The sequence below is a fragment of the Triticum dicoccoides genome, chromosome 5A (assembly GCF_002162155.2).
Source record: "Triticum dicoccoides isolate Atlit2015 ecotype Zavitan chromosome 5A, WEW_v2.0, whole genome shotgun sequence".
Taxonomy (NCBI): Eukaryota; Viridiplantae; Streptophyta; class Magnoliopsida; order Poales; family Poaceae; genus Triticum; species Triticum dicoccoides.
In genome coordinates this window covers 311,029,990-311,100,277 of record NC_041388.1, presented here as the reverse complement: position 1 = coordinate 311,100,277, position 70,288 = coordinate 311,029,990, and the positions used below count along the sequence as shown (strand labels likewise).

The following is a 70,288-nucleotide window of genomic DNA, read 5'->3' as shown; positions in this document are numbered from 1 at the left end:
CTTAAAATAGCGCGGGCCGGCTCGGGGTCACTGACAGTGGGTCCCTTGGGCCCACTGGTCAGGTTTGACCAGTCGCCCGCGCCCTCTTTCTCCTCTGGCCGACCCGAGGTGGAGCTGCGGCGATCGTCGTCGACGAACGGCGGCTCCCCGCGGGGTTCTGAGGGCGGGGATGGATCCGCCAGTCTAGGGCAGTCCTCTCGATGGTCGCCAGGTTGGCGGGGGTGGAGGGAGTCGCTGGCGGCGAGCTCCGCGGCGGAGGTGGCTTCGGGATGAATTGGGGGTATTGGCTACGGTGGCTCCCGGTCGAGGATGAGGGGATGGGTGGCTCCGCACGATCAAGGGGAGTCGGACGATGGTGTTGGGAGGGCAGGGGAGGCTTTGATTGCGACGCATGGCGCTGGAGCGTGGCGGCGGCCGAACCGGTCGGAGACGAGGAAGACGGCCTTCCCTCGTCGATTGTTGGCTGTGGGGGCACTAGGGGGATGGTATGAGGCTACCTGAGGGACTGGACGCGCTCGGTTGTCCCTATTTATAGCGTGGCCAGGTTGGTTCCGCGGCGGCCAGAGATAAGATCGACGAACCGCCGTTCTGTTGCAGTAGGGCGATGTGGAAGCGGTTGGGGCTAGTCGGCGCATCTCGACGAGCTCTCCACTGCCTAAGGGAGCGAGCTGGCGCGCGCGAATGGCTTAGGCGGCGCTGCCAAGGCGGGGGCCTGCTGCGGCCGTCAGCTAGCCGCCATGGCCGACCTGACAGTGGCGCTGTGGGGTGCCAGAGGGTGGCCGGGGCGGCTCTGCGATGCAGGAGGAGTCGGGGCGCGCTGGCTGTGAGTGGGGAGGGGCCAGAATGGGCGCGGGGAGGCAGCAGTGGGACGCGGCGACTCGGGCGCACGCACATGTAAAACGCGCGTTCTGGCATGCCCAGAGCACGCACGCCAGGTGCTCGACATAATGCCAAGACATGCCAGGATGCTTGGGTGGGGCTGGGGATTAACAGGTCTAGGTTAGAGTCATCTAGGAGCTTAGTTGACATGCTAGTTTGTCCAGAGGGGCAAGATCACAGTGCTAAAATAAAATCATGCCAAAACTGTCCATGCACTCAAGGTGCTTGACAGAATTCCAAGGGCATCTAGGAAACTCTTGGGGTGGCCAAATCTCTAGATCAGTGTCTCTTTAGGTGTAGGTGATGGTGGCAAGGTTAGTTGGTCAAGACTAGAAACTTGTTAGTGCAAGTTTTTGAGAAAAACAAATCTGGACAGAAAGAAAAGGGTATAATATCATGGACCAAAAATACTCCAATGGGTCCATTCTCCTGGACTTAAGGGTTTTGTAGTGTGGACTATAAGCAGGAAAAGGCTCATGGGCACTAGAGCAAAATAAATTAGGGTTGCAGTAGAAAATGCCAATCTGGTCCAGAGAGCAAAATAGGATGATTTGCTCAAATTTTTCAAGGAACACCAGTGGGTTTTTGCATAAAGTTGAATTATATACTACTACTAACATCCCATAATTTTGGTGGAAGCTATAAAGAAATATTTAAATAGGTTGTAGTGCAATTCCACAAACTGGACCAGATTTGAAAACTAGGGGTAGAGCTCAAAATATCCAATGAATAAAAGATATTTTTGCATCAAGGTGGTTTAAAAACATCACATGACATCCCCAAATTTTGGTGGGAATTTTAAAGGATTTTCTGAAAGGGTTGTAGTGCAAATTGAGCTCTGAAACTTAAAAAAACACCCTGTGCGTGTGCACGACGTTCAGACGCTTACTGGCTGTTTGGCCGCTTTGAGTCGATTCATTTCTTGTATCGGTGAAAAGGCATTGCCTCTTTACCGACTGATGAAAAAGTCTGACAAGTTCGAGTGGACTCTGGAAGCTAAAGCAGCGTTTGTAGAACTCAAAGCCCTGCTTTCCACCCAGCCGGTGCTTGCTGCCCCAGTCAGCAAAGAGCCTCTTCTGCTGTATATTGCAGCCACGAGACAAGTTGTCAGCACTGTCCTCACGGTCGAGTGGGAAGAAGAAGGCAAAGCCTACAAAGTTCAGCGCCAAGTGTACTATATTTCTGAAGTCTTGACTCTGTCCAAGCAGAGATATCCGCATTATCAGAAGCTTGTTTATGCAATTTATTTGACCACGAAGAAAGTTGCACACTATTTCTCTGACCACTCGGTTTCAGCCATCGATGACACTCCATTATCGGAAATTCTGAACAATAGAGATGCAACTGGCCGAGTGGCAAAGTGGGCGATTGAACTCCGTCTGTTGGATATCAAGTTTGAGGCAAAGAAATGAATCAAGTCTCAAGCAATAGCAGATTTCCTCAACGAGTGGATTGAGCAGCAGCAACTGACTCAGATTCACTCGGAGCATTGGACTATGTTCTTTGATGGGTCCAAGATGCTAAATGGTTCTGGCGCTGGGGTAGTCCTGGTATCCCCGTGAGGCGACAAACTCAGTTATGTTCTCCAGATTCATTTTGATTCCTCCAACAATGAAGTTGAATATGAGGCAGGAATGTGCAGTCATCTTGGAGTAGTAGTATTTATAACCGCATAGTAATACGCTCTTAAGTGGGAAATCATTTAGGTTTTGATCGGTGTGAACCGATTTGCAATTTGGAATGTAACGGGACGCATGCTCAAAATTTACTGACGGTTATAAGTGCGGCACTATTTCCGGAGGCATAACGTGGGCACGTACGCCTTCTCGGCCACGTACGTGGCGTTTGCACCATAGGGTGCACCACAATAGGCAATGTCAGCACCATCACGCATGGTTCTTTTAATTAGAATGTGTGTGCGGGCACACGTTGATCTATCTAACTGTTTTAGTTTGTTGTGGCTAATCGCAAACAGTTCATCCATGTGAAGTGTATGTCATCAATCGCAGACACTTTGATCTGGCTGACCCGTTTTTGTTCTGTTGCCTAATCACAAACAATTAATCCTTCTGAAGCGTATACCCGCAATCACACACATCTTGATCTGGCTGACCGTTTCTTTTGTGTTGCCTAATCACAAATAGTTCATCCGAGCGAACCGTATACTGTGTATCGCACACGCCTTCATCTGGCTGCCCGTTTCTTTTGTTCCTCCTCATCGCAAACAGTTCATTGAACTAAACCGTATGCCCTTCATCGCACACGCAAAAAAACCTGAACCGTGTTTGATGCATCCGTCATCGCAAACGCTTTACACATTTCTGACGATTTTCATACAACATCGTTTGCGATTATTGCATCGCACACAGTTTCTCGAAGGGTCTCTGATCGTAGTGTCGCGTTAGCAGCATCCTGCAGTAGTGTCTCCTCCTTTATATGCGGGGGCAGGGGGCACCCCAAAGCACATCAATTGTTCTCTTAGCCGTGTGCGGTGCCCCCCTTCACAGTTTACTCCTCCGGTCATATTGTCGTAGTGCTTAGGTGAAGCCCTGCGTGGATCACGTCACCATCACCGTCACCATGCCGTCGTGGTGACGAAACTCTCTCTCAACACTTTGCTGGATCAAGAGTTTGAGGGACATCATCGAGCTGAATGTGTGCTGAACTCGGAGGTGTCGTACGTTCGATGCTTGATCAGTTGGATCGCGAAGACGTTCGACTACATCAACCGCGTTAAGTTAATGCTTCCCCTTTCAGTCTAGGAAGGTACGTGGACACACTCTCTCCCTCTCGTTGTTATGCATCTCCTAGATTGATCTTGTGTGATCGTGGGATTTTTTTGAAATTGCATACTACGTTCCCAACAATTTGTTATACTTAGTAGAGTAATTGCCATGCGTTTTCAAGGATTTACCACGATACAACATAGAGAATTGCCGGCCTAAAAAGAAAATTTCCATGCTGGAAGAAAGGATTTGCCATGCTCTGGAAACAGAATTTTCCATTCCGAATGTGTTCGCTCAAATGGTCATCCTGAGTGAACCGTTTAATGTAGTCAATTCCTAGTTCCTCAAAAGGATGTGTGGGGGCGAACACTTTGATTCACATATGGGATCCGATGCACCTAAGGGTGTTCATTTGGAAAGGCTAAAAATCTGGCGTCATCTCATAGCATTTTAAGAAAAAAGACAGCAAGGCATACATATGTTCTACCTTCTTATTGGCCTTTTGGACTCTATTTTATTTTTGTAGATTTCGCACTAAAATACTTTATAAAAATAAATATATGCTAAGGAATTATTTTTGTGAATTTTAAAAATATCACAAATAAAAACTCGTGATTTTTTAAAAATGTATTCTCGGATTTAGAAAAAGTCCTGAGTTTAAAAAATTCATGAATTTTATAATTAAAAAATGCTCAAAAATTCGAATAAATGCTTCTTAGATTCCAAAAAATATTCCAAATTGAAAAATAAAAAAATCATGAATTCAAAAAATGTTTTGTAACGTAAAAGTTTTTTCATTTTTTAAGGATTTGAAAATGACCCTTGTTTCAAAAAATAAAATAAAAAGGAAAACAAAAAAATAAGAAAAGGATAAATCGATAAAAATGCAAAAAAGCATTTTTTTTAAGTTTGGTTCAAGGAAGGCTCTAAATCCTTCGCAAAATTGGCGTGAACAAATAGCCTGAAAATTCCAAAGTGGGTTGGCACAAAATGCACGGAGAGTGCGATTTTCCTTGGCACCCTCAGCCTACGCGCACAATAGGAACTGCCCTCGTGGTCTTGTGGCACAAGTCCGATCTGCGTAGCTCGAGTGCATCTCCATCACGAGTGGCCTTATTGATACCTCCGTTCAGGGGAACATGAGAATAGCATGCATAGGGGAAGGATTCTAGGAAATGCTCAAACTTTTAACTGGAGAAAGGCGAGGTCACTGGATCATGCATAGTTTACTAGGCGAATCAATCATTTCGTTTCCCCCTTGCCTTTTTGGGTCTCCAAACACCAGTTTTAGTGCTGGAAGAGTTAGAATGGTAGCTCCCACTCCTTGAACGGTACAAAATGAATGATTACTCGAATTGGGGTTTTGGGCATAAAGATTACACTAACCCAAGATATCTTTTGGTTCTTTTCAAATCAAGATGTACATATCCATGTGTGTACATGCATAGATTATGTTTATCGGTTAATGAAAATGTGCAAGAGAACTATTTGCCTTTGTCATTCTATGAGTCACTTCCTTCTTTTTTGCGTATGAAACCCCCACTCTCTTTGGCAGCATCTAATACTTCAAGTTGTTGAGTTGATAAAGAGATGGTTGAATCAAAAGTATTCCTTTTTTGAAGTACAAATTTATCAGAGGACAAATCTATATTACAACTTATTCCATTAAAACACTTAATGGGTTATATGATATATCGGGTGTAGAAGTAGGCTAACACTTCTATTGGAAAATAGGAGGTTTCCAAATTCATGCCCAAGTAAAAAGGGTCTAACTTCCAAACTATGTCTTTTTTCATCCATTCTTCTTTAGTTTTTTTCTCTATCTATAACTGGAATTGAATAATTCGGTTAAAGGGGAATCATTATACGGATGCAATGTACTGTAGGGCCCAGAATAGGCCACATTCTTCTAACTTTTCCATATAGTTGATGGCTATTCACAATAATACCATGTCTTGGAAAGTTTTTCAATAAGTAGGGGGAAATTGATACTCTAGACGTAGAGCACGTAGGGATTTTAAACCGAGTACCTTACCGACAATCGAAGTAGACATATTAGTAATGGAACCCTCTTCAAATAGGTCTAATGGATGCATCTCGAAAGATAGGAAAGATCTCTCCAATATGTACATATGACTTTCATCGAATATGGCTTTCAACAGAATTCTATAGGGATCTATGAAGGACAAGTATGAAATTATGTTTACTCACTTTAAATTGAGTATGTGTCGGAGTAATGGGCCACGGGTAGCCTAACCCGAGCCCCCGAGCCTTTCAAGACAACGGGGCCGGCTGTGCCCCTCAAAGACGTCAAGATAAAGACTCCGCCTTCTGGCGGCCGGTTGGCCAAGCGGCCGACTGGTCGAAGGCGGCCGAATTCCGGAGGGCGGCATCCCGATGGGCCGACTCCTAGAGAGCAGCCTCCAGGGAGGCCGGTTCCTAGCAGTCGGCCCGTGGCGCCCTCATCAAAGAGACAAGACGGGGTACGGCTACAGTGCAAGCCTCCCCCCCGAATCCAGGGACGGGCGTGGTCACAGTGCCTCATACAGGCGGAGATCTCCGCACGACGCGGCACTGTTGCCTCTCCCCCATACGTCACACCTGACAGGCGGAGTCCTGTTCGCACGAAGGCCTGTTAGGTATGGCTTGCAAACGGCAGGCCCTACCTGGCAGCCAGAGCCCTGAAGACGGAGGAGGCTGGGGCAGCCGGACCTCGGAGGAGCCGACTACCAGCAGGCGGCAAATCCCTCCCTCGGGCCCCATACGCCATCAACCAGATGAGACACAGAGTGACAACAGTGATCGCCCACCAGGCGGAGGGACTGTAGCCACGCTTCCCCGACCAAGCCTGCGTCATTAGCGTTACGGCTACAGTGACCGGCAGCCGGCAAGACCCGCAAGCGGCGGGAGCGGCTTGTCGGCTCCATACCAGACCAGACGGCAGGGCCCACCAGGCGGCGGGCCCCAGCAGTCGGCAAAGAGGCTGGCGACCAAAGAGAATGACGACCGAGCCCTACGCCCGGTCGGATTAGCATTGTACCCCTGGAGGTAGGCCTATATAAACCCCCCAAGCCACCCATGCAACGGGTTCGGCCCTGTTAGGACTAGACTCATACCTAGAGGAGGAGAGAGCGTGTCTGTCTTCTTCCACCTCTAACAGCTCAAGGAGCACCATTGTACCGCTTACACATTAGTGATCATGCGGAGACCCCGCAGAGTAGGACTAGGGGTGTTATCTCCTAGGAGAGCCCCGAACCTGGGTAAAGTACGCCGGCGTTCGTGTCTACGCCTCATCCCGCTTCCAGGCACCGGCGACGTTCTACTCGCTCCCACCATGATAAGTCATCCTTTGGCATATGTCGCACCCAACCCCCGACATTTGGCGCCCACCGTGAGGCGAGGTGCATCGTCTCCCGGAGACCTGTTCTGGACGGGAACCCTGTTCCTTCCTGGCGAGAGCAGACAGCCCGGCACGCCGGATGGCGTCTGCGCTGAGGCGCTGCACGGTGCGAAGATCGCCTGCGCAGTGAGCTACCTTGCCGATCTTGTTGGCGAGATTCGCCTCTCTGACGAGCCCACGTCCGACGCGGGCACCAATGGCCCCGAAGGCCGCCTCGCGGGCCTCCTCGATCAGCTCCACGTCGCCAGCGAGCCTGCTGCTGACTTGGAGTCGGTTGGCTCTACCGACCCAGTGTTGGTCGACTCCGACACGGCTTCGCTCAACATGTTCCCCTCCAATGTGGTGGTCTACAATGAGCCGCTTCCTCGCCCGGACAGCGGAGGCAGCACCGTCACGGAGGTGCTCGTGATCAGCCACAGCGAGCACTCTGGCGGGGGCGTTCAGGACCCGTTGCAGACGGCAATGCAAGACTTGGCTGCGCCAATCCCGGAAGACGCCAACTCCGAGACACTGGAAGCGCGTCGCATCCAACTCGTTGAGAGCGCCAGCCGGCTGGCCAGCATGAGACGCCTTTCGGAGGCCTACCAGCGGGAGATGGACCGTGCTGTAGGCGGCACTCCGGCTCCTGGTGGGCCTAGCCGCGTTGGCTTGATCAGGCAGCGTGGCGCAGCCATCGCCAGCATGTTCGGGACAGTCCCATCCATGCCACGCCTGCAGAGAACATACGAGCTGCCCAGGCGGCAGCAGACGAGCTAGACAAGCTCGAGGGCGACGAGCGTCGCAACATGATGGAGCGAGTTCAACAGCTCCTTGACGCGGCTGCTGAGCAGCAAGATGCCGGGTGCCACGCTGAAGCGCCCAACCGGCGAAATGACGACCCACCACCTCGCCGAGACCAAGGCGCGACATCTCGGACACCGACTGGTGGCGTCCATGATATAAGAGACAAGGAGCCGGCTGCCAGCCGTAGCCGGACTCACATCACCATCGAGCGCGACCAAGACAGCCGCCCAAGAGCAGTGCGACGGCGAGACGACTGCCCGCCGCCTCCTCCCCGCAGGGAGAGGCGCATCTCGCCGCCGCCTGTTGACCATCCATCACTCGGCGACCGCCTTAACCGACGAGAAGGAATCGGAAAAAACGATGCCCGCCACTGGATCGACCGCCTTAATCGGTCCCTGACACTAGAAGAGGAAGACGAGCTCGATCCGCCTTGTTTTGGCCCCCGCATCCGAGATGACCCTTTCCCAAAGGGTTCACTCTCCCAAGAGATACCCCCAAGTACACCGGCTCCGTGAAGCCGGAGGACTGGCTGGTGGACTACTCCACAGCCGTCAGCATCGCCAACGGCAACAAGCGCGTTGCCGTGAAGTGCGTCCCCCTCATGCTCCAAGGCACGGTCCGGACATGGCTGAACAGCCTGAAGCCCCGCAGCGTCAACAGCTGGGTTGACTTTACTGAAGCCTTCATCCGCAACTTCACCAGCATGTACAAGCGGCCGCCCAAGCCTCGCCAGCTCTCCTTGTGCGTCCAAGGCCCCAATGAGTCGACTCGCGATCTATCTCACACGCTGGGCTGAGCTACGGAACTCCTGCGAGGGCGTGCACGAGGTGCAGACTATCGAGTACTTCATCACCGGGTGCCGAGAGGGCACCCTCCTCAAACACCGGCTCCTCGGCGACGAGCCAGCGACCCTTGACGAGCTGCTAATCATAGCAGACAAGTACGCCACAGCCGACTCCTCCATGAAGGCGGAAATTTAAGTCAACGCGTCGGGAAAAGTGGCTCCCCAAGCCCCTCGGACCCCGACTGGCGACGCTAGTCGGCGGCAGCAGCCGAACGACAACAAGCGCAAGGCCGCACAGCCGGCTTCCACAAGCCGGCAGGTGGCGGTAATTGAAGATCAACAACCAGAAGGGCAGCCTCATCCCAAGCGTCAGAAGGGCGGCAAGCCTAACTGGATGTCCGCCTTCTCATACGAGCAGACTCTTAATGCCCCCTGCAAGTTCCACAGCGGTGTGAAGCCATCCAATCACACCACTCAAAAGTACCATTGGCTCACCAGGATTACCAAGCGTGACGGACCCCAGCCCGCTCCCCCTGTCGGCCCGCTGCCTCCTCCCCAGCAGCAGCCGGCGGCTCGGCCAGTCAGCGCCGTGCAAGATGATTATCCTGAGGAGCATGGGGCCTACATCGTGTTCACCAGCATGGCCGATGATAGGCGCAGCAGGCGGCAGCAACAGCTGGAAGTGAATGCAGTAGCATCAGAGACCCCCGAGTTCATGCATTGGTCAGAGAAACCCATTAGCTGGAGCAGAGCTAACCGCCCAGAAGTGATGCCAAGCCCCAGCTCCTATGCCTTGGTGTTGAACACCACGTTCGCCACAGAGAGGCGGTCTGCCCATTTTTCCCGAGTCCTGATAGGTGGAGGCAGCAACATCAACATTCTGTACAAGGATACCATGGAGAAATTGGGAATCAAGCAGAGACACCTTTAGCCCAGTCATACTATTTTCCATGGCATAGTTCCTCGCCTTTCCTGCTCACCAATCGTCAAGACTCAGATAGATGTCCTCTTCGGGGACAAAACTCATTTCCACCGAGAGCCAGTTTGGTTTGAGGTGGTGTACCTTGAGAGCCCTTATCACGCACTGCTTGGCCGGCCTACCTTGGCCAAGTTCATGGCGGTCCCCCGCTATGCTTACCTAAAGATGAAGATGCCAAGCTCTAAGGGAATCCTGACCGTAGCAGGAGACTACAAGAAGTCGTCCGCCTGCATGGCAGAGAGCAGCCGGTTAGCCGAGTCCCTCGTGATCGCAGCAGAGAAACAGCTCCTTGACCGGGTTGTGGCAATGGCAGGCAAGCAGCCGAAAATGTCACCCGACCCCAAGGAGTCGGAAGCCGAGGGCTTGTTCAAGCCGGCCAAAGAAACAAAGAAGATACCTTTGGACCCGGAGCACCCGGAGAGGTATGTTGTCATTGGCGCAAACCTTGACAGTAAATAGGAAGGCGACCTCGTCGATTTCCTCTGTGAGAATCGGGACATCTTCACATGGTCCCCGAAAGACATGACAGGTGTACCGACGGATTTCGCTGAGCACAAGTTACACGTCCGATCTGATGCCAAGCCAGTCCGGCAGCCCTTGCGCCGCCTATCAGAAGAGAAAAGAAGAGTTGTTGGAGAAGAGATAGCCCGGCTCCTCGCAGCCGGCTTCATCATGGAGGTGTTCTTTCTAGAATGGTTAGACAATCCAGTCCTAGTGCTAAAGAAGAACAAGCAATGGCGCATGTGCATTGATTATACCAGCCTCAACAAAGCATGCCCCAAAGATCCATTTGCTCTGCCCAGAATCGACCAAGTGATCGACTCTACAGCCGGATGCGAGCTGTTGAGTTTTTTGGATGCATACTTCGGGTATCACCAGATCAAGCTGGACCCAGCCGACAGGATGAAGACCGCCTTCATCACGCCATTTGGAGCCTTCTGCTACCTGACCATGATGTTTGGCCAGAAATTCCGGCGCCACCTTTCAGCGTTGCATGCAGAAGTGTCTCCTCAAACAACTCGGCAGAAACGCTCATGTCTATGTGGACGATGTGGTGGTGAAGACAGAGAAGCGTGGGACGCTACTGGAGGATCTCAGGGAGACTTTCGAGAACTTGCGCCGATTTCAGATCAAGTTCAACCCGGTGAAGTGTGTCTTTGGGGTACCAGCTGGCCAGCTTCTTGGCTTTCTGGTCTCAGAGCGCGGCATAGATTGCAACCCCATGAAGATCAAGGCCATCGAAAGGATGGAAGTACCCACCCGACTACTGGATGTGCAAAAATGTACCGGCTACTTGGCATCTATTAGTCGTTTCATCAGTCGGTTGGGCAAGAAGGCTCTTCCCCTGTACTAGCTCATGAAGAAGACCACCTTTTTCGAGTGGAATGACAAGGCGGACGAAGCTTTTCTCTAGCTCAAGAATATGTTGACCATCCCGTCTGTCTTGGCGGACAACCCGGGGACTGCAACAGTCGGCCCGGAGACTTCATTAACTCAGCAAGCGGCGGCCGACTCCAACCCACCGCCTCCCAGCCCAGCCGCCCTCGTACAAGTGGCAGTCCTGACAGTCGAAGAAATTGCAGCACCTTCATGGGCCCAGCCCATCCTCAATTTTTTGGTGAAAAAAGAGCTACCAACCGACGAGATCTCGGTCCGGCAAGTGCAACGTCGGGCGGCAGCATACACCATAGTCAACAGAGAGCTTGTGAGGCACAGTATCACTGGTGTTTACCAGCACTGCGTCGAGCCAGAGCAAGGCCAGGCAATCCTCAAAGATATCCATCAGGGCGAGTATGGTCACCACGCGGCCTCAAGGGCTCTGGTGGCCAAGGCCTTCCGCCAAGATTTTTTCTGGCCGACTGCCCTAGAAGACGCCAAGGACTTGGTCCAGAAATGCAAAGGGTGCCAAAAGTTTCATTCAAAGCCTCACCAGCCGGCTTCTGCACTCAAGACTATTCCCATCGCCTGGCCCTTTGCCGTCTGGGGCCTGGATATGGTGGGACCATTCAAGACATCAAGAGATGGCTTGACTCATCTGCTTGTCGCGGTGGACATGTTCACCAAGTGGATAGAAGCAAAACCAATCAAGAAGTTGAATGGTCCGACTGCGGTGACTTTCATCTCCGACATCACCATATGGTATGGCATACCACACAGCATCATCACCGACATTGGCACGAACTTCGCCAAAGGTGCCTTGGCCCGTTTCTGTGCGACGCAGGGCATTCGACTGGACCTGGCGTCTGTTGCCCATCCGCAGTCAAACGGCCAGTTGGAGCGAGCAAACAGCCTCATTTTATCCGGCATCAAGCCCCGACTGGTCGAGCCTCTGGAGCGGTTGGCCGGCTGTTGGGTCGACGAGCTTCCGGCCGTCCTCTGGAGCCTGCGCACAACTCCGAACAAGTCAACCGACTTTACGCCTTTCTTTCTCGTCTACGATGCCGAAGCCGTCATCCCGACGGACATAGAATTCGACTCTCCTCGAGTCACCATGTACACCAAAGAGGAGGCAGAAGAAGCACGACATGACGGCATCAATCTGCTGGAAGAGGGCCGGGTGTTGGCACTCAGCTGATCCACCATCTACCAGTAGAGCCTGCGTCGATACTACAACCGAAAGGTCAAGCCAAGATCCTTCCAAGAAGAAGACCTTATGCTCCGGCTGATCCAACGAACAGCCGACAAGCACAAGCTCTCGGCACCTTGGGAAGGCCCCTTTATCATTAGCAAGGTGTTGGGCAACGACTCCTACTACCTCATCGACGCTCAGAAACCTCGAGCACGCAAAAGAGATGACTCCGGCAAGGAGACTCAGCGACCATGGAATGCGAACCTCATTCGAAGGTTTTACAGTTAAAAAGCAGTATGTATCACGCCGACTTTTGTATTAAGTACAAAGACTCCGGGTTCCCTGAGTAGAGCTCGGGGACTGCCTTCTTTATCTATAAAACAAGTACTAGGCCTATCATTTATGTCATTTCATTAATCTGTCTGGCACCGGGTTCGACCAGTCGACCCGGGGACTTGCCGCCTTGTACTATGAAATGCTTCCTGCAGCCGGACAAGTCGCGTGTTGGCACCCTAGGTTTCTCCTACCAGAGGCCGCAGCCTGCAGAGCAGCTGTTCGGTCGGCAGGAGTCAAGGCGAAAAGGGCGCCTACATGAAAAATGGCTAAGGACTTAAGGCATTTACATAGTCCAAGCCGACTTCTCGCCTCACCAACCGGTTACTGAGCAACCGGCCGGCCGGCTTCTACTTAACTTGCTAGAAAACTCTAGCCACCAAGTACTTGCCTTCCCAAAAGTGGCTAAGTACTTGATCCAGCCACAGTCCGCAGAGCGGCTGTTCGGCTGGCAAGACGGCAACCAGGGGAAGACAGCAAATGAAAAAGCCAAAAGAGTAGAAGGCAAGGAAAGGTAGAACTTGGATAAAATATTTACACATCAAAGGCCCTTGGCCGACATCCAACATAAGTTCCAAATACACCCCGCGGGTGGAATTGTGCGAAGCTAACAAAGTTCGTTGAGACTAATAAACAGGGAGAAATAAAAAGTAAAGTGGTAGCCTAGGGATCGGCGGACGGGTTCGGCGAAGTGGTGGAGTCAGTGGCACCGACTGGTCGAGCGGCCGTCTGGTTGGTCCCCGCTTGGTCCCCTCCAGTGGCAGCCGGCTCATTCGAGTGCGGCTCGTTGCTGGAGGCGCGGTCGAGTTGGGGCTGGCCGTCCGCTCCGACCTCTGGCGCCTCCTCTTCGCCTTCCTCCTCCTCGTCGTCTTCTTCCTCGTCACTGGAGTCCATCACCTCAGCCGAGTCCTCGCCCTCCTTCGGGTTCAGCCCAAACCACTCTGGCGGCGCCTTGGTGCCATCCTCAGCCGACTCTGGGATGAAGACTCTGGTGTCGGTGTACTCGGCGATGGCCGCCGCCCGCTTGACAAGTTTGCCCTCCACTGCCACCAGCTCCTCTTGGGCCTCCTATCAAAACGTGGTCAACTGGGTTAGATTTAGCCCAGGGTACCACGCCTTGACGAACTCCAAGGCCCGGCGCGCTCCGGCCCGGGCCGAGGAGGCCTTCCACGCCTCAAGGCGGCCAGCCGCCACCTCCAGCCAGTCGTCAGTCCGGCTGGGGGTGCGTGGGGCCGGCCTATCAGGCCACAAGGCAGCGATCGCCTGGGCGCCGACACGCTGAAGGTGGCGCAGCATCTGATGAGTCAGCCGAAGACGGTCCTGGATGCTGAGAAGCTGCTCGCGAAGGGTGCAAGGGGCATTGGCGGCGATCCTCTCGCCTTCCGCCCTTCGTTCTTCATGGTCGGCCTCGATAGCCTGGTTGGCGGCACCAGAGTGGCCTGGAAAGAACTCTACCAGGACTAAGCAAAGTGTCAGAACAAAAAGAGAAAGAAGCCGGCTTGGCTAGAGGCCGGCGACTTAAAGAAAAGTAAAGAAGGTCGCCTACCATCAACCATATCCTCGATTTTGCCAAAGCCGGCCGTCAGCATCGCCTCCTTGTCGGTCCAGGCGAAGCGTTTGATCTCGAACTCGATGAGAAGACCCGCCTCCTTGTCCTCCGCCTCCTTCTGGGCCTTCTGGAGAAGCTCTGCCTGCTCCGCCAGCTGCGTGGCCATCCGGTCACGTTCTTCAGCCAGCTTGCTGTAGTCCGCCTCTTTGGCATGCAACGCGGCGTTGGCTTCGCCCAGTTGCCGTTGAAGGATGGCGTTGGCCTCTGCAAAATCAGAAAAAGAAGGAAATGAGAACAATCAGCAAAGAAAGATGTAGCGCCAGGAAGATCTGGCCCGACTGCTTAGCAGTCGGCCCGGATCTCGGGGACTACAGCCCGCGGGTGCGCCAGCGCGCCCCCGCAGAAAGAATATAAATTACTCCGGCTCTCCGAAAAGTCGGCGGTGCGTTGATCCAACTCCTGGACTCTGAAGTTGAAGGCGGCCACGCGGAGGTTATGATAGTCCTACAACAAATATATTAGTACTCGAATCTTGCTAGTTAGAGTTCCAGGCCGCCTGCTCAGCAGCCGGCCCCGAACTCGGGGACTACACCCAGTGGGTGCGCTGGCGCGCCCCCATGAAGCAATACAAAAATTGAAAATAAAGGAGCAAGAGGTATGCCCGATGGCCTCTCGCGACTCAAGGAACACCTTGTTGCAATGCTTGAGAGCATCGGCCTCGGCGCGGAGTTTGACTTGGACCTCCAGGACCGCCTTGTTCAGGTGGGTCGTCCCGCCTTCGCGCGCCCATCCAGCGGGCGTGGCGCTGGTCGCCTCGGTGTCCAGGATGGAGGAGCTCGCGGTGCCGACCTCCAGTGGGCGTGGCGCCGAGGCCGCCTGCACAGGACGACGGTGCAAGGGTGTGCAGGCCCCGGGAGTCGGGCCCGTCACCATCTCATTTCCGGCCGGCGGCACCGGTGGGTCGGCCGGCTGCTTATCTCGCGCCTCCTCAGAAGGTGGTGGCGGGGGCACGATTACATCTGGAATGGCAGCGTCGCCGCCCTCTCTCTCCATGGTAGGGTGCTCGTCGCCGGTTTCCCCAGTCTGCACCACGAACTCCGGTGGTGGCGGCGCAGAGTTCAGGGGGACGACGAACGTCGCTGACTGACGGCGCGCGGCTTCCTCAGCCCGCTTCTTCGCCGCATCAGCGGCCTCAGCCTCCGCCAGCTTCCTCAATGCGGCGGCCTCCGCCCTGTCTGCCTCCACCTTCTCCAGGCGGGCGGCGTCCTCGCACACCTCTCGCGCGTTCCGCTCCGTCGCCTCCCGGAGGTCGGCGGCCCGATCGATCCGCCGGGTGGTGGTGGAGGTCTCCACCGACCCCACGATGGAGTCAGCGGCCGACTTCTCAAGAGTGAGCGGGGCCCTAAATAAAGGGGAACGAAGTAGAGAAGACTCAGATGAGATCGTCAAGAAAGGAGAAAGTACGAAGGAAGTCAGAACTTACGCAGAAACCAGCGGCGGCGTCTTCACCACCTTGCGAAAGCGGTCGGCTTTCACGGCCGCTTCGTCTCGCTTGGTCGCCACAGTCGAGCCCCTGGGTTTCTTCGGCCGGCTGCCAAACAGGCTCGGCGCGGCTCTGCTCCTATGCGCGCCGCCTCGGGCTGCCGGCGCGCCAGACGAGCTCGCGCCCTGCTGGTCAAAACCCGACTGGCGGCGCGGGACGACTTCCCCCGCGTCGTCATCTGGCCAGTCCTCGAGGCTGGCTCCGAGCCCCGAGCCACCTGCAGCACCGGCTCCTCCCTCGGCGTCGTCCTCCAAGGCCGCCGCCCCCAAGTCGGGGTCATCTACGTCGCTCCTCGCTCGGTCGGGGAGAAATCGATGCTCCAGCCCTGCGGCACGGGCTGCCGGCTGGAGGAGGGCGCTCTGTCCAAAGAGCTGGCTGGTCAGATTAGACAAATGGAACCCGGCAAAGAGGAAGAAAAATAGATGGAAGGGAAAATTACCATAGGCGGGGGGTTGTCATGGGAATACGGCTCCTTGCCAAACTGCCACTCCTCCATGAGCTTGCAGTTCGCAAGGTAGTTCACCATGTGAGCTACCTCTGCGTGAGGCATCTCCTTGGTGCACAGCCGGCTTGGATACCGATGACCGCTCATCTGACTTATCATGTGAGGGCGGCCCTGGAGCGGGAGCACCTGACGCGCCACGAAGGCGAGCAGCAAGTCGGACCCGGTTAGGCCCTCCGACTGTACCAGCACCCGGATCCATGTGACGGCGGCGGCTCCAGAAGGCGACAACGTCTTGGCCCGGTACGACTAGTTAGGCCGCTTCCCAGTCGGCGGGCCGGGAACGTAAGCGAGTAGGTTGACCCAGTCACCTTTCGCGAAGATGCTCTTCACGTAAAAGTATGACTGCTGCCACAACTTCACCGATTGGGTCAGCGGGATGGAAGGAAATGGATTGTCGGCCCCCGGCCTCCGCACCGCGATGAAGGCGCCGCACTGAGCCGGCACCCCCGCGATGATGGTGCCAAGCTTGGAGTAGAAGAACTCCCCCCCAGAGCTCGATGGTGGGGAGGACGCCAAGGAAGCCTTCGCACAAGGTGACGAAGGCGGACAGCAACACCACCGTGTTCGGGTTGAGGTGGTGCGGCTGGAGATTGTAGAATTCGAGGAAGGCTCGGAGAAAACCGCTCATCGGCAGGCCGAGGCCACATGCAGTGCGAGCGGAAGATGACCCGCTCGCCCTCCTTCGGCGCTGGCGATACCTCCCCCTTCAGCGCGAGATGAACCCCCACGTAATCCGTGCGGGGCAGCCGCAAAGTCTGGCGGAGGAAGTCGATGTGGTCCTCGCGAACTGTGGAGCCGTCCCAGGCTCCGGCGCGCACCATGAGGACGAGGGGCTGACGGATGAGCTCGATGGAGACAAGCTGCGGCGGCGCTTCAGCAAGGCTCGGGCGCCGCGGCAAGGAGAAGGAGAAGTGGAAGAAAGAGTGGGGCGGAGGGGCGCGCGTGCGTTCCCGCTTCCCCTCCTCCCCCTACTTATAGCCTGCGGGCTACGAAGCCGAGGGGGTGGGCGTGGGAACGTGGGATTAACTGTGCCCACGACCCCACGCCCCCACCTTTACCGCGCAAATATTGCACGCATTAACTCCACGGAGAAGCCCAACCGCCTATCTCGGCCGCCGCGGATCCGCTCGCTGCCCGAGGCCCGGTGGTGGCGGGCCTGGCCTGCGGTCGCGTCCCGTCATGCGCGTGGGTTGGCAGGACGACCCGGCCAGCCAGCGCCACGTGGCATGCCCGCAGTAGACGGCAAGCAGAGAAGCTTATCAAGCACGCCGCCTGATTCCCACCAACGGATTCAAAATCCCAGAAGGATCCAGCTGGACGCAACTGATTCCCGTCGGCGGCTCCTCATGATTCGAACGAAGCTTCCTTCAAGGCACCCAGAAGAGGAAACTGTTGAGGCTCCCCGGCTCCTCAATCGTGGCCCCTCACCAACTTCGGGGACTACTGTCGGAGTAATGGGCCACGGGTAGCCTAACTCGAGCCCCCGAGCTTTTCAAGACAACGGGGCCGGCTGCGCCCCTCAAAGACGTCAAGATAAAGACTCCGCCTTCTGGCGGCCGGTTGGCCAAGCGGCCGACTGGTCGAAGGCGGCCGAATTCCGGAGGGCGGCATCCCGATGGGCCGACTCCTAGAGAGCGGCCTCCAGGGAGGCCGGTTCCTAGCAGTCGGCCCGTGGCGCCCTCAAAGTATGCGCCCTCATCAAAGAGACAAGACGGGGTACAGCTACAGTGCAAGCCTTCCCCTGAATCCAGGGATGGGCGTGGCCACAGTGCCCCGTACAGGCGGAGATCTCCGCACGATGCAACACTGTTGCCTCTCCCCCCATACGTCACACCTGACAGGCGGAGTCCTGTTCCCACGAAGGCCTGTCAGGTACGGCTTGTAGACGGCGGGCCCTACCTGGCAGCCAGAGCCCTGAAGACGGAGGATGCTGGGGCAGCCGGACCTCGGAGGAGCTGGCTACCAGCAGTCGGCCAATCCCTCCCTCGGGCCCCATACACCATCAACCAGATGAGACACAAAATGGCAACAGTGATCGCCCACCAGGCGGCGGGACTGTAGCCACGCTTCTCAACCAAGCCTGCGTCATTAGCGTTACTGCTACAGTGATCAGCAGCTGGCAAGACCCGCAAGCGGCAGGAGTGGCTTGTCGGCTCCGTACCAGACCAAACGGCGGGGCCCACCAGGCGGCGGGCCCCAGCTGTCGGCAAAGAGGCCGGCGACCAGAGAGAATGATCATCGGGCCCTACGTCCGGTCGGATTACCATTGTACCCCTGGGGGTAGGCCTATATAAACCCCCCAGGGCACCCATGCAAAGGGTTCGGCCCTGTTAGGACTAGACTCATACCTAGAGGAGGAGAGAGCGTGCCTGCCTTCTTCCACCTCTAGCAAACAGCTCGAGGAGCACCATTGTACCGCTTACACATTAGTGATCATGCGGAGACCCTGCAGAGAAGGACTAGGGGTGTTATCTCCTAGGAGAGCCCCGAACCTGGGTAAAGTACGCTGGCGTTCTTGTCTACGCCTCATTCCGCTTCCAGGCACCGGCGACGTTCTACTCGGTCCCACCATGATAAGCCATCCTTTGGCATATGTCGGACCCAACCCTCGACAATGTGTCCCCCTCCTTTCCCTCTAGGATGAGTAATCCTTTATTTTCCATATCCATATGGTCAAGTCCTTAGGTTTGTGAAATCATGTAATGGAAAAATAAGTGCCAACGAGTATCCCAAAAGGAGGGTCAAAATGGGTATAATCGATATCAATCCATAGACTTCTTTAATAATACAAATTTTGAAAAAATAACCTATAGTTTTTACCTCTACCCTATTGATTATCATTTTAGCGATCAACTTTCTCTATTTAACACCTTTGAACTAATTTCATTCATTGCTACAACATGAACTACAACTAAAAATAGTAAAGATTCGAACTCCCTACTAATAACACTACCGACAAAAGGAATAATGCTTCATGGACTACATGACTAGCTCTTATACGAGTTCCTTGTAAACCACTACTTGCGTACATTACTCCAAATGAATCTGTCTTTCCGGCGAGGGATCCACCAGGTAGGCCCATGATGATAGCCGACCCAACTAAGGGCCTAGGTCCAAAGATGCTCAGGTCGAGTGCAGCGGCGCCACCAGTCTTGGGCTAGGAGACCTCCTAAATGGTGATCTCCACGTCGGTTTGTGCTACTAGCGCATGAAGGAGACGCCTAGTGGGCCGGCCCAGGAAAACCTTCGCTCAATCGAATGTGACCTCATGCGAAGCAGTTATTCACTAGATCACATTGTAGGCAACCTCGACAGTGTCCTCTCCTCGGCAGTGTCTGCGTGTCCTGTGGGTGGCCAGGTCGGCGGCTGCCCTTTCTTGTCAGCATGTTGTAGCGGTTTTAGCCCGCATTTTCATTAATTAACCGGGCAATTCTCTTTGACCTATTTTAATGAATCGGGCCTAAGAGACCGAACTTCAAGAAAAAAAATCACTAGATCACATCTTGCTGGTTGATAGGTTGAGTGGGGGACTAGTTGACCATGACTTAAAAAATCATTTTAAAACCATGTCAATATGAAGAGTTCATAAAAAAATAAACGAGAATTTAAAAAATTTCATAAAAAATAGCAAAAATGAAAAGTTCATGAAATTGAAAAAGGTTCGTGAAATTCGAAAAAGTTCAGAAAGATTGAAAAGAAGTTTATAAAGTTGAAAAAAGTGCATGAGCTAAGAAACATGAATTTGAAAAAAGTTCAAGAATTGGAAAAAAAGTTCATGAATTTTATAAGTTCACAAATTGAAAAAGGTTCATGAAAGTTGGAAATGTTGTTGATTTTTCTAAAAGTTCATTTAAAGAAAGTTAATGAATTTGAAATCAATTTGAAAAAGTTCATTAAATTTGATTTTTTACAAATTTGGAAAAAGTTCATGAAATTGAAAAAGCTATGCAAAATTTGAAAAAAAATCACTATGATAGGAAAAAGTTTGGAATTTGAAAAAAAGGTCACGAGCTAAGACACATGAATTTGAAAAAGTTCACTAAGATTGGAAAAAAGATCGCAAATTTGGAAAAACTTCAGGAGCGAAGACACACAAATTTGAAAAAATTCATACATTTGCGAAAAAGTACATGGATTTAGAAAAAATATATTACAAATTTGGAAAAACTTCATGGATTTTAAAATTTTCACGAATTAAAAAAAGTGTTTAAAAAGATTGCAAATAAAAAAGGGGAAAAGAGAAACGAAAAAGAAAGTAAGAAAACCCGGCCAAACTAATACATAAAACCAGTAGAAAAAAACGACCGGAAGCTAGTAGAAGCTTCGCACAACCAGAAAAAACCCGGGAGCCAACTTCCCCGCTCGAGCTTCCATTCGCGCGTAAAGTTTTATATGGAAATCCCACATATAATTTGTCGAGTGGGAGGGTGTGCTCCCGGACGCAGCTTCGGTGCCTTAAAGGCACCTGACTTTGGGTCACTGACATGTGGACCAGCCATCCGTTGGATCCACATGTCATAGATACAAAATCAGGTGACTTAAGGCACCGAAGCATTGTCCGTGTGCTCCCTCTACCATTATAACTATGCCGGGCGCCGAATAGGAAATGCGTTGTGCTAGTCGGTGTCCAAAATGGTTGCTCATTTGCAGCAGTGGACACCACTCGCTAGAAAGGTGGATGCAGATGCCAGTATCCTGGTGATCTACAAGATTCACGCTTCTGCTATCAACTTGGTGCACTCTGCTCCATCTCCGCCCATGTCTAGCTAGTGCCTTATGTTCTTTATTTTGCTTGACCTCGTGCCTTGAGCTCTTGGTTGAACTTATTTGTCTGTATTTGGGCTGATGTACCTTTGAACCTCGTTTATACTGTATTGGTTGTAGTTGGATTATGTTGTCGTTATGACTTTATTTATAAAGTAAGACGTGGTGCGATGTGAATTTTTGGAACATGGGTCTAGGCATAGCCGATTAAGAAAAAAAATCGAACTTTTTTTTGCGACAAAAATAGTCTACCATGATACTCACGTTTAAAGTTTCAACAACTGATCTATATAGTATTCTGGCAAAAAAAAGTGCAGCTACGAAAACCATGAATAGTAGTGTTCATATAGTATTGATTCTGTTGTATTTTGCTTGGAATACGGAGTAAATTATTTTGTCCCGAAGCTTTTACCGTGAGTATTATGCTAAACCGTGCATGTTACCAATTTTTTTTAAAAAATATTTAACTATTTTACTCCTTTTTTAGTTCGGGTGCAACCAAGACCCAGGTTCTGTTGTGTATTTTCAACACTGTGTCATTTTATATCTAAAAGAAGAGATGTTGATGTGAGTCGGACGCCACTGCCTATTGCCCCGGCGGAAGGGTAGCACCGCCCAGACGAAAACCATACCATACGAAACCTCACTCAGAAGTGTAAGCAAAAAATCTCACCTAATTGTCTTTTGTAAATTGTCAAAACCCTTCTCAACCACCTTTGCCAACCACGAAAGCAACGTTTCATGTGCGACGTAAGCAACATGTTCCCTCGTCCTGTTCACCTTTCTTCAGATCTGTTCCGTCAATCCCTGCTGCATCAAAGCTGTTCTTGAGCTTGTCCATGACGATGCAGTTTAGGTATTTAAGAAGTTTGATTTAACTTATGTGACCCTAGGTCACATTCTACCATCGCACTACTTTTCTTCTTCTATAGATTATAAATGCCTTAGCAATTAAACAGAGTTGGCATTATAGTCATTCATCAACACCTCCCGGTGATTGCCAGGGACATCTCCTATCATCATACTACTTGGGTGTATACATTACTGGACGTTTCCACTCTCTCCCATATGGAACTTTGATTCTGACATTTTTGCTGATAAAATTGTGAGAGAACGATGTGTTACATAACAAACGACTGGCCGGGGGCTCAAGATCTACAACAATGCAGTTTTACTTTTATTTTTATTTTTTGTGAAGTCGGCTCCTTACAATCCGATTCATTAAAAAACAAAAGAGAGCTATTTGATTAATTGCCGAAAAATCATGTAAAAACCGTCACAACACGCCTACAAGAGAAGGCACTGCCCTTTAAAAAAAAAAAAGAGAAGGCACTCCGGCCAACTCGACTATCCACAACCCCCGTACACACCATCAAAAAGAGGACCACTATAAAGGTTGCCTGAAAAATGTCATTGTCATCACTCCTCTTTGAGCAAGCGATCCGACTCACCGTGGACAACCAACCAAGAACCCTCAGGCCAATCAGCATATTCAAGCCATGTCCACCTATGCCAAACAATCGACCAAATATGTGAAGGATCAGGTAACTCCCACTTCGGACTTCGGTGACGAGCCACACATAGGAAAAAAGAAACGCCATCCGAGAGGCGAGGCCATGCCACCATCATCGTTGTCACAAGAATCACAACGCCATCCGAGGCGAGGCCACCGCCCCGCCAACCGTACCACCTCAACCAAGCACCACCACCACAACAAGGCGGCTCTGAATCAGGCGAAGACGTCGTCGCCGCCACATAAGTCGCCAAACACCAGACCCTCAATAGCACCAGCTGAAGACGGACACGGCGATGGTAAGGGCTCACAATGCAGTCTAACTCAATTGGGTGTGTACTTGTGTTAGGCGTACGTTAGGCTACCTCATGCCATAACCAAATTAGCACATGTTGATTGCCATGGCCATCGCTGTCCTCCTGTGGCTGACGGAAAACGCGAGACCAGAGTCTCGTTTACCCCCTACGTGTCCACCCTCGCTCCGCCAAGCATGCAGGGCTACTGCGTAGGCCGGCTGGACATGACGCGAAGCAAATCACGGCGTGGACAAATGCCGCCGATTTTGATGTTAACTCGACGACAAGGCAAGCAAACACCTAAACCTCAAGCAAGAAACTGCGGCGGCAAAACGGCTCTTTGGCTCCTCTCTCCTCTGTCAGAAACTTCCTCTTCTTGGCTTAGCAACTTCGTGACGAACTGAGAGCTGCATCTGCATGTGGCCTGGGCTGAGGAGCCAACAGGATTTCGAATGCGATCAACGAAGCTGTGGCATTCGGTTCACAAAGCTTCTTGAAATTGGCAGTGAAAAATTAGTAAACTACGTATCTTCTGATGACCGAATTGCAGGGGACATTTCGCTAATTTTTTTTGTTTTGGCCGATTCGGCCACACTAAGCAACGGTACAAAGTGAACTTGTTCTGATGCTAGTTTTTTAGAGGAAAACTTGTTCTGATGCTAATAATGCAGGAACATAAACAACGAAGGTTCTTCTTCTGTCGCGAATCATCGACTACCAATCAGTTCATCAGTTCATGTTATGTGAACCTCAGCTTGTACTACTAGAGTACTCCATCGAACAGAGTAGTTTATTTATGAACTCTTTCTTTGTCAGTGATCTTTTTTGTGCCACGAGATTAATTGAACTGCTCGGTGCTTGACAATGATATGGGGTACCCACCATAATGTAGATCTTTTGAGGACCCTTCCAATGATTATCCCCGAAAATATCAGCGCGCAGTTAGGAGGAATTCAGCTAGCAAACCAATTGGAAGACACCATCTAACACCCAATCTGCGGTAGCACATTTTTTTATAATCGGCTGCGAAAATCATAACCTTGAAAGCAGGAAAACACTGGTCAGCTAAACAATGAAATGGGCAAAATCAGGTCAAAAAAAACAATCAAATAGGCAGAAACAGATTGGAAAATTCTAGGTTAGCGTAATCAACATCAATTTCATACAGAGAATGTACTACAACCGTCATCTCAAAGCAGTATTTAGTTGAATAGTTGGCATCTTCTAGGTGTTCTTCGAAAGAGCTTCACCCAAACAAGCATTTACTTATGTAGAATTACATAAAGTTTAGACTTTGAGACGACAAGCAGAATATGTAGGTCAACGAAAGGACCATGTAAGTAAGAACGGTCTACGTTCAAACGAATTTTGAGTATCTACTTATAGTATGAAAAGTATGATTTAGGGTTGCGATTGTGCCGAAAGTGAAGCTCAGGTGCTCCAATTTCTCAAACGTTGCTATTGTCGCGTGCATCTTTTCACCCCGTAAAGACAAAGGTATTGATAACTGACCATTCGACGTACATTTTTTCACACACTTTCTTGAGACGGCGAGAGAGAAAAATTCAGAACCCTCTTTCGACAAAATGACCTTTACTGGTAGTTTCAGGAATTCAATAACGACACAAACAAACAAATATATTCCATATACTTCGTCCATAAAGAAATATAAGAGTGTTTAGATCACTATGATAAGGCAATCAGGGGACTAGCTATAGGTCCCTCTTTCGATAAGCTCAGCTGTCTACACCACGAAAACGTGCAATCACAAAAGAAAAAAAAAACACCACAAAAATGTGAGTGGCAGCCAGCAGAGACTACCAAGATATCTTCTGTCTGCCTTTCTGAAGGGGGTCACTGATGCCTTGGACCAAATGCGTGGAAACTTCTGCCGCACTAGCACCGACCAGAGAATATCAGCCACTAATACGATCTTGAGCCTGGCCTGTCAATGATTTAGTATAGCGAATGCACTGTTTGGTTGGCTGATTGGTTGTTTGTTCCATTCGGCCACCTTTCTCTCTCCAGACCCTTCTTTGCTGCTTCCCTCGTCTCTCTGCCTCTCTGCCTGCCTATAAAAGGCCAGAACGTCTTCTCGCTCATAAGAGGCGGCTCATCTCTTGCATCTGTCACACTGCACAAAAGCAAAACCACTCTTCAAGAGTAGCTAAAAGGACAAATCGGCAAGAGGTTGTGTGAGATTTGGTGCAAATCGCAAGATGGTTAAGGTATGTCACCGCTTGTCTTGTTCCAGGACTAGCTAGTGTTCAGTTTGATTAATTTTGTGCATCGTTCTGAATTTTTGGGTATTTGTTGCAGCAAAAGATTGTCCTCAAGTTAGCTCTGGACGACGAGAGGAAGAGGAGGAAGGCCTTCAAGGCCGCCGTTGGCATGTCGGGCGTGACATCCGCAACGATGGAGGGGGACAAGATCATCATCGTCGGGGACGGCGTCGACCCGATCACGCTGACCACGATGCTCCGGCGCAGCCTGGGCTACGCCGAGCTCCTCAGCGTGTCGTCCGGCGACGACAAGAAGAAGGACGGCTACGGCGCCGCCTACGGGTACGGCGGCGGCGAGAAGAAGGACGGCTACGGCGCGGCCTACGGGTACGGCGGGGGCGAGAAGAAGAAGGACGGCTACGGGTACGGCGGCGCCGACGGTGGCGGGAGCGGCATGAGCTTCGGCGGCAAGGAGGGTGGCGGCTCCAAAGGTGGCGGCGGCGGCGGCGGATACTCTCAGAACGCGGTTGCGCCGGTCACGTACCCCGCGTACCAGCAGTACAACGCCATGCCGTCCTACCCGGTTTACTCCTACCCTGCTCCGGCTTATCAGCATCAAGAACAGGATCCCGGCTGCAGCATTATGTAGTAGTGGCATACTCTAGTTGTTAGTTAAGGGGAGATGATGCGTCGGAGAGATCTGGAGAGTTGCGAGCGGTGTTCAGGCCATGATTTTGATGGCCTGACCCAAAAGTTGGCTGAGAGGGCAGAGAGATGCGGGCTCCCTGAGCACTGAGTAGGAGGAGTACATATGTACAGTACAGGTTTGCTGGATCAGCAATGGTGGTTTGGAGCGTGGTAACAGATTGTACAGGAGGAGTGAATAAAAGGAAATTCAGGTGTTTGCAAGCATAGAAGCACAAGATGCAGAATCACTCAAGATACGGCCCGATCGGGCACGGTTAGTTCAGGGACTGCATCAAAATCATTTACTCCTTCTGCCTCATAATATAAAAGCGTTTTTGACAGGAGGCCCACTTTTTTTTTGAACATCAATACAGACACAAGCGCTTATATACACGCATACACTCATCTATGAGCACCTCCGAAAGACTAAGTCGGCATATCATCTTGAGATTTACGAAGTCACCGGAAATCCTGAAATAAATCCAAAAATAAATGCGAGCATCATGATTTGAACCCTGGTGGGCTGGGGATACCACAATCCCTCTAACCATCCAATCATAGGTTGGTTCACAACAAGAGGCCCACTTACAAAGCAAATTAAAGGATAAACATGAAACTAGAACAAGCCTTACACATTCTCAAAAAAAAGGAACAAACCTTACACCTAGCCGAGGCCCGACTAAAGACACCTGGCCCCACGACAACACCCCCGAGAGGGTGACGGCACGAAGGGTCGTCGTTACCAATTCCAAAAGATTAGAGTTTTCACCCCGGAGCCTAGCACAAGGACAAGATCCACATCAATGTCTTTAGGAAGCAAGTAACACCTATGGGCGCCACCGTCACCGGCGCCAGAAACACAAAATTTTTGCTTAGAAACTCGCCTACATCACGGGAGGATCCCGATCACCACCACAACAAGGGTCAGCTCAGCCACACCGGATCTGGTTACTGCCAGAGCATTCCAGAGCCTCCCGTCCACTACACACTTTGTCACCCAGATGACCAAAAGGTGAAGCCACCACCAGTGGCGGAGCCAGGAAAACTTAATCAGGGGGGCCAACTGATGTTAAATCATGTTGGGGAGGGCCAAAGCCAGCAAAATCATCATAAATACACAATATTAGCAGCAGATAATCCCTCATATAGTGGCAAAATCTGCATGTTGACCTAGGCCGGGGCCCCTGCTAGCACCCCCTGCCTCTGCCACTGGCCACCACCACCACCTCGGATCATGCCGGAAAGCCAACCATTGAGGCCACCATCCAAGACCACCGCTCCCGTAACCATTCCCCTAGGCACCACCAACCATCTACATCATGACCATGCAACCACAATAGTAGAATCCAAAGGCTCCTCCTTTCACCCCTAGCCCGACATTAGCCATCGGGCATGGGTCGACGCCCCCACAGTAAGAAGCGGCCACACCCGCATCCCTAACCGGTCCCGGTGGACTGGAGGGGATACAACCCAGCAACCATATGCATGCCTTGTGCTTACGAGAACATGTCGAAGAATTAACATCAACCACAATACATCTTTTTTTTTGCGGGAATCAACCACAATACATCGACTAACCTGTGTTGGATAAGCTTACATAATACGTCTCCTAGTGTCGTTCAGTCGTTGCCGTATGTGAGCGATTTGCAACAAAATAGCTTGGATCGCTTCTCGTCTACAACAGTGCTACTAGAACACAAGAGTTTAAGAAGAGAAGCAAAGGGTACTTGAAGAACGGACAGGGATAGAAGAACACAATGGACGGTTTCAGCACAAGGCTAGCGTTTTAGTAGGCACTTGTTACATACAGTGTTCACCGAAATATCTGTACCTTTGAAAATGGACCCACATAAACATGTATAATGCTTTCACTTTACAATGTGAATACAAATCTATGCATACTAATATACGTCATCGAATACATGAAATACGCAAACAAGATTGACAATCTAGGCGCATATCGGCGGCCCACAATCTGCATGCCCCTGCCATTGCATTTCGCAAATCCCCTCACGGAGACTAGGGCCCTCTTGGAGAAAATATTAGAACCCTAAAGGCGTCTTTGATTCGTAGAATTTTAAAAACGTAGGAATAGAAAAAGTATATGATTGGAGTGGCAATGCCCACTTAAATCCTATAGGGTTAGCAATGAGTGTTTGATGGCACAGAAAAAACAAAAAAATTGTAAAAGGAGGTTGAAGTGGATGTTAGATTTCCTATAAAATGTAGTACAAAAGATTCCATAGAAAAAATTCCTATGAGATTCAATCACATGAACCAAAGGCCCAACATAGAAAAAAATCCTAAAGATAACAATCCTCCAGAAATCCTATAAAATCCTTTAAATCAAAGGAGACCTACATATATGTTGTATTGATATGATCCTCCTATGGGGTATATATGGAAGTACTATGTGAGGAGTGGCTTGAAGCATAAGACAAGTCATTTGATTTAAACCAATTCTATCTCTATCCTTCCTTATCTCTAACTAGCATGTTTATACTTCTAACATCTCTCCTCAGTCCTAGAGAAAATGAAGCAGATGTTTGTGACTGAATATAAAGTTACATATGTTTTCATCTCTTCTCCATGTACATATGTTTTCAACAAAAATGTTTTTCCCTGCAAAAAGAAAAGGAAGATGTTTCCTTTTTGCTGGGCGCGAGCCGCGATGTAGTCATAAGTCATACAACTTGCTGTAGATGATGCAACTCGGCTCGGAGGTGTGGATGCAGATACATATCGGCGGCTTGCTACAAGTACTGTGAAGACGCCGTGCACCGCGACCGCTCGATCGGTAGGGGGTGTTTGGTTGTCTGCATGAGGCCTGACCTGGCTCGCGCGGGACGCAAACGGGCCGATTGGTTCTTGCTTTTACTGTTCAGCCCGCATGGCACGAACCTTAAAGCACTCCTGGGCCTGGCTCTCTGGGAACGCTCGAATCAACAGTTTCTCTAGGGCCAGGCCCGAGCGGTGCACGTGGGCGGCGGTGGCTAATGCGTGCGGCCACGCTTGAGAAGCCGCGTTGCTTCCCGAAGCGCCGGCAGTTATTAGCCTCACCGTCCCTCACCGCTCCCTCTCCCCACTCTCCCCCACTCTCTCAACTCTCACCGGCGGCGACGGGTCGGAGGATAGCAAGAAGACCACCAGACTCAATCATCGGCAAGTGGATCATCTCTTGGCCCGCGTCAATGGCGGTAAGCACTTCTCTGTGTTCGTCATGCACTACTTTTCCCGTTCGATCCAGCAATAGATTCGATCCACAACGGAGAGGGGAATGGGGAATAGAGGTAGATAAGCATGTAGAGGTAGTTCTTACTAGTTCATACTACTTCATACTAGTTCATGCAAGATTGAAATAGAGGTAGATGCGGATGCAGTAGAAGGGGAATTGGGGGTACACAATGGACACCGGCTAACCGTGGCGGCCATCACGGGCGTGCGGAGCGGCGGCTCGAGTGGCTCGCCTTCATCTTCTTGTTCATCGCCGTGCGGGGCGGCGGGTCATCGTCGTCATCCTCGGCGGAGTTGAGGTCAATCTGCCAGGTACGACGGCCTGGCTCCAGCGCCCTCGCTGGCATCTGTACCGCTTCTTCCTCCTCCTTAGGCTCCCCAGCGATGACCGCCGGCGGCACGATTGCCGTCTCCCGGTACACTGCGGCACAACGGCCATTAGGAGCCCAGTAGTTCTTGTACTTGGACCACTTCTTTCTTTGTTTAGCGTCGTCAGAGACGGCCTGATTCATGCCCGATGAATCATGTCGACTGCCATCGCGCCCTTCGCTGGGTTAGGAATCAGCGTCTTTAGCTCTTATGTAGTGGCCCTCATGAGCACTGCATCAGATTCCTTCTGCATGTCAGGCATGGAGACGAAGTTCGAGCACACCTCCATGATGTTCTCGAATTTGGTGCGGTCACCAGCCGACCACCGAGGAAGAAGGCCCTCCAACCAATATCCCAAGGGAAGGGGTTGGCGTTGGAGCTGGAGCTAGAACTCATGGCGATGGAGAGGAGGAAGGTTGACAGTGAGAGAAGAGAGGGGTGGGTAAGTAGTGGTGGGCAGGGTGAGTAAATATAGGGGCGATGGAGAGGAGGAGAAGAGTGACGGTCATGCCGTTTTAACTACATGCTCTTCAATAAGTCATGAACTCTATGTTGTGCCTTCAATAAATCATGCTCTTCAATAAATCATGCTCTTCAATTATGTGCAGATCGAGAAGAGCAATGAGATGGGCACGGAGGAGAGCAATAAATCATGCTCTTCAATAAATCATGCTCTTCAATTATGTGCAGATCGAGGAGAGCAATGAGATGGGCACGGAGGTGCTCCCTGCCGTTGACAATAAGGACAAGCAACCCCTTCATCCAATGCCCGAGGAGGTTGTGTTGCCGCCCACCGCCGAGGAAGAACCGAAGATGCCTGAGGTTGGCGACGACGAGCGCATGGAGGAGCCCCCCAGCAACAAGCGCCACAACTACGACTACCATCAGGAGGATGACCCAACTCACTTCTGCAAGGTCATCCTTGCACCGAAGTTTGAGTGCATCCCCATGCCCCTGGACTTCACCAAGCACTTCGTCGCGGTGTCGACGGAGTTCAAGCTCAGGAACAACATCGGCTGCTCCTGAAAGGTGACGGTGAAGCTGATGAACGGCATGATGACCCTGGATCAGGGTTGGGCCACCTACGCAGCCGTTCATCAGATCAAGATCGGCTACATGGTGACGTTCAAGCTCCTCACTCCCGACACCCTCAAGGTCATCATCTTCGACGACGATGGCATTGAGGTCGTCAACAAGTGCGGGAAGCACGACGAAGCCTTCGCCGCCAAGGACTAGGGCCGGGGCACCTTCTTCCTAAATACTATCTAGTCTGCTTTGAACTGTTTATGGTTTATGCGTTGAACTGTTATGAAGTGTGGTACTGCTTATCTGAAATATGCTGTTAAGTTGTTGATCTTTTTGTTTATACTCTGCTCTGTTTATGATGTGTGCCACATGGTTGTGTTGAAGTGTGCTGGTAATCTCACCAACTAACCAAAGAGGTTACTACACATCAGACGTTGCATACAACCAAACATCATGTTTTGGATTTGTCTATTAACATGCAGTCAACCAAACACCAGACAGTGTGGTTCAGCCCATGAAGACAAAAGGGCATGCAGACAACCAAACACCAGACAGTGTGGTTCAGCCCATGAAGACAAAAGGGCATGCAGACAACCAAACAATTTGCAGATGATACATTTAAGGCTGTATTTGTATAACCAGATTGAGTTAAGAAGGCTATGCAAAGCAGCTAATGTTCAATGCTCGCTTATCGGCGGCTACGATCGGCGCGCGTGTAGTCGAGGATGACTTTATACGCAGATGGATCGAAGTCGGCTGGTGTATTCTCCCTCCGATGGATGTCCTTCACTTTGTCCTGTGTGTGGATGGCCTGATATGCACTGTCGTACCTTCCAGTGCCTTCCCGTGCCTCTCGTACGTTGTATATATGCAAGCGTATAGCTTCTAGGGCCTTCCCGTGATGATGCATGCATTGCATGGCATCTTGTCTGCACGTGGACGATGGACGCACTAGGCGATGAAGCTGGAGGTGATGCATACGCGCTATCGATGTACTCTAGATTGGATCGATGGCGCTCACGCGCGCGGATGGAGGCGTAGGCTCGTCCTCGCGTGCGCCGCGTCATCGTGTGCGCCGCCTGCGTCATCGTGTGTCATCGTGTGTCATCGTGTGTGCGCCGCGTCATCGTGTGTGCGCCGCCTGCGTCCCTCTGGTCCGGACGCTCGCTCGCTCGCTTCCGCCGTACCGAGCCACTCCCATGCGTTCAGAGGTTGGCGTATCCTCATCGAATTGGATCTGATCTTTGGATTTACTAGATGATTATTCGACGCGTTGCTCCCGAAAACTTGCTAAAAGAACGCATAGAAGCTGCTACAAAAAACATCTAAAATTAATGGGTAACAAATGCAGTCTTAACAAAAGAATAAAATACAAATGATATAAAAGAAGGGAAAAATGTATTGGAATTAAAACAATGTCAATTCTAACCAAATGTGAAGGTGAATTACATAGTTATGGTGCAACCGACCAACACATATATTGTCAACACAAAATAAAACGCAAAGAATAAATTATGACCACCCCGCAAAAAACCCAGAATAAAGTATGACTAACATGCATAAATTGATGATGATGTGGTGTGTTGCATGCATAGAGTAATGCAAAAATAATATAATGTAAAATTTATGACTTGCATGCATGACTTATTTATGTGGCATAGTTGTATGTTAGAGAAATAGGTAGTGTGTTGTAGCTATTTAGAAATAGAAGATTTGCCTAATTTAAAATATCAATCTAGTACTGTTTGATCTACTGGAACGGATCTGATCTTTGATCGATCGGGTGCGGCGCCCCCGAGGAGAGAAGATTAATCTCTTAGGGGCGGCGCTCTACGGAAAGGTGAAGGAACCTATTGATCACTGTCGTTGGACTAACCGCTTTAAAAAACCATGTATATCTGTCGTATTGATTTGACTCTCATATGGGGTATATATAGAAGTATAATGTGGGATAGGCTCAGAGTACAAGCCAAGTCATTATTGGTTTAAACTAATTATGTCTCTACCCCTCACGATCTTTGACTAAATTTGAAGTCTCGGTTGATAGGGTCTTAAATTCAAGACCTCTTGACTTGAATACTATATTGAATTCATGCTTCAATCAATTATCTTAAAATTCGGATCTAATGAAGACATGCAGACAATACATTTTGACAATCTCTCTCTCATCTAGGCTTATTTAGACTTAGACGTCAGATCGATTTAAAGTCGTATTATATATTGCGTTGAGAGGGTCTTTAAACTTGAGACCTCTTAACTTTAATACTATATTAAATCCATGCTTCAGATAACTCATTCAAAAACCGAAACTCATAAAAACAGGCAGACGATATATTTCAACACCTCTTTCGATGAGGTTAACTGTCAATAGCACGAAAATGTGCCAGCAGAGGAGATTAGCAAGTTATCTTTGTGTCTGTCTGTCTGAAGAGAGAGAGAGAGAGAGAGAGAGAGAGAGAGAGAGAGAGAGAGAGAGAGAGCGAGCTAGCTGTGTGCTGGTTTGGAGCAAGAGCAAATGCGTGGAAACTTCTGCCGCATTAGCACCGAGCAGAGAGTATCAACCACTAATACGATATTGAGCTTCAGGGAGGAGCAGCAGCCAGCTCGGGCGTTTGGCACAGAGCCAGGCGCGTCAATAATTCAGTATAGAGAATGCACTGTTTGATTGGCTGATTAGTTGTTTGTCCCATTTGGCCACATTTCTCTCTCCAGACCCTTCGTTGCTGCTTCCCTCGTCCCTCTTCTCTCTGCCTGCCTATAAAAGGCCAGGACGTCTTCTTGCTCATAAGGGGCGGTTCATCTGTTGCATCTGTCACATTGCACAAAAGCAAAACAACTCTTCGAGTAGCTAGCTAGTCTGCTAGTGTACTGTCAAAGCTAGCTTGGAGATTCTGTGAGACTTTGTGCAAGTTGCAAGATGGTTAAGGTATATTCAGTTTGCTTGTCTTGTTCCAGTCCAGGACTGGTGTTCCGTTTGCTCAAATTTGTGCGTCGTGCTGAATTTTTGGATATTTGTTGCAGCAAAAGATTGTCCTCAAGTTGGCTCTGGATGATGAGAGGAAGAGGAGGAAGGCCTTCAAGGCTGCCGTTGGCATGTCAGGTATGAACAAGCCACAAATAACAGTTAATCCATAATCCGTCGTTCCATCTTCTTCTTGTGCTTACGAGGAGGTGCTCAATTCAATTCGACAGGCGTGACATCCACGGCAATGGAGGGGGAAAAGATCATCATCGTCGGGGACGGCGTCGACCCGATCACGCTGACGACGGTGCTCCGGCGCAGCCTAGGCTACGCAGAGCTTCTCAGCGTGTCGTCCGGCGACGACAAGAAGAAGGACGGCTACGGCGCCGCCTACGGGTACGGCGCCGGCGAGAAGAAGAAGGACGGCTATGGATACGGCGGCGACGGCGGCGGGAGCTTTGGCGGCAAGGAGGGTGTCGGTTCCAAAGGTGGCGGCGGCGGCGGCTACTCTCAAAACGCGGTTGCGCCGATCACGTATCAGCAGTACAACGCCATGCCGTCCTACCCGGTTTACTCCTCCTACCCTGCTCCTCCTGCTTATCAGCATCAAGAACAGGATCCAGGCTGCAGCATTATGTAGATGTAGGTGTTAATTAGGGAGAGATAATGCGTCGGCGAGGAGCAGGGCCGGGGTTTAGGCCATGATTGATGGCATGACCCAGAAGTTGGCCGAGAGAGGAGAGCGATGTTGGCTGCCTGAGCACTGAGCAGTACGTATGTACAGTACAGTACAGTACAGGTTGGTTGGTTGGATCAGCAATGGTTGTTTGGAGCGTGGTAACAGATTGTACAGGAGGAATGAATAAAAGGAAACTCAGGGGTTTTTTTTTTGAGGGGTAGAAACTCAGGTGTTTGCAAGAATAGAAGCACAAGATGCAAAATTACTCAAATACGACGCAAGTTGTATCAAAATCATGACGGGCTTAACTGACTAAAAGCATCTCCAACAACAGCCCTATCTTTGGGAATCTGTCGTTTTTGAAACACGAAGGGTCAAAACAGGCCTCCAGCAGCTGCCAATCTCAATTTTTTTTGTAAGAAAAATTAGGCAGCCCGAAAAAGAGGCTTCTCGTGCAGCAAATTTGGGGCACTTTGGCAGATGCGCAAAAACGCGAGGTTGGTTTCGGTCGCCTGCATGCGATCGGAAACCTTTAAATCTGCCCGCCCGCCGACTGCTGCGTACCATGGCCGGCTCCTCCGACCCTGTCGCCGACCCCTATAGGCTCGCCGCCACTTCCACCCTATTTTAGGGCGGCTGTTGGAGCAGTTTTGCCTTGTTTCGTGCAAAAAAAAAAATGTTTTTTGCCCTATTATAGGTCTGTTGTTGGAGATGGCACTTGCTCGTGCACAAAAATGGCAATTTTTGTGCCTTAAATCTTGCTCATCATGTTTTCGTGTCCAAAAATAGGGTTGTTGTTGGAGATGCTTTAAAGTCTCTCTTTTCTCTCCATCAAAATCATGCCAGAATTACTGCACTAATCTAACTAACTAAAATCATGCAAAATGCAAGGTTTTCTTTCTTTCCATTTTCAGTTGGACAAAAATGTAGTGTGAAGTTATAAAGTTCTCCTATATGCAGAGAAAAGTTTCTTGATTTCAACAAGAAGGTATCTAAAATTTAGTTTAAAAGGTGAAAATACCTTGTCGAGAAGCTAATCTTAACTTCAGTTGGAGGCTTCAGAATTATGTCAAATGATCTCTTAGCGCCGTTCAAAGTTCAAAAAAAATGTTGAATTATGTCTATGTGTTAGTTAAACATTTGGGGGTTTGTTGGGTCTCAGTAAGGTTTCAGTTTATAACTTTCGAGTTTCATGTGGGAAGCTCTTAATTTTTGTTCTAAGTTCTATGGGAGAGGAGGCATATAATGTTTTCGAAAGAGATAAATGTTCCCGTAGCTTTGTGGGATGTCGAAAAGCAAACTTGGGCACAAAAGACTACAAGTTAGCATTGCGTAGCAATTAAGTGAGCATTGCTCGTTTGGTCCGGAGAATTAATGTATTATCCCACCACCTATATTCAACTTCTTGGAGATGTGTCTTTCGGTTCCTATTTATACTATAGGTGCCTCTTTCCAAGAACAAAAAAACATATGGTTTACCTAGGTTCAAATAATTGGCGCTATCCTACTCGTTGATGGAGGTTCGGACCATCATGAGAATGTTGCCCACAAAGATCCCGCTAAGCGTGTGGCCACCTGTTACATCATGACTTGGTACCATAAAAGGTCAAGACTTAACTTGGAGTTGATCTTCCACGAGAAGGCGGTCATCAGCCCTTGTGCAAACTTTTTGAATCCTTCACCAAAACTTGGAAGTATCTCAAGTGATTTTTAACCATCTAGAAGACACACACAAACCCTTCAAAAGTAACAAACGAGTTCGGCTGAATGAACCGCTCAAAACATCTGCAATGAACATCTTAAGAAAACATGTGATTTCTCTCTACAATAGGCTTGAAGCAAAGATATTTGAACACAAATGAAGGAGGTCAAGAAAGGGATAATCTTGGCTTCGAACTCACAAGGGATCTACTCTCAAAGAACTCTCGAAACTACTCAACAACCTCTCTTACTACAAAGGGGTATGGGGGTGCGCGTGTGCACATGCGCACAGGGTGAGAGAGCAGTTACCGAGGAAAAAAATTAATTGTGTCGGAAGTACCAAAGATAAATTCTCGTCACTACTGGGCATGTTTATTAGAAGGTGTTTGTTTCCACGGACTCATTGGTTTAGGGACTTAAAAAAGTCTCTATAAGTCCCATCTAAACCAAACAGGAGGGACTTAGGGATTTAAAGTGGGCATTTGAGACTTATGAAATAAGACTCTCAAGGAAAGACTTATAGGGACTTATAGTTATAATATGGTCTTTTAGTCCATGTTAAGTCTCAAGAACCAAACAGATAGGGACTTGAGACTTATAAATTGAGACTAAAAAAAATCCTAGAACTTATGAATCAAACAAGGCCTTAATTGAACGGCCGGGAGGAAAACACGGCCCTCTGTGAGAGTGTGTGATTCCTTGGTTGTACTACCAAGCTATCCAGTAAGCCTCTCAAAAATTGTAACCACTTGTAGCACTTGGAATAAAAAAAAGCTCAGAGGCACAGAACAAAAGAGATGACTCTTTTCTGTGAAAGATAGAACAAACTCGAGAAAAACTAGTCTCCGAAATACCGGGGGTCAACACAGTTGTTCTCAAAGAGAAACATGATAGAAGGCTAATTCCTGCTTGGATGTACTCGGTGCATTTTCTTGAGAGTAGCAGTTGTATACTAATGCATGTGCATAAGAAAATCGATAGGTGCTCGGAAGTCCCAGGAAAAAAGTTATGCTCTGAGGTAGTAGAAGAGCTAACAGAGATAGACTCAAAGGAAATGGAGCTCGGTGGTACTATATGGTCAGACGAAAGAACGTGGTTGGCTTAGCAAGCTCACTCATTCGTCACAGGGCGGCTAGTAATACTGGGTAGAAATACTCGAAAATAACCAGGAAAACAAAAGGAGTGAGAACTTGGGGCTTAGCAAGGTAAGATGGATGCGCGTGGTGGCAATTGCGCCGTGGCGTGGGATTTGGTGTGCCGCCCTAGGTGGGCCCGTGGTCTCGGCATACCAAATCTGAGGTGGTTGAACACCGCGATGATGGCCAGATGGCCGTGGCTACAACGTACGGATCATATAAGACCATGGGCAGATTTCCAAATCGCAATCCCAGCGGAGTCCAGAGCGCTCTTTCGCGCGGCGACAACAGCTACAATGGGGCATGGGCAGGACACACGCTTTTGGGAGGACAAGTGGGTCGACGGCTTCCGAATCCAAGACCTGGCACCCATGCTCTACTCCAAGGTATCGAGACAAGTGAGATCCTCACGGACAGTAGCAGAAGCGCTCAGTAATCATTCATGGGCAGAGGACATCGGGCCTGAGCTTACGGCCGACATGCTCAGGTAGTTCCTGGGACTATGGCAGCGAGTGGAGGGTGTGGCCCTCCGGGAGGATGCGCCAGACAAGATTCTTTGGGCGTGGGAGAAGGATGGCATGTTCTCGGCGCGATCAGCATACGCGGCCAAGTTTGCGGGACTTGAGATCGCTCCAACAGCGGAGTTCACGTGGGTGTCACGGGCGCCCTTGCAACGTCGGTTTTTCGTTTGGCTGGCCATGAAGAATAGATGCTGGACCTCCGCCCGCCTTGCTAGGAGGGGCCTCCCTCACCAAAGCTCGTGTCCATTCTGTGGCCAGCACGAAGAGACCATCACACACATCATGATCGGATGTGTCTTCGCTCGGGAGGTTTGGAGCAAGGTGTGTCTGGCCTTGGGACAACCAGATAGGGCTCCAACGGCAACGGAGTCACTTCCGGAGTGGTGCATCAGGCAGGAAGATATTGGGCAACACCGGAAATTGACTAGGACAATATCTATCTTGGCCCTATGGGAGCTGTGGATCCATCGGAATGCCGTGATCTTTGACGGAGAGGCGCCATCCACACAAAAGGTGCTCAAGAACATCGTTGTCGAAGCAAGGGCATGGAAGCAGGCAGGACTACTACAAGGGGAAGTTGAGAGGTTTATGTTGGGCCTTGCATTGTGGGAGAGTATCGAGTAGTTCGCTAATTAGCTAGTCGGGTGGGGTGACCGAGGGCTACCTGTAAATAACATTGTATCTTTCATGTGTGGAGGGTCTCTACCCTTTCCTTCTATAATATATGATACGCACACTCGTGCGTATTCGAGAAAAAAGAAAACTGGGGGATTTTGGGGCTTGCTACGGCATCGGTTTTTCAATTGAACACCCTTGAACCACCAGACGATCCTTCCACATGAAAACACAATAATGTGGGAAGTAGAGTATTTTTGATTATGTGACAGCTGAAGCAAATTATCTAATGATAAAAAAGGACGTTGAGCTATGTCGCCTAAACTAATAAAGTGCTATAAAGTGAGCTTATTTTAGTGTTGATAATGAATATCAGCAACTAATCAACTTATTATGTTATGTACACATCAGTTTCGTCAAATGTCTTGCTATCCCATAAAAACATCTACAGCCGGACCCCCTATTTCCTTCATAAACGTTTGAAACATCTCTTGGTCAGTGCTCAGTTTAAAAAAGTAGACCTAATCAAACCCCACTTCATCCTTAAACATCTGAACTAACCGACATACTTCAAATCAACGCCGAACTCGCTGCAATACAAGGGGGTCCGGTGGTGCCCAGGCAGCCCGTTTTCACACCCGCACGGTCCCACTTGCATTCACCCAGTCCCCATTCCTCTCTGGTCGCTCTATCGCTTGCAGCAGGACGACGGCTCTCGCGTGGGCAGAGCAGGCGGCTGGGTCCGGCGTAGACGACGGAGGCAGGTCACGACGGTGTGGGCGGAGGCAAAATCCACAAATCTGACCTATTGACAAAATTATTTTACAAATTGAACTGTGTTTGAAAAAATTTCACTCAGCTGACCTTTTTGTGTAGCGCCCGACATCTAGGCGTCACACTACACTGTGCAGCGTCTAACTCTCAGGCGTTACACGCCTAACCAGCGTCGCACTCCAAACTGCCTAAAAAATACTAAGTTAGTGTGCAACGTCTAAGAGCTAGGATTACAACAGCTGCAGCAGATGAGTCAATGCCTAGGGATTCATGACGTACTTTTATATCATCAAATGGAACAGTGCAGCTGGCCAACTTGGTTATTTGGTGGTTAACCGTGTTGGAAATAAACCTAGCAACCCTAGCACTAGTACTACCTAGCCACGCGTGATGCATTTAAACTACACTGTGTGTGGCTAGTAATTTATGCTCCGTGTGTGTCATCTTCCTCCATCGGGCGTAAGCATAAACATAAAGTTGTGTTGTACAACGTATGAGATGATAAGAGTGCGAGCTGCTGCAGCTGTTGTAATCCAAATTGTGCAGCGCCTAGTGAGGCGCTACATTATATGGGGTGCGACGCTGGCTAGGCGTGTAGTACCTGAGAGCTAGGCGCTGCACAATGTAGTGTGAAGCCTAGATGTCGAGCGTTACAGAAAAGGGTCAGTTGTGTGAAATTTTTCCAAACATAATTCAGCTTGTGAAATACTTCATTCCTTTATATAAAGTGTATTTGTTTTTTTTCAAAAGTCAAACGAATGCATGTTTGATCAAGTTTTTAGAAAAAACATATCAATATCCACAATATAAAATTTATATCATTTTATTGATCATGAAAGCTAGTTTTACATTTTATCTATTAGGTATTTGCAGATGTTTTTATTTTGTTCTATAATTTTGATCAAACTTTCAAATGGTTGACTTGCACGAAAACCAATACACCTTAAATTTTGGGATGAAGGGAGTAATTTTGTCCATACTTCAGATTTGTCATTTCTGCCGTGGGCGAAGGTGGCCACCGGCCGCGCACTGCGTGTTAGCCGTCCGCGTGTGCGCTGCTCGCGTCCGTGGCCACCGCGCGCCGCGTGCATGCTGGCTGGCCGCGCGCCGGCGTGCAGGCTGAATGGCCGCGCTTGCGTCTGCTGGTTGCGTCCGTGGCCGCCGCGTGCTGCCTGCCGGCGTGCAGGCTGGTTGGCCGCCGCGCGCCGCATGTTGCTCGCGTCCGTAGCGTCTGCGCGCCCCGCGTCGCGTGCTGCTCACGTCTGCGTGCGGGCTGGCCTGCCGCGCGTGTAGCAACAGCCTCGTGTGGGCCGCGTGCGTGCACAGCCGCGGCCGCTGCTTCTTTGCGTGCTGGCTAGCTAGCACGTGCAAGCATGGCCGCCGCCGACTTGCCATTGTGGCCGCACATAACATGTTCGATAAAATGTCTCACGCAGAGAGAGATAGTAGGGGCTGAAAATGAGGGATGTGATGGTTTTAAGTTCATCTCTTATATTGCGTGGATGAACGCACTAGATATCAAATACTAACAAGATGCATCTATTTATATTTAAGTTCATCTCTCAAGAACTTGTTGATTAAGCGTGCTTTGGCTGGAACTGGAAGCCGATCCGGGAATGAGTGGAGTGTTACCAAAACCTACTGCGCGGTTGCTATCGGTAGTTCACTACTCCTGCTACAGGTTGATTAAGCTGAACACTCTAGACGTAGTGCTTACACAAATTTACAATTATACAAGTGGATATCCCTGTCAGATGCCATCAGTGCGTTCACCACAAGACCACTATGTGCGAGTTCAGCTGTTTGTGACTCTTACAAGCTTAGCAACGCCTCCGCAGTCGATTGAGTCTCGGCGAAAATCAGCGAATAGCGAATGACGGTGAAACAGAAATACTCTTAAGTTTGTCACAGAATGCATCATCCACGCTAATGTTTTGCTACATTTGTCTTCTTCTTTTTGTATGCTCTCTGAATCTTCACAGGGGTTCGCTGGTGACAAACGTAAGTTTCAGGCGTGCAAATTTGATTGCAAAACATGATGTATGGGGTCACAATTGCACCAAACCGGAGGGTAGCTAGGAAACCATGATTTCACGCCACCTTCACCTCTGACCTCTCTTTTTTTTCACTTGACGGCACATCTCTTTCACCCCACCTTGAGTGCCAGAGGAGCCTACCGCTAACCAGAGAAAAAACGCACACAGCAGTATCCAAATCACAGCATAATAATGTATGCTGAACATGCCACTCGACCGCCCAGCACAGTTGTCACTGCACATATCAAACACTTCTATGATCGATCAAGGACGAAAATTGTCAGTGGTCTCTTTCTTGGAATGACTTTCCTAACAAATCTCCCTGGACGAACTAGTCACAACAACGACGCTAACCATTAAAAGAGTTCCATGATGAGCTGCTAAGTAGGTCCTCCATATTCGATAAGCTCGACAGACTGAATCTGCTAGTGCCAGCAGATCTCTGAGGAAGATCTTTTCTGTTTCTCTCTCTACTACACTAGTAGTATACTTGTCACTGACCAAGCCAGACATGTCTTTCGTCTGGACCAAGTTAATGTGTGGAAACTCTGGCCAAGCTAGCACCGACCGGAGCCTACCACCCAATCACTCGACGTTGAGCTTCCGGGAACAGCAGCGCCGGGTCCATGGTGAGCTGGGCGTTTGGCACAGTGCCAGGCATGCCAATTATTCTCCCACCATTTTGTTGGCTGATTGGTAGTTTGCTCCATTTGTTAGCTTTCTGTCTCTATAGCCTTCCGCGCTGCTTCCCTCTGACCCTCTCCCCCTCCTTTCTGTGTCGTCTACTCTCTGTCTGCATATAAATAGGGCCGGGGTATCTTGCTGCTGATAAGACGCAGAAGCTCATCCAACTCTACTGTCAAGCTAGACAAGACTAGAGCTCGTGTGAAACATTGTCCAAGCAAGATGGTTAAGGTTGGTTGCTAATCTGCAAACCTTTTACCAATTTAGCTCGTCGTGTTCTAGCTAGGAGTGTTAGTGTTTATCGCTCAGTTTTGTGCGTCGATCTGACCGTGTTTCGCTCTGTGTTGCAGCAAAAGATTGTTCTCAAGTTGCCGTTGGACGGCGAGAGGAACAGGAGGAAGGCCTTCAAGGCCGCCGTTGGCATGGCAGGTACGAAGAAGAAGCCACTGATCATGACTACCACCTGTTTAAATTATCTTCTTCTCTTCGTTGGTTCTCAGGGAGAGGTGGTGAATGAATTCTGCAGGCGTGACATCCGCGACGTTGGAGGGGGACAAGATCATCATCCTCGGCGACGGCGTCGACCCGATCGCGCTGACGACGATGCTCCGGCGCAGCCTAGGCAAAGCCGAGCTCGTCAGCGTGTCGTCCGGCGACGACAAGAAGAAAGATGGCGGCTACGGCTATGGCGGCTACGGCTACGGCGGAGAAAAGAAGAAGGACGGCTACGGCTACGGTGGAGCTGACGGCGGCGGCGGCAAGGACTCCAAGGGTAACGGCGGTTACCATCAGAACGCGGTGACGCCGATTCCCTACCCGGCGTACCAGCAGTACAACGCCATGCCGTCCTACCCTGCTTACGCCTACGCTCCGTATCAGCAACAGCAACAGGATCCCGGCTGCAGCATAATGTAAGCTAAGCTGCTAAGGTGCCGACGAGAAGAGCTCGGGGAGACTCAAGCTTTCATCTCAAAATAAGTTCAGGACAAGCTTATAAATCCTGAACTGATCAAGCGAGCTACGATGAAGCAAGAGATGCGCTGGCTGCTTGAGCTGCACGTACATGTACATAGCTTGTGGAATCATCTGGAATGGTTGTCTGTAAATTCAGGGTTTCAGTTCAGAGTGTACTAGTGTTGTGGTTTGTGCAAGATTGGAAAAGGGTGGACAGAATAAATGGAACAGAGAGATGCATGCTGCGCAAAAGCACACTGAATTTTTAAGAAAGAAAAAACTTCCAATATATTCATGGCAGTACAAGAACACCAGATGTAATAAAGAAACATTCACGTCCGGAGACCACCTAGTGACGACCACAAACACTGAAATGAGTTGGAGGCGTACCGCCGTCATCGCCCCTCCCTCATCTAAGCCGGACAAAATTTATTATAGTAGACAGTTGGAAAGTCATTGTGCTAAGCCCCCAAGACCAGTGCACCAGAAGCAACCATTACTGATGAAGAAAAGTGTAGATTGAAAGAATCCAACCTGCAGACACATGAAACGAAGATTGGATCCAAGCAAATTCATCAAAGACATGCACCGATTGAATTGCGCGAGATCCGTCAGAGACACACCTCCACAAGGGCTAGGTGAGGAGAAACTTGTCCCATCTCCAAGGAGCCTCCACGGCCTCACCTTACTAAGGAGGACACCATACCCTAAATAAACTTAGAAATACCTAAAAACGGAGCAGGAATCCTAAACCTTTTTCTTTGGAGAGGATGTGGCGGCTGCGTAAAGCGACATGTTAAAAGCACATTAGAATTATATCTAAGACATGAAGAACCTAATGAAACTTTGTAGCAGCTGCAGCATTAGCTATATGTAAGTTGCATGTTTTATCTATTTGAGTCGATTGATCTGCGAAGAAGACAATGCGCAACCTCGAGACCAAAGACGATGGTGTCGTAGCGAGTACAAGGAGGCATGGGGAGACCGGCGAGGACGCAGACGACATTGCATGTGGAGGGCAACCCAAAGGTTGACTGGTTTGGGAGGGGGGAGGAAGGTGCAGGTTCGCCGGATAAATCTGGTGCTCGGGGAAGGTTTGGAGGGTTAGTAGGCGGCGATGACCTGATGAGGGCGGGAATGAAGTGAGAGGGAGAGGAAATCAGTTAACCTGATTTTTTTTCTCGACGCATGACGTATAGTCTGTTTTTGATGGGAGGGGGCGGGAATGAAGTGAGAGGGAGAGGAATATTTTTTTATATGTAAAATAGTAATATTATTTTTTTAGACGATGTAAAAGGAATCTTGTTTTTTAGGGGTATTTTTTTTGGGGCAATGGGACGCGGATCAAAGTTGAGCCTGGTCCAATATAAAAAGCAGGCCAGACCTGCTAGGCTATGCTTCACATGAAGGGCCTGTCGATCAAGCGAACCTCGCGTTACCCAAACGTAGGGGTCCGAAAAAGTTGGATCGCTCGAGGTGATCAAGGAGGCGACTAGGGGTCCCTTGCGCGCCGCCGGTAACGCCGCTGGTTCCCTCTCTCCGTCGGCCGCTCCGGTGGCGGAAGGGAGGAGGAACCTCGGGTCTGTTCACTAGGCTGGTGTGTGGTAGGGTTAGGGTTGAGGGAGACGCTGCTGAGGCTGTTGCGATGGTGTCGCGTCGGAATAAGTTTCTCTGGGCTCCGTTCGCGGTCAGGTGAGGCTTTTGCCTTTGTCTAGGAGCCAGCGGTGTTGGGGATCCCCGGATCTCGTCGAGGTCGCGGGCTATGGTGATTGGAGGTCCATCGGCACTGGCCGTTCGGATCCTCGGATGGGCGATGGAGGTAGGGAGACGAAGACCTTTCTTCTTCCTTGTTGGTACGATTTGCTGCTGCTGTTCTTCTCCTTCCTCTGCGCTGATGCTGGTGGGAGATCCTGCTTTGCCCGGGTGGATGTCCCGGCCGTGGTGCTGGACCGGTCGGATGACTCGAGTTCTCTTCCTTCCGGAAGAGACACTTTTCGCGGTACTCAAAGCTAAAGATGGCGACGGCTGTTGCAGGTGTGTTGGATTGATGTGCATGCCCTCTCAACGCTGGTGTCAAGAAAGGAGAAAGCAACATGGCGGCAATTGTATCGTAGTCGAAGACGATGACCTGTTTGCAACTGGTTGCATATCCTTCTGCTGCAGGGGTCTTCTCTCAAAATTCAGGGATGATGACACATGGCTCCGGAGATCTTCTTGTGTTATGGTTGTCTTAGGGTACTCTAGGTATTCATGGTCCTTTGTTTTTGCGTTTCAGTGTGCTCGTAAGGGACATCTACTCTGTACTGATTCGTGATTTGAATGAACAATTTTTAAAAAAAGAAAAAAAAACATGAAGGGCCTGTCTCCATGCGCACGCGCACATTCGTGAACAGCCACGTCGATTGATTCCATGGCCTAGACCTTTTCTTCCATCTCCAGGAGAAGAACAAAATCAAATCAAAGAGAGAAAGAAAAGCTATTGGCCTCTCCAATTTCCGGCCGCGGGGCAAGAGAAGAAACCCAACCCGACCTCTGATTCCCCAATCGCCACCCCTCCTCCGCCGCCACCCATGGCGTCCGCGGCCGCCACCTCCGCCCCGCTCCGCCTCCTCTCCTCCTCGCCCCTCTCCAGGCCGCTCCTGTCCAGGCCCCACCTCCTCACCCTCTCCCGCCCCGTCTCCTTCCAGCGCCTCGCCGCCAGGTCCGCCGCCTCCCCGACCCCCTCCACCTCCTCCTCCGCCCCCGCCCCCGTCGACCCGGCGCAGCTCCCCCCGGCGCTCAGGGACATCATCGCGCTCTTCCAGTCCGTGCCCGACGAGCGCACCCGCTACAAGCAGCTCCTCGCCTACGCCGCCCGCCTGCCGCCCATGGACCCGGCGCTCAAGTCCGACGCCAACCGCGTCCGGGGCTGCGTCTCCCAGGTCTGGGTCCACGCCGCGCCGGAGGCGGAGGCCCCCGGCTGCGTCAGCTTCCAGGCCGACTCCGACGCGCAGCTCACCAAGGGCCTCGCCGCGCTGCTCGTGCTCGGCCTCTCCGGCGCGCCCGCCAGGGACGTCGCCATGGTGCCCGTCGAGTTCATCGAGATGCTCGGGATCAGGCAGAGCCTCTCGCCCTCCCGGAACAGCGGCCTGCTCAACATGATCAACCTCATGAAGCTCAAGGCGCTGGAAATCGCTGCGGGCCAGGAGGTGACTGGCGGCCAAGAAATCCGCCAGGAGCGTACTGAAACGCCTGCCGTGGAGAAGGAGGAGCCTCAGTTTGAGGCTTTCGGTGGGCAAGCGCATGAGAGTTCAGAGGCGGAGAGGCCTGAGGAGGAGGAATTCGAGGAGGGACCGGCTGCTGTTGTGGAAGGAAATGGCAGCCTTGGAGGTGGGAGGAAGGAGAGGATAAGGGATAGTTTGGAGAGAGGGCTTTCACCACTGGAGCTCAAGATTGAGGACATCTCGTATCAACACAGTGGGCATGCCGGGGTAGCAGGTAGCGATGGAGAGACGCATTTCAATGTGCGGGTGGTGTCCAAGGAGTTTGAGGGGAAGAGCATGCTCAAGAGACACAGGGCTGTGTATGATCTCCTGCAGGATGAGCTCAAGAGTGGGCTGCACGCGCTGTCCATCGATGCAAAGACACCATCTGAAGTCTAGGTATTGCATACAGCGTGATGCTGCACATGAGGTTCATTTTTGTCACATTGTAGATTTCTCTAGGATAGTACTTCTCACTTGCTGAGACTCTTCTTTTTTCACATTTCTCATTGGCTTAAAGATACATCACATATGATATTTGTTGTGCCAGCAGCGGATGATGGTATCCGGGTATACTAAACATAATTTTCTTCAGTGCTTAAACTTTCATGATGCTAATAATATTGAATGCAATGGTTCTCCTCACCACCCAATTACATAACATATACATTACATGATTCCAGTTCTTTGAGTGTTGAGTGGTATTATTATCTAAATCCTAAGCATCAACTAATCCAGCCACTCATCCTAGTTCCTTGGGTTCAACTTGTCCTCCTTGATGCCGTAGCCTGGAAATCAGATGTATAGGTATCCAAGCTGTGACAGGTTATCAACTTAAATACAATTTATGCCTGAAATAGGGAAAATATAAAATTAACTACAATAGAATCTGTTTATCCTCGGTGGTGGTTATCTGAATCATAAAGTTTAAATAAATTCATAACACCATGGACACTGCTGCCTCCAGCAAGTGCCTCGTGCAAATTTATTCCAGACACAGATTATGTTTCTCTTATCTGGACTATGCAGAAATGATATACTTAATTATAATTAATTTTAGAACTCAGAACTACCGATTCAGACATAAGGATGTTTCAGTAATTGGTTGGTTGCCGGTTCAGAATGAATGTAGTTTCTAAAGAACTGTGTAGTCTTTGTCTTTCTCCTCATGTCCTCTCCTACAACTATCCTGTGACCAGTTCATTTCATCGGAAATCCTGTATCCAGCTATGCCTATAGGACCAAAATTAGCTCAGTGTCTGTGACTCGATTTGCCAGACTGTAGCATGATTGCAATTCCACTGAAATTATTAGCCAGATGTTCCTTAAAATCGGGTCATATTTCGTTCCACAATGTAGTGCATATTAGGTTTTCTAGAGTCAAACATGTCTATGTCTGACCAAATTTATAAGATAAACTATCGACACCTAAAAGATTTGACTAGAGAAAAATTGATATAAAAGTGCACACTAGGTGTCTATTATGCTGCATATTAGGTTCATCATCAAGATACATCCACTTTACCTTCTATGTCAATTTTTCTCTAAATGTAGTGTGTCAAAATATTTGTTAATTTGATCAACCACGACAATAGGCAGAGCTAGTGAGCACATGAAGAAGGTGGGCAAGGAAGAGAAGAAAGATTTGACTAGAAGCAGTCTTCCATCATAAGACAAAAAGTCAAACAACCAGCTAATCTTCTTTCAATCCCTTTGCATGAGAACAGTGAAATCCTCAATCCTTGGCTTGTCCAGACTCATGGGCAGACCTAGGTAAGTGAAAGGGAAGGTTCCCTGCGAGCATCCCAGAGTGCCTAATCATGACACTTTGAACGTTAAATGGAGCAAGCACGTATTTGTTGTAGTTAACCTTTAATCCAGTGTGGGAGGCAAAGTGCATGGAAGAAATTTAGCTTATATGACTTGCATTTCTTATGCAGTTAAAACCAAGATGGTGTCATCGACATATTGCATCACTGATAATCAGTTCTTGAGGATGATTGTAAAATTACTTTGATGGGTTGGTGTCTTGGTGATCCATAGCTTCATTGCATATTGACTGTACCAGGTTAGCAGCAAGGACAATGAGCAGAGGAGAAAGGGGGTCTCCTTCTCTAACTCCTATGGAACTCATTGAGCAATATAGCAGGAGTGCCTTATTTGAAGATCATGTGTATCCAAATGAGCCATCCAGGGCCAAAATCTTTAGCTTTGAGAATATCCACGATGGTATTGTGCTCAATAAGATCAACAACTTTTTCAAAACTTGACTTAACCACCAGGATCTGTTTCTTGGAGTGATGGCATTGGGATATGTATGTTCATAAGCCCAGACCAAGCAGTTTTGAATGGTTATCTTGATAAAATCGTATTCATTAATGTGGACCAATTTGAGAATGACCTTCTACAATCTATTAGCTAGGATTTTGGTAATGTTCTTTATGGAGCAATTTAACAGATATATGGGTCCAAGTCATTAGCATCAAGGGTGATGGAGGAATTAATGCTCCATTTGTTCACTTTTCCTTAGTAAAAATCCTCAATAAGGTTGTAAAAATCCTAGCAAATAATGTTCCAACAATCCTTGATGAATGCACCATTGAAACCATCTGGTGACGGGGCTTTATCGGAGGGAAGCTGCATAACCACATCATAAATTCCTTTTTTTGGTGAAAGGGGCATCAAGATCTTGTAGATTATCCACCCTTTGCACCAAATATTTCAAATCAAGCATGGAACAAGTGGGAAAATATTTTTTTTGCGGGAGAACAAGTGGGAAAGGATTGTCTAATATATCTTTGAAAGCCCTCCACAAAATAACAGTTGTAGGTAGATGGTCATGATGCTCATTGCCAAATCATTTTGCAACATGGAAATGTGATTCTACCTATATTTAATAGTGGCTTTGCCATGAAAGAACTTTGTGTTTTCATCACCTATTTTAACCCATTTGATAGTGGCTTTCTACTTCAAACCAGTCAATGTGTACGTGCAATGCACGTTAATTTGGAAGTATATTAAGTGCATGCGGATATTAAGTAGGATATTATTTGTGTGTTATTATGTGATTAGTACTATATTTGGCATGAAATTAACTGCACGCTTAACGTGTTGAGCGTTCGATATTGAAGCAATCTAGGTTGCTGGATTGACATGTTTTGATGGCTGAGATTAATTGGATCTCCCCTTTTGGGTCTTTTTATATTGATATAGATAGATTGTCTAGCAAGAACATAGCTTGAGAAGGGGAATTTGATTATATCTCTACCATTAAGCTTAATGGTTGTAAGGTTCTTGTATTCCTCTATGGTGTCCCATAATAGTTTTTTTGCAGCTTTGATAGTATTAGTTAAATTTGAAAGACCTTTGGGCCAAAATTTTCAGGTCCTTTCTTCGGCTTTGCACTATTGGTTTCCTCAACTTTCTAGTCCTAAATCCTCTTAACAACCTCCTTAAAAACATGATACTCAAGCTAGAAGTTTTAAAATACGAAAATATTGGATTTTGGAATATTGGTATGTTGGGGAACGCAGTATTTTAAAAAAATTCCTACGCACACGCAAGATCCATCTAGGTGATGCATATCAACGAGAGGGGAGAGTGTTGTCCACGTACCCTCGTAGACCGTAAGCAGAAGCGTTATGACAACGTGGTTGATGTAGTCGTACGTCTTCACGATCCGACCGATCCTAGCACTGAAGATACGGCACCTTCGCGATCTGCACACGTTCAGCTCGGTGACGTCCCACGAACTCTAGATCCAGCTGAGGTCGGGGGAGAGTTTCGTCAGCACGACGGCGTGGTGACAGTGATGATGAAGCTACCGGCGCAGGGCTTCACCTAGGCACTGCAACGATATGATCGAGGTGGAAATCTGTGGAGGGGGCACCGCATACGGCTAAGACAATTGTCAACTTGTGTGTCTATGAGGTGCCCCCTCCCTCGTATATCAAGGAGTGGAGGAGGGGAGGGCCGGCCCTCTCTATGGTACGCCCCAAGGAGGATTCCTACTCCTAGTAGGAGTAGGTTTCCCCTTTCCCTAGTTGGGGTAGGAGAAGAAGGAAGGGGAAGAGGGAGAGAAGGAAAGAGGAGGGCGCCGCCCCCTCCCTAGTCCAATTCGGACCAGCCCATGGGGAGCGCGTAGCCACCCCTTGAGGCCCTTCTCTCCTTTCCCGTATGGACCATTAAGGCCCATTACTTCCCCGGCGAATTTCCGTAACTCTCCGGTACTCTGAAAAATACCCGAATCACTCGGAACCTTTCCGATGTCCGAATATAGCCTTCCAATATATCGATCTTTACGTTTCGACCATTTCGGGACTCCTCGTCATGTCCATGATCTCATCTGGGACTCCGAACAACTTTCGGTACATCAAATCACATAACTCATAATGCAAATCGTCATCGAACGTTAAGCGTGCGGACCCTACGGGTTCGAGAACTATGTAGACATGACCGAGACACATCTCCAGTCAATAACCAATAGCGGAACCTGGATGCTCATATTGGCTCCTACATATTCTACGAAGATCTTTTTCGGTCAAACCGCATAACAACATACATTGTTCCCTTTGTCATCGGTATGTTACTTGCCCGAGATTCGATCGTCGGTATTATCATACCTAGTTCAATCTCGTTACCGGCAAGTCTCTTTACTCGTTCCGTAATGCATCATCCCGCAACTAAGTCATTAGTCACATTGTTTGCAAGGCTCATAGTGATGTACATTACCGAGAGGGCCTAGAGATACCTCTCTGATAGACGGAGTGACAAATCCTAATCTCGATCTATGCCAACTCAACAAACACCATCGGAGACACCTTTAGAGCATCTTTATAGTTACCCAGTTACATTTTGACGTTTGATAGCACACTAAGTGTTCCTCCGGTATTCGGGAGTTGCATAATCTCATAGTCATAGTGTTGGGGATATAGCTATTAGTTATGACCCGCCCAGGAGGGGCCGGGTCATCCCCAATGGCGAGTTACAAAGGAAGCCTAGTAAACATTAAGATGATAGTTTATCAAATCTTACAGAAGGCCTAAAAGGCCTAGAGGCGGCTTAAGGCCCAATATTGTAAACCGCCATATGTAAGGAAAGACTTGTAAAGAAAGGCATGTAAAAGAAGTCACCGAGCCGGACACGATTTATGAGCCGGCCGGGACTCTGTAGGCCACCAGGCGTCAACCCGTGTATATAAGGGGACAACCCGGTGGCGGCTTAGGGCAAGAAACAAGAGATCGATAACCAAGCCAGCGAGTTAGCCTCTTGGTGATCGAAACCCCAGCAATACCAAACACAACTAGACGTAGGCTTTTACCTTCATCGTAAGGGGCCGAACTAGTATAAAAACCTCTCGTGTCCTTCGTCCCGATTAACCCCTTTAAGCTTCCTAGTTGTGATGGCCCTACGACTAAGTCCTTCCACTAGGATATCTGCCGTGACAATTCCACGACAGTTGGCGCCCACCGTGGGGCCAGTGCACGATGGATTTGAGTTCTTGAAGGGCAACTTCGAAGGGCTCAAGGGATACGCTGTGGGTCGGATGACCAAGAGTCATCGCGGCAAGCTCTACATCGACGACGAAGGCTGGGGCCCCGAGGCCGGCTCAATTGAGTACGGGTACCGGGTCCCCTTCAGCGGAATTCATGTCTTCATCGGCCGGATCGGCGAGTCAGGCCCTGAGCCGGACGTCCACACCAACCTTGCCGAGACGGCTCAGCGCGCGAGGACCACCCATGTTCAATCTGTCATGAAGCATGCTTTCGTAGGCTGCGTCCACGGCGGTGAAAACTCTGAAGGATCGGTGGATGGCGGTGAGACGGCCGTCTGTTCTGACACTGCATCATCAACGGGCTAGACAGACTCTTTGTATCAGCTGCAAGACGGCATGCTCGGGGGCTGTTCCAATGGCAGCAGTATTCCGGACCCCCTTGAGCAGCCGAATTGGGCCGGAGTCTTCATGGCAGGAACACAGCCCGGGCAGAACTCCACAGCAGCAACGGCAACAACTACCGGGTCGGCCGCAGCCGGGTCAGGAGACCCTGCGCGCCCCCGGCTCAGATTCTAATGGTCCTCATGGATAAACTGACGACTCTGTTAACTGCCATGGTAGAGCTGGCGGATAAAGCCCAACATGACACAGAGGTGGCACGCGTACGTGAGGAGATGGTACAAGCTAAGGAAAATCTAGCAGCAGAGGAGGTCAGGATGGCAGCGGAGCAGGCGGCTTTGGACGTTCGTGCTCAACAGCTCCAAGCAGAGACTTTCTGGCTCTCGGTGGATCTGAACACGTCAAACGAGGTCATGAGAAGAAAGCATCAGAAAACTCAGTCACGTCTACCTCTGACGCTCGATCCTAGGAACCTTTTTCATACACCCGAAGCTGGGACAAGCAACCAGCCGGAGGCAAATCGGATCACGACACCCGGGGCGCCGGTTCAACCGCGTGCCATGGAACCACCTCGTGTACATACCGCTCCACCTCATTATGTACCAACGACGCCGGGTCACTTCTCCAATCCCTTGGAAAACCTCATTGCAGCATCGGCTCGTTTGGCGGCTCTCCCGATGGAAGGTGATTCGCCGGCGGCGGTCGAAACGCGAAGGGTGAGAGAACTTCTTCAAACAGCTCTGGCACAGCAGGATGCATACTCCTACAGTAGATACCTGATCCATTCAAGTCCCCGCCCGAGCCGGAGCCCAAGCTACAGTAGGCATATGGATTTAGCTGACATGTCAAGCAATGCTCAACGCCGCAACCGGCCACACAGGTATGAGCCGGTGCAGGCTGGAGCCCTTAACTTGGCGGATCAGGAGAGGATCCGACAAGAGGCTGAGCAAGCGATTCAACTGGCAGCAGAGCAGGCAGCTCATCAGACTTTTCTGGCTTATCCAGCAACCTCGGTCGAGGCAGGAGTGTCCACAAGAACCGGAGGTGTCCCTTGCCTGGTGCCGGCCATACGTAATGAGTGTTTGCCAGAAGACTTCAAGGGGCCTCGTAAGGTGCCTAATTACATGGCCGACTTGTAGCCTGGGGCTTGGATTGAGAGTTATGAGATGGCTATGGAGTTGTTGAAGGTCAGCGACGCAGCAATGGCTAAGTATTTCACTATGATGTTGGATGAAACAACTCGTACTTGGCTGAAGGGGTTGCCACCCAATTCTATCGGCTCACGGGCGGAATTGAAGGCCCGGTTCATCCAGAACTTCAAGGACACGTGTAAACAGCTTATGTCGATTGTGGACCTAACTAATTGTAAACAAGAGGATGGTGAATCTACAACCCATTGGGTGCGCCGGGTCAAGGAGATAATACATTCGTCTGATAATATAGATGCAGGCTCAGCAGTCTTGATGTTGGAGAAAAACTGCCGTTTTGAACCTCTGAAGCAGAAGTTGGGGCGGCTCAAGCATGACTGCAATGACATGGGCTAGTTGATGGCGGCTCTCGTCAAGTATGCCGATTCTGATAGTACCAAGGACCCGGTGTCTGACGAAGAAAAGATAGCGAAGGGAAAGAAGAACGACAACAGCAAGGTGAAAGAACATGCGGTGCCCCCATGTTTGGTTTGGTAATTGATGACAATCTCTATGGACTAATGGTTGCCTTGAGTTATATTTGAAGGTTTTGTCCATAGGCTTTTCTTGGAGTACATGTGTTGGGTTCAAGGAGAGTTTGTGTCGACCAAGGTGCTATTCAAGGAATTACCTAAAGATTGGTCTTGTGAGAGGTTGATCAAGACTAAGTCAAGAGTGAATCAAGTTGATCAACTCACAAAGCGCAGAAGATGTACCGAGAGGGATCAAGTGATCCCATGGTATGGTAATAATTGTCAATTACGCTTTGTGTACTAACCCATGGTCTTCGTGAGAGTTCTTTGTGGGGTTAGGTTGCGGTGTGCAAGTTCAAGTGGAGCATCACAAAGAGATCAAATGCTTGAAGCTTTCCCTCCTTTGTGGTGATAATGGACTTGTGAAGATGTGCGGAAGAGTGGCTCACCCATAGTGGAGTATGGGGGAGCAATCAACTAGTCTTCATCGAGTCAACACAATCAAGAAAGGTGGTCCAACTTGAGGGAGTCAAGATTGTCATCATCTAGCTCAAGTGGACCATGTGTAAGGCAAAGGTTTTCCCTTGATAGGTTTTCTATTTTACCGGTCTCATGATGGTAGTTGGGAGACCGGGTTATAGGATCGATTGCCGTACTATCAAGGGGGGCTCTCGATGAGTAGCTTGATCGTATCGTTCGTAGAGAGCTCAAACCATTGCATCCTTGCATCATCTTTCTTGGTTCTTGTTTGGTTCTCTTTGTGAGTCTTAGAGCTTATGGTCATCTTGATGACAAGTTTGAGTTCATCAAAAACGGAGTTCGCATGCATCTTCTATGATGTTTTCGATGTTGGAGGTTTTGTCGATTCTTCTCGGTTGGAGGTTTCACTCCTCTTTTTGTTAGGCATACCTCCCCTGCCTCTTTTTACCATTACCAACAAGCTTGTTTTGATGCTGTTTTGATGCTACTCGTCGTCTTGTTTCCAACAAGCTTGAGTTTGCTCAATTCGGAGCTCATATGCAGAAGTTATGGCAGTTCTTGTTTTCTTGGAAGTGGTTTTTGTCTGGTCCCAACGGTAGTACCACGAGCCCCAGCGGTAGTACCGCTTGGAGCTCTCAGTCGTTGTACCGCTGCTTCCGGGCGGTGGTACCGCCATCTTGCTCAGCAAAGACTTGGGTGGTTGTTCCGGCCAGGCACCGCCCAAGTACCAGTCAGGCCTCTGTTTTGATGCGGTACTCGGGCGGTGGTGGCCCGGTTGGTCCGGTCGTACCGGTACCACCGGTGTCCGGAGCGGTTCTACCGCTTAGGACTTAGCCGCCCGAGCGCTCAAGGCCATGCGGTTGCACCGGCCCGGTACCGCTCGACTACCGCACTCAGGGGTGACTCCCTTCTGTTCCTATGCGGTGGTTGAGCGGTGGCTGGGTGGTTGCTCCGGTTGTTCTTCTCAACCGGTGCTACCGCCTGGTCGCCCGGTTGTACCGCCTAGTAGGGTTCTGCACATATACTGTGAGTCCCAGTTGTACCGGGACCAGGAGCGGTAGTACCGCTCGTGTGCGGGCTGAGCACATAACGGTTGGATTTCCCCCCTCCTATAAAAGGGGGTCTTCTTCCCCAATGAACCCTATCTCTTGAGCTCGTGTTCTTCCCCCATTGTTGACCTTCTTCGAGCTTGCTAACTCTCAATCCCTTCATGGATTCTTCCTAGTTTTTGAGAGAAAAGAGAGAGGAGATCTAGATCGACATTTCCACCAATCACTTTCTCCTCTATGTGAGGGGAACCCCTTGGATCTAGATCTTGGAGTTCTTGGTGTTCTCTTTCTTGTTCTTCCTCTCATTTTCCTCCCTAACATTAGTTGCTTCGGTGGGATTTGAGAGAGAAGGACTTGGGCACTCCGTGTGCCCTTGCCATTGCATTTGGTGCATCGGTTTGAGTTCTCCACGTGATACGTGGAAGTTACAAATTGAGAAGCTTATTACTCTTGGGTGCTTGGTACCCTTGAGCTTGTTCCTCTTGGGTGCTTGGGAGCCCTAGACGGTTGTTGGTGTTCGGAGCTCAATCATTGTGGTGCAAAGCTCCGGGCAAGCGTCGGGGTCTCCAATTAGGTTGTGGAGATCGCCCCGAGCAATTTGACGGGTACCGGTGACCGCCCCCAAGGGTTGCCATTTGTACGGGTTCGGTGACCGCCCTCAAGGGTCCCTTAGTGGAATCACGGCATCTTGCATTGTGCGAGAGCGTGAGGAGATTACGGTGGCCCTAGTGGCTTCTTGGGGAGCATTGTGCCTCCACACCGCTCCAAACGGAGATTAGCATCCGCAAGGGTGTGAACTTCGGGATACATCGTCGTCTCCGCGTGCCTCGGTTATCTCTTACCCGAGCCCCTTTACTTATGCACTTTACTTTGTGATAGCCATATTGTTTCTTGTCATATATCTTGCTATCACATAGTTGCTTATCTTGCTTAGCATAAGTTGTTGGTGCACATAAGTGAGCCTAGTTGTTTTAGGTTTTGTGCTTGACAAATTAACCGCTAGGTTTATTCCGCATTTGCTAAAGCCTAAACCGTAATTATTTTAAAACGCCTATTCACCCCCCCTCTAGGCGACATCCACGATCTTTCACAAGGGTTACCAGCATAACCCGGCAAATTAAGGAGGTAATAAACGTAAGGCTGATGAATTTGTCGCTAACACCAATGCGCAGGGCGGCAATCAACAGCGCAAGGGCAGGCAACCCCCTCGGTCAGGCGGGTCAGGTCCTACCCTTGAGCAACTATTGAATGAACCTTGTCCAAGACACGGCACCCGGGAGAAGCCAGCCACCCACCTGTGGAAGGATTATACAATCATGAAGGCGTTTAAAAATTCAAATGCATTCGATGGAGGTCACAGCCTAGGCGGCAGTTTAGGTGGGGGCGGTTTTCATGGCCCGGGCGCCGGATCAGGTGGAGGAGGATTCCACGGTCAGGGCCATCCTAGTAACCAAGGAGGATATAATCCATAACCCGGCCAAAGTAATCAGCAGCAACAGTCCGGATATCAGAGCAACCCAAAACAACTGAATAGTGGGCAATACCATGTGTTCACTACTAGTTTATGTAAGAGGGACCAGAAGCTTCACAAGAGGGCCGTCAATGCCGTTGAGCCAGCGATTCCATGCTACTTACGTTGGTCAGAGCAGCCTATTGTGTGGAGCAGAGAGGATCACCCACCCGGGTTGATAATCTGGGTCACTTGCCCTTGGTAGTGGCGCCTCAGGTTGGTGGATATAAATTCACTAAGGTACTCATGGATAGAGGCAGCAGCATCAACATCCTCTACTATGAGACGTTCCGTCGGATGGGGTTGACTGATAAGAGTCTTAAGCAATCCAACACTGTTTTTCAAGGTGTGGTACCTGGCAAGTTGGTATACCCAATTGGTAAGATTGAACTGGAAGTAGCCTTTGGGGATGAGTATGACTACAGAGCAGAAAAATTAACCTTTGAGGTGGTTAAGATCAAAAGCTCATATCATGCTCTGTTTGGACGGCCGGCTTATGCCAAGTTCATGGCTCGGCCGTGTTATGTGTATTTGCAGCTCAAGATGCCAGGTTATAAGGGCACCATTACAGTACATGAAAGCCGGACGCCGTTCATCGATTCGCCTCGCTCCGGTCGCCCCCGAGCCCTCTGATCTGCTCCTCGACCTCCCTGTGAGCTCCACCGCTTTTCCCCTCTTCTTTCCCACGCGTTTGCACCCTCTAGGCCATAGTTCCACCATGGCCGAAGCTCACCGCCGCTTGAGCTCGTCGTCGGCGCAGCTCAGTTGACCAAATGGTCACCCCGGCGAGTCCAACTTGCTCCCCGCAACGCGTAGTGCCCCGCTAGACCTTCGCCTCGCTCATTAGCACACCGCAGCGCTAACCCGCACCAGCACCGAACTCCGGCAGTCGCCGCGGGTTCCACTTCGGCGAACTCCGGCCACCCTCGCACCTCCCGTTGGTCTCCCTAGATGAGCACGGGCACGGGCTATCCTCTGGTGCCCCTGGCGCGTCGATCCGTCGCCTCTGGTGAGTTCCGAGCAAACTCCGCCGCGGTTCGAGGTCACCGCCGGCAAGACTCCGGCGACTGTCGACGTGGCCATTTAGTTAGCACTAATCACTCACTAATTGACCTCCTGACCCACTTACATGTGGGACCAGTGCCTAAACTAATTAGTTTAACTCTCTGTTAGATTAGCACTAATTTCAGTGGGCCTCGCTTGTCAACTTTGACTTGGCCACGTCAGCTTTGACCAGGTCCCACATGTCAACCTCTTTAGCTGACTATGTGTCACTGACTAGTGGGCCCTACTGGTCAGGTTTGACCTGGAGGCACCCAGTAGACCAGCTGACGTCAGAGTGATGCAGTTAACATTTTCTGGATTTAAAATAATTCAGAAAATTGCAGAAAATATCCAAAACTATAAAAATTCATAGTAATTCAACCGTAACTCTAAATCAAACAAATTATATATGAAAAATTATCAGAAAAATTCAATCTATCCTTCTGTACTAGTTTCATGCATGAAAAACCAACCTAAACCTGCTGTATAGATGAAAACACATAGAGGGCATTTAAAATGCTTAAGTTTGGAGTTACATTTGAATCCTTGATTCAAATGAGCTCCATTGAACTTGTTGCTGTTTGCATTAGCACAAACAACATCACATATACATGCCATGATCATGCATCATATTGTCGCATTTGCATTGATTGTGTTCTTCTCTATTGCCGGTGCTTGTTCCCTCTCGGTAGGCGTATCCTGACGATGAGTTCGATGACACCGATGAAGAGCTAACATCTTCAAAAGTGCCAGGCAAGCAAAACCCCCTTGTTCATTCCAATACAATCCCACTCTCTCGCTCCTGCTCTCTTTTACTACATTAGGACAACAACGTTTCAACTGTTACACGCTGTGGTAGCTGAACCCCTTTCCTCTGCATGACCTGTCATTGCCACAGTAAATAGATGAAACCCACTAGCATGAGTAGGAGTTGTTTGAGCCCTGATGTGCCTAATCATTCATGCTTGTTTGTCATGCCTGCTATTGCTTAGAGTTGAGTCAGGTCTGATTCATCGGGAATGAATTTGAACATGGTGAACGTGTCCTACCGTTGAGAGCTAAGTGTGTGAACACGATTTGGTAAAGGTAGCGGTGAGAGGCCATGTAGGAGTACATGGTGGGTTGTCCCATTGCAGCCGTTCTCAGGAACTGAGTTCTGTGTTTGTGATCCATGAACAGTTACTACCACACATTGGGTTCCGGTAACTCGACCCCTCTCGGCTTATTAATCAACTCGATCTCTGTCCAGGAGTTGCAACTAGATTCTAGTGTTTGTAGGTAGTGTTAGTAGTCTACCAAGTGGCACCCGGTACCGGTGGGCTTGGGACAGACTAGGCACAGTGGCACGGTGTACCAAGTGGCACCCGGATGGTGGGCTTGGGAACCCTGCACACATTGTTTGGGGCCGTGAGCGACACCCCGGCCGGATCTCCTTGCGGATGGAACCCGAATAGGCGATAAACCTAGACTAGAGACTTGTTGGTTAGTCAGGTCATGGCCGACTCCCTCGCCTGGCTTCCGCTTGAAGGTTGCCGAGGTACATGATGTGTATAGGGCGATAAGTGGCGAGAGCGTGTGTGAAGAAGTACACCCCTGCAGGGTTATCATTATCTATTCGAATAGCCGGATTCCTCGGATATGGAAACTTGGACCCCTTGCATAGTTCATGGACAAGTGAAAGTGGATACTCTAAAATGTGCAGGATAAGCGTGAGTGCTATGGATGGCATTCTCGTGGGGAGATGGGAGCGGATTCATAGTGGTGTATTGATATGGTGAATATGTGGACTCGTGTGCGCCACCTCAAAGAGTTACTTGCAGTCGTAGTTCAGGATAGCCATCGAGTCAAAGCTGGCCTGCTGCAGTTAAACTCCACCACCCCCTTTGTTGATACCGATGCATATGTAGTTAGTTCCGACGTAAGTCTTGCTGGGTACATTTTTACTCACATTTGATTAATTTATGTTTTGCAGAGAGACTTTAGTCTCGCTAGTAGTTCCACGTGGACTTCGATGTTTAGCTTGTTACCTCAGCTACGATCTTGTACCTTTGGAGGGTCTTGTAGATAGTCAGGCTTCTCAGCCTTTTTCATTTGTAGATGTCTGTACTCAGACATGTTAAGCTTCCGCATGTGCTTTGACTTGTATGCTCTGAATGTCGGGTCATGAGACCCATGTTTGTAATCTCTCGCTCTTCGGAGCCTAATGAATAAATACTTGAGTCGTAGAGTTATGTTGTGATGCCATGTTGTATTTACACATATCGAGCATATTGTGTGTATGATTGAAATGCTTGGTATGTGTGGGATCCGACAACCTAGTTGTTTATCCTTGGTAGCCTCTCTTATGGGGAAATGTAGTCTAGTGATTCCACCGAGCCATGGTAGTCCGCTACAGCCCGGTTTACCCGGAGTCCTGCTAGCCCAGCACTACTGCTCCGGAACACTTAGACTGGCCGGCATGTGATTCACTTCGTTCCTGTGTCTGTCCCTTCGGGGAAATGTCACGCTGTGACATCCGGAGTCCTGCCTAGCCTGCTACAGCCCGGGTTCTCGGGTTCCCGGAGTCCTGTTAGCCCAGTGCTACAGCCCGGATTCGCACGCTGTTGACCGACATGCTCGATGTTGTTTCATGTATGCCTGTCCCCGTAAGTTAGTGCCACTTTGGGTTCACGACTAGTCATGTCAGCCCGGGTTCTCTGTCATATGGATGCTAGCGACACTATCATATACGTGAGCCAAAAGACGCAAACGGTCCCGGGCCATAGTAAGGCAACACCCGTGGGAATACCGTGCGTGAGGCCGCAAAGCGATATGAGGTGTTAAATGCTAGATCGATGTGACTTGGAATCGGGGTCCTGACATCTTTGGTATCAGAGCCTGACTGCCTGTAGGATTACCAAGCCAACCCGGTCGAAGTCGTGTCTAGAAATGCTTTAGTTATGTAAGGGAATTGATTGTGGAAGGGAACGTAAGGCTCTTTTTACTCCTTTACCCTATGGCCTTCTAATCTGAGGCATCCTCTTCTCTTCTACGAGGATTAAGAACTAGGCTTCTCATCTTTCTATCAGGATCACGTGTTACTAATCCGCAGACTCTTAGGGTTGTTAGATTTAAGCCCCAGTTCAGTTTCTACTACTTCCGTGTGTTCATAGTTGGTCTCGGAACCTTGATATTGTGCTTTTGAGTGGTCATGCCATTATTTTGCAGGATGTCTCAGATCTTTTGAGCAATTACATCAGTTATGCTGTCTGAGTCATCCCAGGTTTCTAAATAGTCTGATGCATTTGCAAGTCCCTTCTTCCCGTTTCCGATGTCCTTTTGGGCCAGATTAAGCACACTAATCGGTGAGTTGAGGTACTCTATTGCCTCGACATATATGTTGGAGTTGTTATTATGACACTAGGGTATCTTAGAGTTAGTAATCTAACCATGTTTGGTGTTCCCAGTGTGATGATTCTGGACCCCATTCTCGAAAGCATCTCGTGATGTTATTTAGTTAGTAGGTATTCTACTCCTGGGTTATGAACCCGAGATTCACCCTACTTTATGTTGTTAGTATTTGTTAGTTCCCTTAAGATATTAGTAACTGGAGTCCTGGATTAGGGGGTGTTCGGATAGCCGGACTATACCTTCAGCCGGACTCCTGGACTATGAAGATACAAGATTGAAGACTTCGTCCCGTGTCTGGGAGGGACTTTCCTTGGCGTGGAAGGCAAGCTTGGCGATACGGATATGTAGATCTCCTACCATTGTAACCGACTCTATGTAAGCCTAACCCTATCCGGTGTCTATATAAACCGGAGGGTTTTAGTCCGTAGGACAACATACACATTAACAATCATACCGTAGGCTAGCTTCTAGGGTTTAGCCTCTTCGATCTCGTGGTAGATCTACTCTTGTACTACCCATATCATCAATATTAATCAAGCAGGACGTAGGGTTTTACCTCCATCGAGAGGGTCCGAACCTGGGTAAACTTCGTGTCCCTTGCCTCCTGTTACCATCCGGCCTAGACGCATAGTTCGGGACCCCCTACCCGAGATCCGCCGGTTTTGACACCGACATTGGTGCTTTCATTGAGAGTTCCTCTGTGTCGTCGCCGTCAGGCTCGATGGCTCCTACGATCATCGATAGCGATGCAGTCCAGGGTGAGACCTTCCTCCCCGGACAGATCTTCGTCTTCGGCGGCTTCACACTGCGGGCCAATTCGCTTGGTCGTCTGGAGCAGATCGAAAGCTACGCCCCTAGCCGTCAGGTCAGATTTGGAAGTTTAAACTACACGGCTGACATCCGCGGGGACTTGATCTTCGACGGATTCGAGCCACTGCCGAGTGCGTCGCACTGTCACGACGAGCATGATTTAGCTCTGCCGCCGAACAGTGCCTCGGAGGCCACACCCGCATCGGCTCCAACCCTTAATTCGGAGCCAACTGCGCCGATCGAGGATGGGTGGTTGGACGCCACCCCGGGGACTGCGACCCCAACGGCGATTGAGCCGAACGCCAGCCCTGTACTCTGCGAGACTCGTGACTCCAAGGAGCCAGACTCCTCTCCGGACTCCGAACCCTCTGTGCCCCTGCCGATCGAGTCCGATTGGGCGCCGATCATGGAGTTCACTACCGCGGACATCTTTCAGCACTCGCCTTTCGGCGATATCCTGAAGTCTCTGAAGTCTCTCTCTGTATCAGGAGAGCCCTGGCCGAACTACGGTCAACAAGGTTGGGGTACGACCGATGAAGAAATTCAAAGCCCACCCACCACCCACTTTATAGCCACTGTCGACGACTTAACTGACATGCTCGACTTCGACTCCAAAGACATTGACGGCATGGACGCCGATGAAGGAGATGATGAAGAACCAGCGCCTACTAGGCCCTGGAACGCCACCTCGTCATATGACATATACATGGTGGACACCCCAAAAGAGGGAGACGGTGATGGAACAGCGGAGGATGATCCCTCCAAGAAATAGCCTAAGCGCCGGCGTCAGCGGTGCCACTCAAAATCCCGCCAAAACAAACACGGTGATTCCAGCACGGGAGATAATAATACCTCGGAAAGCGCCGAAGCAAACCCCCTCCAGCAAGACTTAGCACAGGAGGATGGAGAAACCAGCCCTCATGAGAGAGCGGCAGACAAAGAGGTCGAGGACGATAATTATATGCCTCCCTCCGAAGACGAGGCAAGCCTCGACGATGACAAATTCGTCGTGCCAGAGGATCCCGTCGAGCAAGAGCGTTTTCAACGCAGGCTTATGGCCACGGCAAGAAGCCTCAAGAAAAAACAGCAACAGCTTAGAGCTGATCAAGACTTGCTAGTCGACAGATGGACTGAAGTCCTTGTGGCCGAAGAGCATAAACTCGAACGCCCCTCCAAGAGCTACCCAAAGCGCAGGTTGCTACCCCGATTAGAGGAGGAAGCACTTGATGCGGCCGATCGGCCACCTCGTGGTCGCGACAGAGAGGCCTCTCAGCCCTCCACTCAAGCCGCACCCCGTACCAAGGCACGGGAATATGCGCCGGACTTACGAGACAAGTTGGAGGACAAGGCAAGGCAAACAAGATTGATCTATGGATCGCGTGGGAGCCCCACGGCTCGAGACGGTAACCGTCACGCCGGCCACAAATTCGGCGGGGCCGAACACATTAGACAAGGCTCATTGGAGGTATGTCACGATATAGCCCAGCATAGAGGCGCCGCACACCCACTCTGCTTTACAGACGAAATAATGGATCATCAAATCCCTGAGGGTTTCAAACCCGTAAACATCGAATCATATGATGGCACAACAGATCCTGCGGTATGGATCGAGGATTATCTCCTTCATATCCACATGGCCCGCAGCGATGATTTCCACGCCATCAAATACCTCCCACTCAAGCTTAAAGGACCAGCTCGGCATTGGCTTAACAGCTTGCCAACATGATCAATTAGTTGTTGGGAGGACCTGGAAGCCGCATTCCTCGACAATTTCCAGGGCACTTATTTGCGACCCCCAGACGCCGATGACCTAAGTCACGTAATTCTGCAGCCAGAGGAATCGGCCAAGAAATTCTGGACACGGTTCCTAACAAAGAAAAATCGAATAGTCGACTGTCCGGACGCTGAGGCCCTAGCAGCCTTCAAGCACAATATCCGTGACAAATGGCTGGCCCGGCACCTTGGACAGGAAAAGCCGAAATCTATGGCAGCACTCACGACACTCATGACCCGCTTTTGCGCGGGAGAAGACAGCTAGCTTGCTCGTAGCAACAATATGACCAAAAACCCTGGTAATTCGGACACCAGGGACAGTAGTGGCAGGTCGCGTCGCAACAAGCAGAAGCGCCGCATTAATGGCGACAATGCTGAGGATACGGCAGTTAATGCCAGGTTCAGAGGCTCTAAATCCGGTCAGCGGAAAAAGCCATTCAAAAGGAATCCTAGGGGCCCGTCCAGTTTGGACCGAATACTCGACCGCTCATGCCAGATACATGGCACCCCCGAAAAGACGGCCAATCAAACCAACAGGGATTGTTGGGTGTTCAAGCAGGCAGGCAAGTTAAATGCCGAAAATGAAGACAAGGGGCTGCATAGCGATGACGACGAGGAGCCCCGGCCGCCGAACAACAGTGGACAGAAGGGTTTTCCCCCACAAGTGCGGACGGTGAACATGATATACGCAACCCACGTCCCCAAAAGGGAACGGAAGCGCGCGTTAAGGGACGTATACGCGGTAGAGCCAGTCGCCCCAAAGTTCAACCCATGGTCCTCCTGCCCGATCACCTTTGATCGAAGGGACCATCCCACTAGCATCCGTCATGGCGGATTCGCCGCATTGTTCCTAGACCCAATCATTGACGGATTTCATCTCACTAGAGTCCTTATGGACGGCGGCAGCAGCCTGAACCTGCTTTACCAGGATACAGTGCGGAAAATGGGCATAGATCCCTTGAGGATTAAGCCCACCAAAACGACCTTTAAAGGCGTAATACTAGGTGTAGAGGCCAACTGTACAGGCTCAGTCACACTTGAAGTGGTCTTCGGATCTCTAGATAATTTCTGAAGCGAGGAGTTAATCTTCGACATAGTACCGTTTCGCAGTGGTTATCACACACTGCTCAGGCGAACCGCATTCGCTAAGTTCAATGCGGTACCGCACTACGCATACCTTAAGCTCAGGATGCCGGGCCCTCGAGGAGTAATTACGGTCAATGGAAACACCGAACGCTCCCTCCGAACGGAGGAGCACACGGCGGCCCTTGCAGCGGAAGTACAAAGCAGCCTCTCCAGGCAGTTCTCTAGTCCGGCCACTAAACGACCTGACACCGTCAAGCGCGCCTGGCGTAACCTACAACAAGACCACCTGGCACGATCCGAGCAGGCGTAGCAATGCGGCCCCAACCCCAACCCTCGCAAAAAGGCGACACCAGTACTTCGCGTCCATAACTACACCCTAGAGATACCATGGGGAGGGGCACCATCACGGCACGCCCAAAAATATGGCTTAAACCGTACTAGGGGCTGCCGATTTTTTTTTATTTTTCTCTTACTTTCAGGACTCCATCCTTCGAAAGGCCTGTTCGGCAGTTCAATTGCCGCACAAACGATGCAAGAACCAGGGAAGCAGCCAAGCCACACCGCAGTACGGAACTCCCAGGTGGTCTCTATCACGAGCAGTATACATGTTCCGCATATTATTCCGCAGCTTGCCCCTGGAACGGACATGTTAACTAGTCCAACCTTCCACTTATCACATTATTTGTATCGTTCTGCTTTGATCGCAGCCCTTTTTAATAAACAATGCATAGCTTTCGTCTATTTTTGCATTACGTTTTTCTTTTTTAATGTATGTTCCTTGACGACATGTTGCACTCGTACACGTTGGTACGGCCAAAATACGTCAGGGGCTTTAGTACCCCTCAATATGGTGTGAGAAGCCCGAACACTTTAACAAGTGCGGCACCCCGAACTTATAGCATTATATGCACCGGCTCCGAATCATGTCTTGGCTCAATAGTTGGGTTTGCCCGGCTCTTATGTTTTGGTGCCTTACGTTCCGCTATATCGGCTAAGGTAGCACTAGGAGAACCACTGCGATTGTGCCCCAGTTGAGCTGGGTCGAGCACCTCAGTGGAGAAAGCTAAAACTGACTGTCATGATGAAGCGAGAGCCGGTCGCTGTTCGAGAGGTTTTTTGAGTCCCTAAAGAATTATGCCGCTTAGGGCGAGGAGCCGGCTCTGTCCGGCCAAGGCGTGGATAGCGCCCCGAACTCGGCCTTCTGAATACCAGGGGCTTCGCCGAAATTTAAAATTATAGAATTCTATGGCTAAGTGAGAGTGTTCACGCTTTATAGTCTGATTGCCTTGTTCGTTGGGCTGAGCGCCTCCCTCGAAGGACCCAAACATGGGAAAAAGAGTGCTCAGGTTTATCCCCGAACACCCCAGCACTAGCGGCACGGGGGCAGAAGCCGACGACTCGCCGATAAACAGCCGAAAAGAAGGTAATATTTTAAATTCCAACAGCATTGCTTAGCGCATATAAACAAGTTTTCAGCGCACAGGACAAAACGAGCAAGTTTCACTCAAAAATTACATCCCTAGAACATTCATCTGCCACAAGGCGGGCACCCTTCAGAACATCCTTATAGTAATTCTCGGGATTGCGATGCTCTTTCCTCGGCGGTGGCCCGTCCTTCACCAGCTTCTCAGCATCCAGCTTGCCCCAGTGCACCTTAGCACGGGCAAGGGCCCTATGGGCACCTTCAATGCAGACGGAGCGCTTGATGACTTCGAGCCTTAGACATGCCTCCACCAACCGCCGCACCAGCCCAAAATAGCTCCCACGCAGAGCCCCTCCAGGCCACAGCTGAACAATGAGGCCCTTCATGGCCTGTTCGACCGCCTTGTGGAGCTCGACCAGTTGCTTCAGCTGGTCGCTCAGGGGCACGGGGTGTCCGGTCTCAGTATACTGAGACCAAAACACCTTCTCTATCGAGCTGCCCTCCTCGGCTCGGTAGAATGCGGCGGCATCGGATACACTCCGGGGAAGATCTGTGAATGCTCCTGGAGAGCTCCGGATTCGGGTAAGTAACAAGTAACTCACGCTTATGTGTTTGCTTTGCATAAAGAATGCCTTACCCGCCACTATCTTCTTCACCTCATCCAACTCCTGGAGGGTCTTCTGGGATTCGGCCTTGGCAGACTTGGCATTTTCAATAGCCACCACGAGCTCGGACGCTCGCGTCTTTGAGTCAAGCTCCAAACTCTCATGTTTTTCCATGAGAGCCTGGAGCTCTTGCCGCACCTTGCCAACCTCGGCCTCATACTTCTCTCGCTCGGTGCGCTTCGAGGCCGCCCTCTTCTCGGCCTCAACCAGCACCTGCTTAAGGGTCACCACTTCAAACGTGGCCCCTAAAATAGCCACGATAATCCTGTCATTCTTTGCAATTGCACCTTTATATATATATATTTAAAAACAAGGTATTTCTTACCTTCATTGTCCTCGAGCTGCTTCTTGGCACGCCCGAGCTCTCGCTCGGACCGCTCGAGGTTCTACTTTAGCGTGTCCACTTCCGTAGTCAGTGTGGCGGACGCAAGCAGGGAAGCCTGCATATGCATATTGACTCATTTTAGTTAGACTCCTGCGAATTCTATTTGATCCTCTATTCGGCTTTTCTTCCCGAACGCCAAACAGAGCATCAGGGGCTACTGTCTATGCGGTACTATTATTTACACAGTCTTTACTTACCTCAAAGCCTGTCAAAAGGCTAGTACAAGCTTCAGTCAGTCCGCTCTTGGCGGACTGAACCTTCTGGACCACCGCACTCATAATAGCGTGGTGCTCCTCGTCGATGGAGGCGCCTTGGAGCGCCTCCAACATATTGTCCGGCGCCTCCGGTTGGACGGGGGCCGCCGGCACGGTGGACTTGCTCCTCTTGGAAGGTGGTCCCTGTTGGAAATATGCCCTAGAGGCAATAATAAATTAGTTATTATTATATTTCCTTGTTCATGATAATCGTTTATTATCCATGCTAGAATTGTATTGATAGGAAACTCAGATACATGTGTGGATACATAGACAACACCATGTCCCTAGTAAGCCTCTAGTTGACTATCTCGTTGATCAATAGATGGTTACGGTTTCCTGACCATGGACATTGGATGTCGTTGATAACGGGATCACATCATTAGGAGAATGATGTGATGGACAAGACCCAATCCTAAGCCTAGCACAAGATCATGTAGTTCGTATGCTAAAGCTTTTCTAATGTCAAGTATCATTTCCTTAGACCATGAGATTGTGCAACTCCCGGATACCGTAGGAGTGCTTTGGGTGTGCCAAACGTCACAACGTAACTGGGTGGCTATGAAGGTACACTACAGGTATCTTCGAAAGTGTCTGTTGGGTTGGCACGAATCGAGACTGGGATTTGTCACTCCGTGTAAACGGAGAGGTATCTCTGGGCCCACTCGGTAGGACATCATCATAATGTGCACAATGTGATCAAGGAGTTGATCACGGGATGATGTGTTACGAAACGAGTAAAGAGACTTGCCGGTAACGAGATTGAACAAGGTATCGGGATACCGACGATCGAATCTCGGGCAAGTATCGTACCGCTAGACAAAGGGAATTGTATACGGGATTGATTAAGTCCTTGACATCGTGGTTCATCCGATGAGATCATCATGGAACATGTGGGAGCCAACATGGGTATCCAGATCCCGCTGTTGGTTATTGACCAGAGAGTTATCTCGGTCATGTCTGCATGGTTCCCGAACCCGTAGGGTCTACACACTTAAGGTTCGATGACGCTAGGGTTATAGAGAATAGATATACGTGGTTACCTAATGTTGTTCGGAGTTCCGGATGAGATCCCAGACGTCACGAGGAGTTCCGGAATGGTCCGGAGGTAAAGATTTATATATGGGAAGTCCTGTTTTGGTCACCGGAAAAGTTTCGGGTTTTATCGGTAACATACCGGGACCACCAGGAGGGTCCCGGGGGTCCACCAAGTGGGGCCACCGGCCCCGAAGGGCTGCATGGGCCAAGTGTGGGAGGGGACCAGCCCAGGTGGGCTGGTGCGCCCCCCCCACAAGGGCCCAAGGCGCCTAAGGGGAGGAGGGGGGCAAACCCTAAGGGCAGATGGGCCTTAGGGCCCATGCCTGGTGCGCCTCCCTCTCCCATCCACCTGGCCGCCACCCAGATGGGATCTGGGGGCTACCGCCACTCCTAGGGAGGGAACCCTAGGTGGGGGCGCATCCCCTCCCCTCCCCCTATATATACTTGAGGTTTGGGCTGCCCAAGACACACGAGTTCCTCTCCTTCTTGGCGCAGCCCTACCCCTCTCCCTCCTCGTCTCTTGCGGTGCTTGGCGAAGCCCTGCTGGAGTACCATGCTCCTCCACCACCACCACGCCGTCGTGCTGCTGCTGGACAGAGTCTTCCTCAACCTATCCTTCTTTCCTTGCTAGATCAAGGCATGGGAGATGTCACCGGGCTGTACGTGTGTTGAACGCGGAGGTGCCGTCCGTTCGGCACTAGGATCATCGGTGATTTGGATCACGACGAGTACGACTCCATCAACCCCGTTCACTTGAACGCTTCCGCGTAGCGATCTACAAGGGTATGTAGATGCACTCTCCTTCCCCTCGTTGTTGGTTTCTCCATAGATAGATCTTGGTGACACGTAGGAAATTTTTTGAATTTCTGCTACATTCTCCAATAGTGGCATCAAGAGCTAGGTCTATGCGTAGTTTCTATGCACGAGTAGAACACAAAGTAGTTGTGGGCGTTGATTTTGTTCAATATGCTTACCGTTACTAGTCCAATCTTGATTCGGCAGCATTGTGGGATGAAGCGGCTCGGACCAACCTTACACGTACGCTTACGTGAGACCGGTTCCACGGACTGACATGCACTAGTTGCATAAGGTGGCTGGCGGGTGTCTGTCTCTCCATCGATGAAAAGGGTCCTTATGAAGGGTAAATAGCAATTGGCATATCACGTTGTGGTTTTTGCATAGGTAAGAAACGTTCTTGCTAGAAACCCATAGCAGCCACGTAAAACATGCAAACAACAATTAGAGGACGTCTAACTTGTTTTTGCAGGGTATGCTATGTGATGTGATATGGCCAAGAAGAATGTGATGAATGATATGTGATGTATGAGATTGATCATGTTCTTGTAATAGGAATCACGACTTGCATGTCGATGAGTATGACAACCGGCAGGAGCCATAGGAGTTGTCTTTATTTATTGTATGACCTGCGTGTCATTGTACAACGCCATGTAATTACTTTACTTTATTGCTAACCGGTAGCCATAGTAGTAGAAGTAATAAGTTGGCGAGACAACTTCATGGAGACACAATGATGGGGATCATGATGATGGAGATCATGTTGTCATGCCGACGACAATGATGATCATGGAGCCCCGAAGATGGAGATCAAAAGGAGCAATATGATATTGGCCATATCATGTCACTATTTGATTGCATGTGATGTTTATCATGTTTATACATCTTATTTGCTTAGAACGATGGTAGTAAATAAGATGATCCCTCATTAAAATTTCAAGAAAGTGTTCCCCCTAACTGTGCACCATTGCGAAAGTTCGTCGTTTCGAAGCACCACGTGATGATCGGGTGTGATAGATCCTTACGTTCGAATACAACGGGTGTTGACGAGCCTAGCATGTACAGACATGGCCTCGGAACACATGCGAAACACTTAGGTTAACTTGACGAGCCTAGCATGTACAGACATGGCCTCGGAACACAAGAGACCGAAAGGTCGAGCATGAGTCGTATGGTAGATACGATCAACATGAAGACGTTCACCGATGATGACTAGTCCGTCTCACGTGATGATCGGACACGGCTTAGTTGACTCGGATCATGTAATCACTTAGATGACTAGAGGGATGTCTATATGAGTGGGAGTTCATAAGATGAACTTGTTTATCCTGAACATAGTCAAAAGGTTTCTGCAAATTATGTCATAGCTCGCGCTTTAGTTCTACTGTTCAGATATGTTCCTAGAGAAAAATTAGTTGAAAGTTAATAGTAGCAATTATGCAGACAGTAGAAGGCTTATGTCCTTAATGCACCGCTCAGTGTGCTGAACCTCGAAAGTCGTCTGTGGATGTTGCGAACATCTGACATACACATTTTGATAACTACGTGATAGTTCAGTTAAACGGTTT

General features: G+C 49.9%; 4 protein-coding genes across 6 annotated transcripts; all 4 read left to right on the top strand.

The window, feature by feature from the left end:
- Positions 1–24,712: 24,712 nt before the first annotated feature.
- On the top strand, positions 24,713–25,757 carry LOC119301176 (holotricin-3-like). Its single transcript, XM_037578089.1, has 2 exons — positions 24,713–24,851; positions 24,943–25,757. Exons 1-2 carry the CDS (start codon positions 24,843–24,845, stop codon positions 25,492–25,494), a joined length of 561 nt encoding a protein of 186 aa, XP_037433986.1. The 5' UTR covers positions 24,713–24,842; the 3' UTR covers positions 25,495–25,757.
- Positions 25,758–32,969: 7,212 nt separating this feature from the next.
- On the top strand, positions 32,970–34,001 carry LOC119297253 (heavy metal-associated isoprenylated plant protein 6-like). The gene is made up of 3 exons (XM_037575116.1): positions 32,970–33,087; positions 33,183–33,261; positions 33,354–34,001. The coding sequence occupies exons 1-3, from the start codon at positions 33,079–33,081 to the stop codon at positions 33,761–33,763; spliced, it is 498 nt and encodes a 165-aa protein (XP_037431013.1). The 5' UTR covers positions 32,970–33,078; the 3' UTR covers positions 33,764–34,001.
- Positions 34,002–41,402: 7,401 nt separating this feature from the next.
- Positions 41,403–42,475, top strand: LOC119297252. Its single transcript, XM_037575115.1, has 3 exons — positions 41,403–41,500; positions 41,620–41,698; positions 41,796–42,475. Exons 1-3 carry the CDS (start codon positions 41,492–41,494, stop codon positions 42,182–42,184), a joined length of 477 nt encoding a protein of 158 aa, XP_037431012.1. The 5' UTR covers positions 41,403–41,491; the 3' UTR covers positions 42,185–42,475.
- Positions 42,476–44,677: 2,202 nt separating this feature from the next.
- LOC119301175 (sufE-like protein 1, chloroplastic/mitochondrial) lies at positions 44,678–47,854 on the top strand. Of its 3 annotated transcripts, XR_005146920.1 has the most exons (3): positions 44,678–45,864; positions 47,061–47,238; positions 47,406–47,854. XR_005146920.1 is itself a non-coding variant. In XM_037578088.1 (2 exons), exon 1 carries the CDS (start codon positions 44,794–44,796, stop codon positions 45,862–45,864), a length of 1,071 nt encoding a protein of 356 aa, XP_037433985.1. In that variant the 5' UTR covers positions 44,678–44,793; the 3' UTR covers positions 47,534–47,854. The 3 variants fall into 3 exon arrangements, 2 of the variants coding, with proteins under 2 accessions (XP_037433985.1, XP_037433984.1); XM_037578088.1 differs by lacking the exon at positions 47,061–47,238 and having other exon boundaries at positions 47,534–47,854; XM_037578087.1 differs by lacking the exon at positions 47,061–47,238.
- Positions 47,855–70,288: the final 22,434 nt, after the last annotated feature.

What these genes read in the sequence shown, in the direction of transcription:
- LOC119297253 (XM_037575116.1), top strand. An exon ending in GGCTGCCGTTGGCATGTCAG is followed by an intron (nt 33,262 to 33,353) that starts GTATGAACAAGC and finishes TCAATTCGACAG; the next exon opens with GCGTGACATCCACGGCAATG.
- LOC119297252 (XM_037575115.1), top strand. An exon ending in GGCCGCCGTTGGCATGGCAG is followed by an intron (nt 41,699 to 41,795) that starts GTACGAAGAAGA and finishes TGAATTCTGCAG; the next exon opens with GCGTGACATCCGCGACGTTG.
- LOC119301175 (XM_037578088.1), top strand. Translation starts at nt 44,794, where the DNA reads ATGGCGTCCGCGGCCGCCACCTCCGCCCCGCTCCGCCTCCTCTCCTCC.